Below are 66,309 nucleotides of genomic sequence, written 5' to 3'. Positions count from 1 at the left end.
CCTTTGCCACTCAACCCCTTTCAGAATCATACCGAACATCGAACTTCATACATCACCATGACTAGTCCATCAGGAGAGCCAACGATACACGACATCTTCGAAAGCAAGACAGGCACATGGCAGTATGTGGTTGCCGATCCATCGACCCTAGCTGCAGTCATTATCGACCCAGTATTGGACTACGATGCGGCCACCAATTCTGTGGCCACCACGGCAGCGGATGCACTGCTGGCATTGGTTCGGGATAAGGGCTACACTGTCGAGAAAATTCTCGAAACACATGTTCATGCGGACCATCTCACTGCAGCGTCGTATCTCCAAAACCGCCTGGCTGAGCTGCAAGGCCATTCACCATCCATCGGCATTGGGAAGCGCATCGAGCAAGTGCAGAAACTGTTCAGTCACCGGTACAGCGTTCCGGAGCAGGAGTATAAGGGCATCTTCGACAACCTTTTCGATGATAACGAGGTGTTCAACGTTGGACAGTTGAGGGCCATGGCAATCCATCTTCCGGGCCATACTCCCGACCATCTAGGGTATAAGATTGGGGGTAAGTTCTCAGCATCAACTCGGTTTAGTCCCAGCTAATAAAAAGTCTAGACAATGTCTTCTGTGGTGACTCACTATTCCATGCAGACATTGGCACCGCTCGCTGTGATTTCCCCGGCGGCAGTGCAAATAACCTCTTTCAGTCGGGACACAAGCTTCTTGGTTTGCCTGGCCATGTTAAAATCTGGACTGGCCATGACTATCCTCCTGAGGATCGCAAGTCTCCCATGTCTTGGATGAGCGTTGAGGACCACAAGGCGGAGAATAAACATCTTAAAGCAGGCATCACTGAAGATGAGTTTGTAAATGTGCGGAAAGAGCGCGATGGGAAGTTGGCAGAACCAAAACTACTTCATCAGTCTCTGCAGATCAATATTCGAGCAGGACGGCTACCCAAGCCTACGGATACTGGGCATCGAATGCTTCATCTTCCGTTGAAACTTAAGGGGGTCGAATGGTAATCGAGGTGAGAGTTAGTATTGGGCCACTTACCTTTACATATGCACCTACATGTACTTGATTTTCTAGGATAACTGTAGATTTCCTTTTCAGGACATTACTACACTAATAAGAATCTGAAGCCCTTTTTGGCCTATTAGAGGGCAAAAAGAAGGATGCTAAAAAATTAGCATACTTATAGCATATTAATAGAAATATATAGGCGACCTACTCTCAGCAACGCACCCACGGGATTCAAACTAGTTCTTCCTCCAAAATTCAAAGGGACAATTCAACAAAACTTGAAAGCCTGCAATCGGGAAACAGCAGCCACCTTACGACCGATCGAAGCTTTGGCGATCTTTTCTATCTCTCGATATGGAAGTTGGGTTTATGTTCCTAGGATTTGCCCAATTATAGCCGATGAAAGTTGTCGCTATTCACAGATTCTTGACTTGTTTACGCCCGCCCGGGCTCTTTGATTAAGGCAGCTCAACTATTGACCAATGCGCCAAGCAAATATCCTACGTTTTGATCAATATAAAAAGTCGTCCTGTATTGGCACCCACGCCCCTTCATTCAACAAATGCACAGGAGCTGCCAATTGACCGTTGTTGTGGAATGACATGCGTGAAGCTTCTTTTCTGATAACAAATGTAATTTTTTCCCCGAATTTACAGTCATGACCTGACGGCGCATCAGTATATCTCATCCTTTTAGTCAAACGAGATATCTTTCGATTGTTTTTCCACATTGGGACAGGGCTTGGTTACAGTCTGGTTACACATGGTGATGGGCAAGTAGCATATATGACTCGAGATCCTTGCGGGTTTCAACAAAGAATGGTCATATGTACCCCACAAACAATCCTGGTTGCCCAATAGTTGAACAGAGGGCGGTATTTTCCGTCAAACGATGAACACCCTGGACATTTTTGAAATGAGGGGCTCAAATGAAGTGCACGCTACTGACCTAGGTGGATCATAGTATACTGATCTAGCTGGGGGGCGTAGGTCTTAAAAAGTACACGGCCACCCGGCGGCGCATATTTGTTTACTACTTCAACTATTTTCTTGTTACCTCACTGCGTCATTTTGGTCATCTCTTGTGTAGCATCACATCATGCCTACAACGCTTGAGCTTGCCACTCGAGAACAAGAGCAGACACGGGGTTCGAGCCAGCAATCATTGGGCCTGGCCACAGATGATGCAGTTCGAGTGAAGCAGAAGTGGAATAACCCCCAGATCAACAAATGGCGTCTGCTAGCTACCTTCATCAGTTTCGCATTGGTAGAAGCCAGCGATGGAGTGAGTCTACGGCGTAGGTTATCTTTCTACCACTACTTCCCTCACGCACGGTGAAATATTGAGGCTAACTTGTATTCTAGGCACTGGTCCCATATGTAGGTGCAGAATTACTATGTCCTCGGATATCGGGGATAAATTGCTGACATCCAGGGGATTCGAGACTACAAGCTGTTTACCACAGTCATTTCCTTGATTTTCGTGACCCCTTTTGCAGGCTACGCCATAGCTACGATCATCGTGAATAAGACGCTTATGACGTTTGGCCAGCGAGGCATCGCGATGATCGGTCCCCTGTGTCACATTCTCCCGTTCGTTGTGATGGCCATCCACCCGCCCTACCCGGTTATGCTCGTCGCCTATATCATCGTGGGCCTCGGAAACGGCCTGATCGACGCAGCGTGGAATTCTTGGACTGCGGACATGATCAATGCAAACACATTAATGGGGTTTCTGAACGCATTTTATGGACTTAGGTTAGTAGTGGGCCCGAGGTGTAGTAGTCTCAGAAACCGCAATGCTAATAAATGATCTGTACAGGGCCACGCTAAGCCCAACGATCGCAACAGAGATGATCAAAGCCGACTTACGTTGGAATTTCTTTTACTACACCCTGCTCGGTCCTAGAACTTATAGCAGGCATGGCTACGTTCTGGCACGCCGACGCAACGAGCTTCCGTCGAGAGAACCGTAAGAGTGCCGACGCCAGTGGAGGTAGCCGAACCATGGAGGCTATGAAGAGCCCAATCACCTGGATCATGGCCGTCTGGTTATTCATGTATATGGGTGTCGAGGGTGATTCGCCACTGGAATACCTTCTGCTGACAGACCCTCTTTTTTGACCGTCGATCCCGCTAGTGTCTGTAGGCGGCTGGATTGTTGATTTCATGGTCCAAGTCCGCGGGGGGAGCAGCTACGAGTCTGGATTTGTTCCTACCGGTTTCTGGGCTGGCGTGATCCTAGATGCTTAGGAAGTAGTTTTGCAGCTACCACCAGGGCTCCGGGAAAGAGAGGACCGGTGAAGAACCCAAGAAAAGCCACTGCAACGGCAGAGACAGTGAACTTTGGAACCAGCCAGAAAACAAGCTCGAGGGCAATCGAGAGGACGAAATAATCAGTGATCGCAATCCGCTCTCCTTGAATCTCTCCGTCAGCACTGATTTCCAAGATAAACCTAGATCAGGGAGTAGCATACCAAACCAGTCATTTACGAACCCAAGACCTAGTCGTCCTGTACATTGGAGTCCCTGCCTCTCAGTTGGCGTGGATCGATTCTGACAATAGTTTCAAGGAGCACGAACCCCGACGGCGCCTTATCTTGTTAAGGTGGGTTGGAAATCATTTATGTCTAATTTCAGTAGCCCCTACTAATATTTTACTGGCAGGAACATGGCCTTCAAACTTGTGAATTAAAAAGAACCCGAAACATATTCACTAAGGTACTAATAGTCTAATTCAGATTGGCCACTATGCACTGCAGCTGGACAATTGCTCAGTACGATCAAACGAATCGATTGCCAGGAACAATACGATTCCTTCCAGTGGAAGAGGGTGTTAGAGACGATCCGTAGGACGATGATCCCTCCCCATCTACCGAGGGCCATAATCTCTGGTGAGAGCAGTGCCAATACGGGTCTTTCTTCACTAACACGACGATAGTAATCATGGCGAGCTGACTGACCCTGGAAGATTCGCGATGCTAGCACTAGGCAAGAGTCTCCGAAATCTCTACGTCGATCAACTGAACCTGCTTCCAGCTGTTCTGACGACTTCGGACATGGTCTACTTTCGATCTTCTCCGTTTCCTAGGGCCCTTGAGCCCTTGCAGCACGTTCTTTGGGGCTTCTTTCCTCCATAGTCCCGTGCACTGTCTTTTGGACCCTTCCATATCGTCATGCAAAGTCCCCGAGATGAAACTCTGCTTCCGAACGAAGACTACTGCGAGCGTTTCATCCAGATATGCAAGGCCTATACCCGCCGCACGGCGGATCGATGTAACTTCCCGTCTCTACAAGAATGGAGGAAAGCATTAACCCCATCTCAATAGGGAACAACAGTCCAGAGATGCATTACCTCAATATTCTCCTCCACGACAGTATGCCCGGTCAGCAGCGCGTAGCGGTAAATTCCAGTCCCACCATGCATGCCATCCATCCATGACATGATCAATTCCACGGCCGCCAGCGAATCATCGGAGATTAAGCTCCCTGAGCAATTCTACAACCCAAGGGTACGTGACATAGTCGACATGATCGCCTTCGAGGAAGAGTACAGTGCTTTCCAGGAGAGTCAGAAGATGCGACGTGTAGGCATTGGTGCGCTTCTGGGTGACGTTGTCAAGAAGCTCGTCATGGACGTCGAGCAGCGGCTCCCTCGGACAGAGACCGAGGAGATACCGGGTCCAAGTCCGAAGCTCTTCCTCGCCGGGTCTCATGATTCAACCCTTGCGGCAATCATGGCGTCTCTTGGAGCGGTTGATGAGAAGGCGCGGCGCAAATGGCCTCCTCACGGGTCTGTGGTTTCTATTGAGCTCTTTTCCGACCTGAGCGGCAGTCATGGCAATGAAGCGATCGACAACACTGTCTCTACATTGTCGTCGATTCGACGGACGACGACGCCCAATTTGACATCTCAGCAAAAGCGTCGACTTGAGCATCACTATGTTCGAGTCCGCTATAACGACCAGTCACCGGTGGTACCCGGCTGCAGGGAGACTGGGCGTAACTGGAAGGGAAACGAGAGTTTCCGCACCCTGGTGAGAATCTGGCCTATCTCCTATGATCGGCTCTCGGAAACTAATGGTTTGATCAGGCTGCTTTCAAGGAGATTGTTGATCGATTTACGCCGCCCGACTAGAAACAGGCGTGTGTGGCCAATTTGGACGAACTGGGCTTCCCCGAACGGGTCGAGCCTACTAGATAGTAGCATTGGGTCCGTAGCTTTTGTAGTGAAAACAAAACATCACACGGAGTAGTCCGAATAGTTACCAGGGCAGGTGGAAAGGGGCGCTTACCTCAACACCTTCTAGCAAGTTCTTCTCCACCGCCCACGTGATAGATCTCCGCCCATTGTTGTGACTGTAATGGAACTAAACTAAGAGACCAACGCAGCTGCTCTCCAAAGGTTCCTGATTCACTCTTCTTTTATCGTCATTTCACTTCTTTTATCTCCCCTGGAACTAATATACCCCCTTTGTCCCCTGAATTACTCCTCCCTCTGGGCTCTGCTCGGTTACTCTTTATGTATGCCTGACTTCAAGATCTCCGCTTCTCTGGAGGGTCACGGCGATGATGTAAGATGCCCCAGTCAATGGATCATGGCCACCAAAACAGCCACCACCTGGCCTTTGGACCACTGCTGACCATACCCTGGATTGCTAGGTTCGCGCTGTGGCCTTTCCCAACCCCAATGCCATTTTGTCCGCATCTCGAGATGCAACGGTTCGGCTCTGGAAGCTCGTCTCTACCCCGCCCCCGACTTACGACTACACCATCACCTCACACGGCTCGGCGTTCATCAACACCCTAGCATACTTCCCCCCAACCCCCCAATATCCCGAAGGACTAGTACTTTCCGGTGGTCAGGATACAATTATAGAAGCCAGACAGCCTGGGAAAGCCTCGGACGATAATGCGGATGCTATGCTTCTGGGCCATGCGTCCAACGTCTGCGCCCTAGATGTCTCGTCTGAAGGAGGTTGGGTGGTGAGCGGCAGTTGGGACTCGACAGCTCGACTATGGAGAGTCGGGAAATGGGAAGCCGAAGTCGTCCTCGAGGATCACCAGGCTAGTGTTTGGGCTGTGTTGGCCTATGACAAGGATACAGTTATTACCGGTAGGTGTCCTTCCTGCTGCCTAGAAAATACCGATTGGATGTTGATTCTCAAATAGGCTGCGCGGATAAAATCATACGGATATTCAACACTTCAGGCACTCTACTGAAAAGCATCAAAGATTCCCGCGATGTCGTTCGTGCCCTGTGCAAACTCCCTCCTTCCCATCCTACGGGCGCACAATTCGCTTCGGCGGGTAATGACGGAGTCATCCGGCTTTTTACGTTACAGGGTCAGCAGGTTGCGGAGCTCCATGGTCATGAAAGCTTTATCTATTCCTTGGATGTTTTGCCCTCTGGTGAATTGGTCAGTTCCGGTGAAGACCGAACTGTGCGAGTCTGGAACGGTACACAATGCGTGCAAACTATCACTCACCCGGCAATCTCGGTTTGGGGCGTTGCTGCTTGCCAGGCGACGGGCGACATTGTTACAGGTGCTAGTGATCGTATCACTCGAGTCTTCACCCGGAGTGAAGAGCGAGTCGCCATCGCCGAGGTGGTGCAGCAGTTCGAACAGACGGTCAGGGAGTCAGCGATTCCGGAACAACAAGTCGGCAAGATCAACAAGGAGCAGCTTCCAGGAACCGACTTCCTCAAACAAAAGTCGGGTACTAAGGATGGCCAGGTACAAATGATTCGTGAAGACAGCGGCAGCGTTACAGCCCACACATGGTCTGCAGCGTCGCAGGAATGGATAGCGGTCGGCACAGTGGTCGACTCTGCGGCCAGTAGCGGAAAGAAGACAACATACCTCGGACAAGACTACGACTATGTTTTCGATGTTGACGTAGAGGACGGGAAGCCGCCTCTCAAGTTGCCATTTAATGTTTCGCAAAACCCGTACGATGCCGCCACGAAATTCATCCAGGATAATGAGCTACCCATGACCTACCTCGATCAGGTCGCCCAGTTCATCGTCCAGAATACGCAGGGCGCAACTCTCGGACAAGCGTCTGGGCCCACGCCTACAGGCGCTGATCCCTGGGGCTCGGAGAATCGTTACCGGCCCGGGGATGGTTCAGAGGCTCAACAGGCTCAACAGCCATCCGTTCCCGAGTCACGTCCCAAAATACTTCCACAGCGATCATATCTATCCATCAAATCCGCCAACCTCAAAGTCATTGCGAAGAAGCTGGGCGAGCTCAACGATCAGCTCGTATCGTCAGGATCGAAAGATGTGTCGCTGAGTCCTTCGGAGCTGGAGACGGTCGTTTCGTTGTGTGGCGAACTGGAATCCTCGGAGAAGCTGCAACAGTCTCCTGCTGTTGGAGCTGGACTTCCCTTGCTGTTTAAGGTCGCCACCCAGTGGCCTGCCACGAACAGACTCCCCGGTCTGGATCTCCTCCGTCTACTTGCTGCCGCCACTCCTGCGACTGCTACCATCGATTACAATGGCCAGGATCTGTTCACTGGTCTTCAGGCCAGTGGCGTATTCAATGCCCCATTGAACGCCAACAACGCAATGCTCACCATCCGGATGCTGGCCAATCTATTCGAAACAGATGCCGGTCGCCAATTGGCTGTGAGTAGATTCGATCAGATCATCGCCGCCGCCAAGTCAGCCTTGACGAACGGTGGGGGCGCCAACCGTAACCTCACCATCGCCGTGGCGACGCTTTACATCAACTTCGCAGTCTATCTCACATCCGACGGGAGAGAATCGGCCCCCGAGTCATCCGAAAAGGGCCTGGTTCTCCTTGCGGAACTCACGCAGATGGTCTCGGGAGAGAAGGATTCGGAAGCAGCATACCGGAGTCTTGTTGCTCTCGGGACGTTGGTCAAATCACTCGGCGAGGAAATCAAGAGTGCGGCGAAGGAGATTTACGATGTTGGTCAGATCCTGGGAGCGGTTTCGGGCTCTGGGCTCGGAAAGGAGCCCAGAGTCAAGAGTATTGTTGGCGAGATTAAGGAAGCGCTCTCGTGAAATTCGGCCAAGCCTTCTTTCAGAGTTTCAGCGTTAGACTACACCATACACACTTAACGATAGTTATGCACTAGTCATGAATGGACATTCTTCAAATTTCAAAAAGTTGAATCACGCCCTTGATTATAGATAAGAATATTTAAAAGCAGCAAATGCACACGCTCCCAAAATACTATATCTAGACCTCTCATAAATTCATACCCTTAACGCTAACCTATACACAATAACACACACATTCCTACCTCTTTTAAAGCCTCCCCTCCCCATTAACCCCCACCTCAACAATCTGCTCAATGCCCGGATACACCGGCAAATCCAGCCCATACTTATCGGTAATACTCTTCGTCAAGAACCTGCCTCCCAGAAAGTGTCTCCCGCGGTAAAACTTCACGCACGGCTTCGGCGCCGTCAAACTGATCAGAGCCTCCGGCATGAACTTCGCCCCGGGTCCTTCCTTCGGCGGCCCGCTCTCGATGTTCCACGAGCTGGGCGCGTCGACGCTCAGCACGGGGATCGTGGCTGCCTCGATCTGTGAGATCACGGCGGGGAAAGGGTCACGAAGGGGGCCGCCAAACGAGAAGCCGAAGATGGCGTCTACAAGGAAGTCGGAGGATTTGATTGCCACGGGAAGATCATCGATGAAGGGGACGGAGAGATTGTTGAGTTGTGTTTTCAGGCGCTGGTTGAGGGACGGGGGTTTAGTTCTTGGGAGGGCTCTTTCTAGTTAGGAGAGTGATGGGATGGGCATATGTACCTGGTATAGTTCATTCTTGCCCTGTTTGGGGTAATAGATTGATGGCGTGTAGCCGTATTGAGCCAGGTGGCGAGCTGCGACGAGGCCGTCGCCGCCTGTGTATGATGGGATGAGTATGGTTCTCGAGTTCAATAGCTTTCTTGGTCACTCAAGGGCTGGCTTACCGTTGTTTCCTGGTCCACAGACAACAAGGACATTCTTTCCAGAGCTGGGCGGGTGCACGCGGTAAACTAGATCGTGATTTTTAGCCATGCGCTGCCGGGGTTACGTTGGTGGAATAGTTCCAGCAGAGGTCGACTCACTCGCTTGCGAGACAGACAGGCCAGCTAATTCCATCAATTGATCCAGAGACCATCCACCGATCTCCATTAGGTCCTTGTCGAGGGACGCGGCATCTTTGGAGGAAATGGCCTGCGACGCATTTAGCTTACCATCGAGGTAGTGTTGCAAAGCGGGGAATAAATACAGTACCTTCAACGACATCTTTGCGGTTTGAGCGTAATTGCGAAAAGGGACGGGAAATCGAGGCCGTCTAGCAAGCACAGAGCGAAGCATACAAATTCTGGAAAAATTTGGATTGGATGTCAAATAGTGAAGAGAACATTCGAAGCAAGGCTCGAGTCCCAACTAAATAATCTCGACGGATGGGCATTGCATCATCGCCTTATCACGGCGCATCTCGTGCTCCACCGCCTAAACAACGCTAGACCAGAAAGGGTTCTCTCGGAACAATACCTCCTCCGGACCCGCGTGAACTTCCGCGGAGTCTGTCTTGCTCCAGGTCCCAGCATTCGGTATCCCATTGCTCTTTTTGCGTCGTGATTTCTTGCCGGTCAATATCAAGAACCAATCGTCAATATGGTCGTCCGCATCCGTCTCGCCCGCTTCGGCAACAAGCACCAGCCTTTTTACAACATTGTGGTTCAGCACACCCGGTAGGTTTTTCTCCGTCGTATTTTTTAGCCGGCGCTCTACGTTGGAATTGGGAATGGCACGGAATTACTTAGAGCAATGAACGAAGACTAACTGTTGCCTCGATTAGTACTGCCCGGAACTCGAAACCTTTGGAAGTCATCGGAACCTACAACCCTGTGCCGCAACGTCCTACGAACCAGGCCGACGACCGAGCATTCAAGGACATTTCACTAGATCAATCCCGCGCGAGGTACTGGGTTGGTGTTGGCGCGCAGCCTACTGATTCCGTGTGGCGGTTACTGGACCTGGTACGTGGTGGACTACGTATATACCGGTAAAGGGAGTTGGCAGGCTAACCGATATGCTTCAACAGGCCGGCATCGCGCAACGCAAACCGCACGAGATGAAGTAAATTAAACTGGGAGGGTCCCACCTGTTCTTGGGTTAAATCAAGCTGCTCTCTCAGCCGTTTCAACCTCATCAAGGTTACATCGTTGAGCGCAAGAGTTAAAGTTCCTTTTCGGGAAGACGGCATGAACGAGAGAGCGAAAGCCTAGATGGAGCGCGAGATGAACAGCGTGACAAAGAAAAACTGGCTTGTGCAACCAACCCCCTTGTCTTTGGCATTTCGCTTGGCGTTTCTGGTCTTATTTTTAAACACTTTTTCTCACTTGTATGTATATTATGCGGGTCGACTTTTTTTCTTTGTTTTCTATGTAACATGGATTCGCATTCCCCTTTTATGGGAGATTTTTTATTTGTCCTTGAGAGAAATCCTATCTATTAACCTCGAGGATATCATCTCCGACAAGACAAGTGAACTCGGGGCCATCTATCTTAGGTTCAAGCAAGGGGGACGTCTGCTTTTGTACGGAGTACATATGTATACGTATGCCCATACTAGACAGACCCCGAGGAAAACATCTCCGGCGTCCTCCGACGAGGTCATGTCAAATGACCTGACTTAGGTACCCTACCTTGCCTTACTTACAGTTTCAGCAAGGTCCAACCAGGACTTCGGTTCTATACTTTTGATCCCCAACCTCAAGGCAGAAACCAGACGTGAGATCTCACCCCATACCCCCATATCTCCCCATCTAGCCTAAGCACGTACGTTCATACGGTGCATACATAGCTCGACCTGCATGTCATTCCCAACAGGGCTGAAACAGAAACAGCAAAAAGGGTTGGTTGGTTGGTTGGCTTTGCAATTCCCACCGCCTTGCCATGTCTTAGAGTAACATCCAACCATACATACATACTATGTACATACGTGCTGATTCGAGTCTGTCATTGTGCCTGAGACATGTAGGTCTCACAACATATATAGAACTCGCATGACAATGGAGGACCTCTCTCTGTCTGAGTTTGAAGGCCGAGGTCTGACTCACGAGACGCGTCATGGGCATTCCCTAGATCCCTTGATTTGAGTGTTTACCTACTTATCTACCTACTTGCCTACCTGGCCAGGGGTCTATTATGATAGAGTGCGCGTCGTATACCCCGTGCTCCGTACTGTCAAGAGGATCGTTCCTAGGCAGCCCGTCAGATGAGCTGAGCCCAGAATCTAAATAAGCACTAGGTACCACTCCGAGTGCACGCTAACTTTAGGTAAACAGCCGAAACAAGATCAACCAGGATCCAGGCCAATCAGTCATCGCAATCGAAGTTCGGATCAAAGACAAAAAGAGGAGACAGAGGGGAGAGGGGAGAGGGAGAGAGCCAGTAGCAACGCATAGAATAGACCAGATCAAACCCGCTGAAAGAAACCACGAACCATCTAAATAAAAGTTTTTCCAACAAGGCACAGCAAATACAACCGACTTACTAATAATGCGCCGCCGGGCAACGTCAAACCAGGAAAGAAAGACAGACAGAAAGAAAGCCCACAGAAAGGGGGCAGAAGAGGGGGGAGGGAATCTTCAATTGATTGGAGACGCCCCCCCGAGGGCCACTATCCAGCAGGGAAGATCGGCGGCAGAGTTTGAGCTTTTCCATGGGTTGATGGCAGCCACCGGGGCCCGCTTGGTTGCCGTTGTGCGCCTCCTATTGGCGATCTGGCTCTCAGGATGAAAGTCCGGAGTATGGGGTTCTTGGGATTACTATTCACGTTTGGGACTTTGGATTTGGGAGGATTGTGGTGGTGGTGGTGGTGGTGGTAATGGTGGTGGTTCATTAAACTCACCTTTGTGCACATGTGTCTTGCTGTTTTGGATATCCAATACGAATAAAAAGAGTAGGAAAAATGGGAAGTATCTGAAAAGACAAGGGTGACAGGGAACCGGTGTGGTGACTCCTGCAATGCAATCACATCTCCTAGGTACCTGCTAGGATCGGTCGAGGTGAACGGGAAAAAGGATGGTGAAGGATATCTTGCTAGGTTTTCTCTCACTAGGTACACTGAAGAAGAGGACAAAAGGTTCTTTATTATTGATCAGGTGCAGGGCTGCCGTTGGGGAGGGTTTCGTCAGGAGACAATTCGTCATCACGAACTAGACTACGGGGGAGGGCAGGGAACAAAAGTAAAAAGAATTTCAAGGCGCAAGGATAATGCCGAACACGATGCCAACCATGCAGCTAGTCCCTATCTATGGAGTATGAAGATGTTATCATAGAGTAAGGCAGTACCGTCCCGTAAGAATGGGCGTGGTGGCTCCAGTCTCCACGCGCCGCGGGATCCCCGCGCACGCACGCCCTGATCGCATCCGTCTCTCGGGTCTGCCTAGATCGCTGCACTCGGTAAGAGCAATGCACGAGGTTGTGATACCTTGGATTCCATTAGTCAGAAGGCAGAGAGAGAGAGAGCCTCGCGCACACTGTGACTCATTGCAAAATGACCGACGATTTCCAGGGTTCCTTTTTCTTTTTCGGACAGGCATCGAATAGTCAGGGGGAAGGAAACGGTCGTTGAAGATAGTGAATCCTCCTCCGTACTCCTCCGTACTAATCAGGACTCTGGAGAGGAACCATAATCATGAACGTAATTAAATTAATTTTCAAAAATCAAAATCAAAATAAAATAAAGAAAATAATATAATGATCCCAATAGCGCGTCGTGTCAACCGGACATTTCGGGTCGCGCAGTTCCCTAGTGACTGTTTAGTACTTCCGTAGGTCCTGACGGGACTTCCAGGCCTGGACCGGGACTCTCGTTGGACGAAAGCAAGAATACTCCCGGACTGCAGGCTGCGCTTGTCGTGTCTCTCTGCCTATGATCAGAGACGGCTCAGAGACGGCTGCAGGTGACTACGAAGTCCCTGGAACAGAAGCAGACTCGATCCGTGGTCCAAACGCGCTTCGCCCTCGCCGAGTAATCAACTCATCAGGCCTCCCTTTTCTCCTCACCACTTGACCGAGAAGGCTTTCCTAGTCGGACCTGTTCTATCGTAGACTCTTTTACTATTATTGACTAAAATGAATATTCACTCAAAATCATTTAACTACATTGAGTGTACATACAGTACATACACCCTCCGGAAGTATACTTCGTACTTTGTATTACGTACCGTTTCCGGGATCGGCTTAGGGCGACGACCCCCGCGTGGTTGTAGCCACAGGCCCCGAGTTCGACCACAGCATCACCACCCCGTTTACCTCCCCTCCCTCTTCCCTCCTCCTCCTTCTCCCTCTCTCCCTCTTCCCTTCACCCCCCAAACTTAGACTAACTCTATCCTCCCCCCGAACTCCCCTGCGCTTCTCTCGTCCTCTTTTTGTTCCTCTTCCCTCCTGATAATCTTCCTTTCTCTTTCTCCTTCCGCCCCCCTCCTCTCTCTCTCTCTCTACACACACACACACACATACCCTCCCCTCCCTCCTCGTCCTTCTCCATCACGTTCATCTCTTATTGTCATTCTTGATGTGCATTTTTTCCCTGTCATCAAACTTTGGATCTTATTGATCATCATTATTCATCGAGTCTGGTCTTGAGACCGCTACGCATCATTTCTATATCCGCGCTCGGCCCCTCGGTCCGTCAGTCGCATTTGCCTCTTCTTCCATCCACATCGTGGTTCTGTTTCATCGTGTCGCTTTCTTTCGTCAGGGAAGGATTCGTTCGCCTGTCGCCCACCTCGTGCTGCATTCGTCTCGATCGATCTAAATCTTGTCCCTGATTTCCATATTATTAATCTTGCTTCCGCGTTTGCCCCCGTTCTCAAATCTCCACGCATCCAACTCGGAACCCCCCTGTCACCTCTTTGCCTCCCGTCGCTCCTCTTTCTCTTCTCTCACCCTCGCTCCTTGCCTCGCGAGGAACCTCAACCTACACGTTCCACTCCTCTCGTGGTCGGATCATCGGTCCGCAAGGCATGAGTGGCAGTTCGAATCAGTCGACCCGTACGAGTCCAGGCTCCTATAGCACCACCCAGCGCACACCCTCCGTGTCGTCGGGCGCGTCGCCTCCGCACCAGTCGTTCCCATCCTCTCAGGTGCCCTCGACGGCCCAGAATGCGATGTCGACCGACGTGTACAATCATACCGCGTCGCAAGCGCCAACGTCTCTAACTGCCTCGTTCCCCTTTTCGTTTTCGCCTATCGGCTCGTCTCTTGACAACGTTCCGCCCGCCACCATGCGCCTGAGCGATTCCGACCGGTCGCCGCAGAGCCTCGGCGGCTTCGTCCGACCTGGCAACGCCGGCGCCGTCGCGATCCGCTTGCGCAACCTCCCGAATACCACGACTCCCGATCTCTTGCGCACCATGCTACTCTTTTCTAAAGAGCTCATCGACGTTGATTTCGAGCTCCCCGGTCCCTCGAGTGACAATAGATACCTCAGTGCGATCGCGCGCTTCCGTTCGCTCACGGGCGCAGAGGAGGCACGGAAGCTTCTAGATGGCAAGCCGAACACCAATAATGACGCAGAGATGATCGTGGAGATGTGCCACGGCCCTCCGCCATCGTCTTTGGCTCCCAGGCGCAGCACCATCGATCATACCGGGACCCCATCTTTGCTTGGAAACGTCGCGTCAAACGGCCATCCGGCGCGGTCGCGTTTCAATGGTACCTTCCAGAGCATGGAGAAACTCACCGCGACTAACCCCTCGTCGACCAATGACCCCTTACCCCCTTCCTCCGATGCAGGTTCCCGGATGCATAATCTGTTTTCGCCTCAATCACCGATCGGAAATGGTGTCCATGACCTTCCGCGCATCAGCGGCAAGTCGATGATTGACCAGGACCTTGATGAAGACACGGGCGAAATCCTGAAGGACCCGGTAGGATATGCAGAGAATGGCCACTCGAGCTCGGGCCCGGGCGCACTCCCTCGCCGGTCAACCAACCCTCAGTTTCCGACCGCTCAGTTTAGCAACTTGTCCATTGCGACAAACAACATGTCCTCGCCGCCGTTGTCTAATTACACTCCCGGCGGAGCCGTTCATGTGGGAATCACCACCCCTGCCGGCGCCTTCTCTCAGCAGTCCATGGCCAACAACTTGGGAAGTGCCCATGCGCACCCTTATCCGCACGGGCACCAGGCTCGTCATAGCCTCCCCGCCGCCAACCCGAACGATATGAACCCGCCCTGCAATACCCTGTACGTTGGCAATCTGCCCCCGGACGCGTCGGAAGAAGAGCTGAAGGCCCTTTTCTCCAAACAACGGGGTTACAAGCGTCTCTGTTTCCGCAACAAACAAAATGGCCCCATGTGCTTCGTCGAGTTTGATGACGTGGGTACAGCAGGCAAGGCGCTCAACGAGTTGTACGGATATAAACTGTCCAACAGCATCAAAACCGGGATCCGCCTAAGTTTTTCGAAAAATCCTCTGGGCGTTCGATCGGGCCAGCCAGGCTCTAACAATGCATCGAATGGCATGGCATCGCAAGTTCCAGTGTCTGGGGGCAGCAGTCTCGCCGGCATGCACAACCACATGTTTTCTACGGTGAGCGGACCGCCTCCTGGACTCGGCCCACCAAATTTCATTCAACCAATGCCAGTGCGCAATGGAGTCATGCATCCAATGGCTAACAATGCCTCATTCCACGCAAACACAGGCCTGGGCATTCGGACGCATGCCGTGAATCCCATGTCTCCCCCTCCCCCTCCGTCCAATGGTGCCGGATCCGGCGGTGCATCAGGTTATTATCCCGACTACATGATGGGTCGGTAAATTGACACAGGAGTTCAACTTTTTCTTTCTTTTCTCTGTGGAACTTATGTCTGACACGCTTGATGACTGTTAGGGTATGTGGCGCATTTTGTGTTTTGGAGGGGTTTTCATTCACCGTTTCACGAGCTAGATCAATCAGCATTGGGAAGGGCTCCTCCCCTTCTTCTTGGGAGTAAAGATCATGGGTCCCTGGGCTTTCCTGTCGCCTGCTTCTGCTTGACCTTTTTTTTTTTTCTTTCTTTTTTTTTTTTTTTTTTCTAATCCCGTTTACATTTTCTCTCCCCTTTCGTTCTCCCATCTTGCCTTTGTCGATTCGATTCACTTGTCAGCATGGAAATCAGGGGCGCTTTGATACACTGTCGTTTTCTCTTTCTCTTTTTACCGGTTTTGCTTTTGGGTAGGATTGCATTGTCATTGTGTGCGATTGTTTTCTTTTACCTGAGAAGCCCTCGAGGATCTTGCTTTTGTTCCCCATTTCACTCGGCTGATTTTCCTATCATCATTCATACCCTGTGCTGTACTATTGTGTTGCGCGTTCTCGGTAATAGTGCTTTCTGAAGGACATCTTGCGGGTCGAGTCTTGTGGTTTATGTTTGCGTTTGTGTTCACGTCTTCATTGATAGCGAGTGTTACTTTCATCTGTGCATCCGGCGTCCTTTTGATATCGGAAAATTGCCAGTGCGATTCCAAGTTTTGCTTTCTTTGGGGGTTTGTCATTCTTATGACTAGTATTATTACTTCTCTTTTTCGATCTCGTTTCCTTTGGTCTCTTTTTTGCTGCTGTTTTCCTTGATTTTTTAGTGCCTTCCTGGGATGGATCATTTCTCTCATCAGATATCTTGTCTTACCACCTTCTTCGTTTTTTTCACCGGATTGCGAAATGGACATAGCCGGTGCTACAAACCGACGAGAGAAGAATCCATTGGCCGGCAGGAGTATGATCATAAAGGACTGGATTCACTCATTCTTGGAATCACCCATTAAGAGGCGTTCTGCATGGACTATACATGGAGATACATTTCTTGAGGCTCCCTTCGATTGGGACACGGATATCGTGGGAAATTACAGCGCTTGGCTTCTCATTGAATTGCATCTTTTACGCAGCGTGGTGGAAACTTGCTCTACTTTTTGATATCATGTTTGTTTTTCTTCTCTTAAGTCCTTGGAAATATTTTGCTTCGGTTTTTGCTTTTTGTGGGTCCCAGAACTAAAGGGTCTTTTGGGGGACATAATTCATTATTTCATGATTTTCCACCTTCTGGGCTCGTTGAAACTATAAACAGTAAAATGACTTCGTAGTGAAAGTCTGGCCGATGGTCGAAAGCCGCGATGTTGAGGATTTCCCGAACGGGCGAGGTGGGTCACGTGAGCATCTTCGGCACCGAAAAGTTTCTTCGAGCATCCGCCAGTCTCTCTCCCTCTTCTCTCCCTCTTCCTCTCTCTCCATTCACCTCCCCTCCTCCACTCCCAACACCCAATTGGTCTCTTTGCGTCTGATACAGGTTATTTTGCTGCTATCTATACCCAGTGACCTTTTTGTAATACATCTAAAATTACTCCTTTGTGTCTTGTGCGGTTGTCTTAATAGGGAGGTTTTCTACCTCTTTTGCTCATCATGCCTCCCCGAATACAGAACCAGCTCGTCTCCAATTCCCTTCTTCCCTACCTGTCCTCCACCTCCACCACTTCCTCATCTACCTCTCTATCTAAGCTCCCCACATCATGCCCTCAATCACGCCGACCTTTCTCCTCCACCATGGCTCCCCAGACGAGGCTGCGTGTCAACATGTTCAAGTGGCTCGACACAGAGGGCGCTGGGTACAAATCCCACACTCCGGGGCAGACCAACTATTTGAAGGGTCGGAGATTCATCGAGGAGGGCCGTCAAAATACGCGTCCGTTCCCGCTTAACCCCAGCTTCGTCAGCGAGAGCATCCTCAGCGAGGATCTGCGGAAGGAGGTGTACGAGCAGGTTGTGATCAAGAAGAAGAGTGTGCGGGCCGTGAGTGTCAACTACGGAATTGACATGCGGCGAGTGGGTGCTGTGGTGCGGTTAGTTGAGCTTGAGAAGCGGACGAAACAACAGGTAACGATCCCCCGCTCTTTCGTTCTTTTGTTCTATTCTCTCTTCCCCCAAACCTCGATGCAATGATGAGACACAAGAAATTTTCGATTAGTCTTTATGACCCAGTTCAGCTGGGAATGGTTACAACGCCTTATGTTACTGATATGCATCTTTATTTTAATTTTTTTTCCTATTCATGCTATGACGCGAAAGTCTATGAGCCTAGCTCTTGCTAACATTCCTTCTCGTCTATTAGGGTAAGTCTATGGCTTTACCATATGCTCGTGCTGTGCATGAAATGGTTCCCTGCACACCCCTCTACTCGGACGCGATGGATCGGCGCCATAACCCTCATGAGTCGATCAACGACCTTCCGGTTCATCGGGCTACGGATCCCCAAATCTTCTACCCCGTTCCCGAGTCTCGTCAGTTCAACCGTATGGACGCTGGTCGTGTCTTCTCCGCTGCACCCGCTCTCACACACGAACAATCCGCGCAGCAGCTGTCGGACCCCGATAGTGTCATCATGGGCGTCACCAAGAAACCCGCGCAAATCGAACGGGTTGGCAAGGGCGCCGGCAAGCATCAGGTGTTGCAGGCTGCGGACGCGCGTATTCCTCATCCGCATCTCGTCGTCCACGAGCGCCGCTGGGTCACCCACCCCGATGAGAACCGTGAGAACCGCAAACTCTACGAGCAGCGTCTCAAGTCCATCGAGGCTGCCGAGCAGGCCGTTCGGGACAACCAGGCCCGCAAACAGGGCCAGGTCCACAAGGTCCGACCCGAATCGTCGCGCTTTGAGTTCCGCTTCAAGGACGTCGTCGTCAGCAAGGAAACCACCGGTGCCGATGGTCGTGGCTATGACGCCCCTGGCCGGAGATACGGTGTCCCCAGCTACGAGCGTAAGAAGGGCCAGATTAAGATTCCCACCAGCGTGGATGTTTAGAGAGGAACCAACCTCCTATCTCTCCGTATCTCGCAATTCTTCACCTTTTCAACGACTGTACTTTTACGCTCATAATGTGATCTGATCGTTTGAAAGGTCTATCATATCCCATCAACCATCCCCTTACCTACATATGTACTTGTATCCTGTTTTTTTTTATCTCTCACTTTCTTTCCCCACTGTACAGACATGTGACGAATGGGTCAATCAGTCAGCGTCGGCTTCTTTATCTTGTATTTGTATCTATCCATCTATCTTAACTATTTTGACAGGGGCTGGGATGCTCATCACCCATATGCCCTACTACCATTCTATATCAACCACCGATATCAAACCAATATCATCGTTCCACAGTTTCTACCGTATTTATCTAGGCTGTATCGAAGCCTCATTGTCGCTGTTCTAGACGTCTTGATATAATTACTCGCTCTGCGTTCTGCATGCACATGGAGCAGATAATGGAGATTCAAAACCATAACTACCGAGTCAGATAGGACTGACGGACTTACCAGTCCTGTATTGAACTTTGTTTCAAAATTCAGTTATCTCTATATGATGGCACAGAAGTTTAAGTACAGTGTCTTGTATACCCAGTATGCCAACTAAGTAGAAATTCCATTCTATCCATGAATGTGTAGTAGATACTTATTATGTACATTATACGGATGTATATATCCATAACCAGATGAGATGAATGACATAACGTACAAATAAACAGTAAATGAAAGAAATAGACAGTACAGCGATAATAATAATGATAATAGTAACAATAATAGCATTGAAAAATAACATAAGGCACTAGATATACATATAAAACAGGGAATAACAGATACAACCAATAAATCAAACAGAAAAGAGAAAAAGCATTGACAGACATTCTCGTTCGTTTTCGTGAGCATGTCCAACTGAAAAGGAAACAATAAATAGCACTTTGTTCTGTATTCCTTGCCTAGAATGCTATGTATAATTATAGAGGAAGTAGAAATCAAGAAAAGGAAAAGAGGGCCATCCAACACCGGAACGAAACGAGATGAGGGAGGGGGGGGAATGAAGATGAAAGATAAATGGCCAGTGAAGAAAAGAAAAGAAAAATGTAAGATATAATAAAAGATAAGAAAAGAAAAAGACGGGGGGAAAAAAAAGAAAAGGGACATAAAAAAAGCTATGCTGGGTATCCATAGAAGACACAAAGAGCGGGAACAGTCTGAGGAATCCCTTTTGGTTTCCAAGACCAAACTGTCCTCAATGATATGCATGGGGTTTGAAAAAATTGCGGCAATAAAGTCAGAAAAAGAGAATATAAAAAGAAAAAAAAGTTTCAAGAGAATGACGTGGTAAATGCAAAATGCTCACGAAAGTGATCAAGAAAATGAACGGTTCAAAGAAAGTATCATACGTCCGGACTGTCAGTCGGCTCATCGACTGGCCCTGCGGACGCGGGTGGACTGGCAGGGGAATCCGGGATCTCTGAACTGCCAATCCCCGAAGAATCGTCTCGTTCTGTATCGGTTGATGTCGGCTTAGCCTCGCTGGTACCGTTTGGTTTAGCGCTGCCAGGTGCAGGGGATGGAGTCTGAGGCATCGCGGCCGAGGGCTTTTTTGATCCGCCCTCCGTTCCGATCTGCATGGGACTTCGAGGCCCATCAGACACAGGCGATGGCGCTTGCGTATCGTCGACGAACCCTCGCCATTTGCGCCAACCTTCGAAATCGATCAGGGCTTGCATGCAGCCCCATTCGGTGACTTTTTGCTCCAACCATTCAAAGCGGACGGGCTGCGAAGAGTTAGACACGAACAGGGGAAACAGTCAAGAAATCGGGTACACACCTTGGTCAAGAAGTCATTGCAGCCGGCGGCCAGCGCCTCATGACGATCACTTTGCAAGCTGCTTGCCGTCAGAGCGACAATAATGACGGGACTCTTGAAAAGCGACAGATCTTGCAGCGCATCTTCCTCCTTCAAGGGATCTGCCATACTGGGGTCTCGCTCCGCCGGTGAAGTCGCATTGGCGCTGGCGGCACTCGACCGCCCCGACGCCGTTTTGGGGAAAACACCAATGCCATTCAACCGCTCCAGTCGTCGAATCTCCTTCGTCGCGTCCAATCCGTTCATGACGGGCAACTGGATATCCATCAGAACAAGATGAAACCCGCCTTGCTGCCACTTCTGTACAGCTTCCTGACCGTTTGCGGCGCATTTCCAGCGCACGGAAAGACGCTTCATAAAGGCCTCCAGCAGCCTCTGGTTGATCACATTATCCTCAACGATGAGCACGTTGATAGGCGGCACCGTGCCCTCGATGAGGCCGCCAAATGCCGCACTCAACGACTGCGAGTTGCTCTTCTTCGGCTTCGACGATGGACGAGGCCGTGGTGAAGCCACCCGCGCGGGTGGCGTGAGAACCTTATTCTGAGGTGATTCGGGAGGGGGAGGACCAGGTGGGGTAGGCACTGGGGGTGCCGGCTGAGAGGACGGCGTAGCTGCGGACTCTGCGGTTGGTTAGCAAGAGGGTATAATATAAAAGACTGGACTGTATGAAACAGGTACAAACCTTTGACACCCGATGCCGAGCCCAGCATCGTGGGTGAGTTCGTGGTATGCCGAGTAAGCGGCGGCCGACGTGGATGGCGGCTGCCCCGGCTGCCCGGCGACGGCAGCAGAGGGGGCTTTCCGGTGTTGATAATGGATATAGCCGGCGCTTGGTGAGCGTTCACGCTGGTGGTGGAGTTGTTGGGATGGGTGGGAGGGGTCGGAACGCTCGCGTTGACGGGCATGAGGGGGAAGTATTCGCCATGCTCGCCCGGTTCGGAATGGTGATAGTATATATTGTGACGAGGCGACGGTTTCGGCGTCCGACGCTGCGGCATATCGATGACCAAGGCCTCCTCAACCGTTTGTCCGCCAGGGAAATAAGCATCCACCACCGTTACCAGCGATTCTTCGGGACTCAGTATGCGATCGGGGGTGGCCTGCTTATTAGCGCCCTCGCGAGGCACGATGCGGATGGTAATATCGGGCGCGTCGAAAGTCTTCCCTAGGGAGTTGGCATATTTCATGATCACTTGGTCGCGGACCTCGTCCACCAGGGCATCTACCGTGGTGGGCACCAAGGTGGCCGAGCCCCCCGGTCGTTTGACCCAAATCTTGCGAGGAATCATAGTGGCGGCGGCAGCAGCAACGCGTTGACTACTCGTTGAGGGACCGGACTCGGACGACGCGCCGGGTTCGAGCAACGAACTGATCCACTGTTGATTGGAAGCGGCCAGCAGCGATTGACGGCGTATTCCGAGACTGGGACGCTTGGAAAACGAGACGGAAGGCGAGGGGAGGGGTTGAAGCTGGATCGGAGCAGAAGGGTTCTCCGACAAGGGGTTCGTGAATAGGGGTTCACCGACCGTGGGCGCGGGCTGCTCCCGTCCTCGAGGAGAGGTAGGCTCGTAGGGTGTAGGTTTGAGAAGACTTGACGTCGGCGGAGGGACTACGGCGAGCGAAGTTGGCAGCTCGGTTGACCCAGAGGACGGCGGTGGGGAATCGACCAGCTCGGAAGGGCGGCGATCGGATTCAGTTGCGACAACGTTCGTGTCCCGCGGCTCCTCGTGCGTAGATGCTGCAGCGTCCGGGGAATTGGGCCGCGACTGCGCTCGGGGCGGATCTCCTATCGGGGACGCTGGAGGTGTTTTCTCTTCCTTCAGCTGAGGAGTTTTCGTGGCCGACCCGTCATCAACCGAAGAAAACCGGCTGTGCTGTGGAGACGACGAAGGCACGACGCGATGGGAGGGGTTTTTGCGAGAGACCAGGGGAACGGAGGTCGCGGAAACGGCGGCGGACGAAAGAGGATGCGAGGCCGTTGAGTAGGTGTGGTGGAGGGCGTTGTGATTCTGACTGTTGTTGGGGTCGGGATGAAGGTTGGGTTTGGCCGGTGGCAGCGAAGTTGATCGCCGCAGTCGCTGTTTGATTCGCACCCAAAACGACGGATGCTGGGCCATGCTGGTAGCCATCATCGCTCTCTATGAAAACACACGAGAAACAAAAAGCAAGGAAAGGGTAAGAAAGCAAAATAAAAAAGAACAAGACAGGACAAGACTAAGGTCAATTCAAAAAAATCACAAATAAGTAAAAAAAAATTAAATACTAGAAGAGAAGGGCAGTCACATAAATAGGAGCCTAAAGAAAGAAGGAAAATTTACCAGGCAATTAAAGGAGAGAATGCGTTGTCACCTCTTCATCCTCACTTGCACGCCATGCACAAGGGGAACCACCGCTGAGGGCATCGCTGGGAGGAAACTCCCCGGGATGGATGGACCAGACCCCTCGTCCGGACGAGAAGGAGGATTGAGAATGAAGTAGGTGAAGAAGGATTGAAAGAGGGAAAATTCAAACCAGTGAGGGAGGGAAAGAGAAGAAGAAGAAAGAGAAAGAGAAAGAATGAGGGAGGAAAGGAAAGAAAGAGGGGAAGAAGAAGATGCAAGAGGTCAGTGACTTTGCCGACAACTTGGATTTAGTTAAAGCTCCCTGTTGATCTCCCGGCTAAGATGAGAGGGAAAAGGGATTCCAGACCATTTGGAATGTTTTAATCAAGTCATTAAATGAATACGATTATTATTAGAATCGACTTCTCCCCGAAAGCCGGTGCAAAGACCAACGCTTGGACCGTTTTTCTAGTCTGTAGCCGGCCTGCATCGGGCCGTTTTGACTCGCAGCAACCGTGAATGTAATTGTATAGCTCATGTATATCATAATATCCTATATATAGATAGAAAGATAGAAAGATAACTGGACAGCTGGATAGCCACGGGGGTTCCTTATTCTATACATTCACCCCCCTAATCCAACAATCCGTCGATCAGATGCTCACTCTCTTCGCCGCCATTCCTCGCGTCCAACATCTCGTCGATACTTTTCCCACACGCTTTCGCTTCGTGACGCAGCTGGCGATATCGAATGCGCCAGATGAGATGGCTTGCATAGATCCCCATTTCCAGAACCACCCTGTCCATCCTTAGCAGCGGTCGACCGTAGCGGGTCGGGTTCACTTACACGAGAATGTACATGATGCCTCCCAGAACATCAAATGTTCCCTGAGCAGCTACGCTCCTGTTAGTCCGGCACTATGTATCAACCCACCGGGAGAATATAAACCTACCCAGTGCCAGCAGAGAGAATACCCCTCCTAGGATATCCATTGATAGAAACACCCAGTCTAAGACGACATCAGCCATATCGCTCGAATCCATACCTCTTGCAGATTACTCACTTATCCCAATCACCCTTCCATCTCTCTTCCACAGTTCAAGATACGGGGGCAACAGCCCGGATGCTAAGAGTATCGTGGCGACAACCCCAACTAAGATGTTAGGCCAGGAAATGCCCTGACGGTCAGGAATCTGCAGACATCGTCAGCGAGGCCCCCATCGCAAATAGTCGCGCAGAAAGAGAAGATCAGATGAATACCCTTAGAATGAGGACCAACAACATCTCAAGTACTCCAAAGAGAACCGTCAAGCCGACGACTAGCGATACCGCTTTGGTACGAGTAAATCCACTGCATCAGAAGTCAGAACATGTCAAATAGAAGCCCGACACCATCACTAGCCTCGACAGATTTCTGGTGCCGACATACTGGTTATAATACAGGATCTGCCCCCAGCTGACCAAGGAGAAGATACCGAAGATCTGCGGCTGGATTTGAAGTGGAAGATTGACCTGCTGAAGAACAAGATACGCTCCCATCGGGACAGCACCTAGCATGATTCCCCTCGGTCAGTCAGTCCCGGCATGATAGACACGCGACAAATGCGACTAGACAGCACGTACAGCAAGCCCACAGCAGCATCATCAACGGAGGCAACCCGTCGGTCCTCTTCCGCGACCAGTTATGCCAGATCTGCGGGATCAGTTGGATGCACCATAGTACGGTCCCGATGGTGCCGAACACATTCGAGGCCACCGTCACGTTGCCTGCCTCGGTCATGGTGAATAGTCATTTGGGAAGCTCGATAATCGATAGCGACGGGGGGATATAACGTTGAAGAAATTTCAAAGATGAGAACGGGTTGTTAATTCGGGTGGTGAACGGGTCATGGAGTAAGGTTTAGGTTGCAACTGTGGATCTAGTCACTGGAGATAGGGATCTGGATGACCGGAAATCCGTTGCCACCGACGACAAACCTGCTCGCCAGCCTTAATTATCCTCACGGTAGAAATATAAGTAGAGGCTCTTTCACTCGGGTGAGGTGACAGAGTTATTCCAGATGCCGACCGCAGTCGGGGAGGGTCGTCGGACGAGCCGATCTCATGGGTCCGAACTGCGAACTATGCAATCAAGCGAAACCGATGGTCTGACACCGATGCCGAAGATCGTGCGCATCTCCACTCTAGATCAGATCGATCTGTCAAATGAAGGGACTGCATGCGACAGGGAATGCGCGGATCAAGACGAGAGAAGAGAGAAGAGTCGGGGGTTGCGCAGCCTTGGCAAAACCCAATCCGACAAGCTTTTTTGGGCTGTTTCTACTCTGGTTTCATCGACACGTGCCCAGGGAATCTCTCCGAGGACATCTTTTCGCCCTCACTACGGAGTACGCATCTCAAGATTTCAAATAGAATCGACATACCAGTATGCAATTGCCCACTCATTGACAAGGACAGTAACAATAACAGTAACCATAGATAAATGGACCAATCAGATGAACACATATTCTTCGAAGATGAAAGAAATAGATCAGAAGGAATGCTGGTGGATACATGAAGATAACAGACAAAAGGCCAGAATGAAGTATAAAAAAAAAAAACATCAAGACGTAACGTGATTTCGCAAACCAGACTCGCGCCGAGTGATACTACTCGAAGGGTATCAAAGATAAATTTTTCTTCGCGGCAAAAAATGAAAAGACTAGCGAGGACCGTGACAGACCAGAAAACAAAGAAAAGAACACTTGATGCAGGATTCGCCCTCAACTTGATTACAGAAGGATCAGGTAGTTCGATGGGGCGATACCCGCCTCTCCTGTGGATTTTCTGGCCTGCCACCATCGCCCGCTCACGTCCGACACCTCCAGAATCTCATGCTTCGTGAAGCTAATCTCGTTGGCATCCTCCGGGTTGGCGTCGTACGAGTAGATTGCCTTGGCGCGATATGGGTATTCCGTCGGTTGAGGAACCTCGCCCGCAACGTCCCCGCTACCATTCTGAGGGAGGTTGGTGTTGGACGGGTTGCCGAAGCGAGCCTGCGAGGGACTGCGGTTTTCTGAGCCGGGAGCGCCGCCGGGGTATCCCGAAACGGGTGACGAAGTTTCGAAACCGTTAAGTTGGGCGGACGTATACATTTGCGGAGGCTGGCTAGAAGTCGTCTCAGGGCGAGCACCGAAGGCGGAAGACATGGGTCTGCTGGTGCCTTGTTCCTTGTGGAGGGCGAACGAATCGATGAATCCTCGGTGAGTCGCTTGGGGTGTTGACCCGAAGTAAAAGATCCAGACAATCTACATGTGGTCAGAAACATAGCCCCGTGCTAAAATCAATCAACGAGGTCTTCGACTTACCAGGACCATGGAAAGCAAAATAAAGCCAGCACCTGCGGCTTGCGACGAAGAGCTATCTTCGTATACTAACGAATTGACGGACAGCGTCGTGATCACAAGACCAGCCGAAAGATACCCGACAACCTACAATCGATCAGCGTTCAGAACATAGAAATCATCATTGTCAATGGAAACTCAGGTCATACCGCAACGCCATACGTCAGGCCGGTATCCGTGCCAAAGACGGCCGTCAACCCAACGATGCAGCAGAACATATAGGCAACGGCCCACCACGAATATGTCGGGTATTTGCCATTGATATCAGCGATGATGGACGAGATGAATGCGATGAGCCATGCGAGCTAAACACAGGAGCGAGGTTAGTCGAGAGATTCGAAATTATCCGTTGAGGGCCGTGAGAATACATACGATCGAGATCGAGACGGTGGCGAGCGCGAACGGGTCGCCAAGGATGTTGCTGGGCCTGAACTGGGCCATCCTTCGAGTGGGCTCCGAATATGGGGTTGGTTTATGTAAAGACGGTGAATATGTGGAGTATTCCACCATGAAGGTTGTTTGAGCAGGAAGGCGCTGGAATATATATGGGTGGCAGGGCGCGAGTGTTTGCTGTTTCTATACCGCTTCGCCTATACGGATGAAATGATCATGCACGCACGGTAAGCCGACACGTTCCCGGTCTGCTGTGGTTTCCTCCTTTCGTCACCGAAGAAAAGCCCGATCCAACAAAATTCCGGTCTAAGAATCGATTGCTGGAGATGACGGTAGAGATCAAGCCGTGAATATATCCAGAAGATCGAACTACTAAACAGTCAGTCGAGCGTTGGGAGAGATCGAGGACGCGATGGACAAAGAAACATGACGATCGGCGGAGGAATGGCAAGGCATGGTGGATCCGTGAGACAACAACACGTAACGACGGCCTGCAGACACAGGAAAATTATAATAATAACGAACAAAAGCAGGGCGAAGGCAGGATGCAGCGATGCAAGATCGTACCTTGAGACAACCGAAGCGAATGTAAGACGACGGGGCTGGTGAAGTTTAAAATAAAAACCAATGCAATAAATCCAAGGCGGAGATGATATAGATTGAGACACCGAAGCAAAGGGACTAAAACGAGCGAGTCCCTCGAGAGGTTGGCAGGTAGTTTAGGGAAAGCGAAAAGATAAAAAAAAATTAAAAAAAAATAAGAAAAATAAAAAGGGCCCCTTGCAGAAAGAGGCACGAATAAACAACAGCGCCTGGCTGGAGAAGGAAGGATAGGTAGTTAAGGTATGAAACGTTAGTAACGTGGTGGGGAGGTGAAAAGAGGGAAAGAAAGGGAAGGTCGAATCAATGCGACGAAGAAGCAAATGAGGGGAAACGAGTGAACAAGCCGATGGGATGAAAACCGATTGAGGGAGAGAGAGAGAGAGAGAGAGAGAGAGAGAGAGAGAGAAAGGCGAGATGAGGGAGGAGGAATGAACGGATGAAGCCCCAAACGAAACGAGACGGGAAAGGGGGGGGAAAGTCAGTGACCAGGCAGAAGAGCGAAGAGAGTTGGCGGGTTTCACGGTCGGTGGGCCACGCGAACCCGTGCCGCAAAACACACAGACGGTCTGAATTGGCCCCGGAGGATCGAGAACAATCCGCTCGTATCGAAGGTGCGCCCGTGGGTGGGTGAGAAATTGTGTCTTACTCCTACTCTGACAATTTTCATTTATGAATTCAATTAATTGGTCCCAATAGTGCCCATCCGATGAACCGTGGATTTGACCCCGATGCTTATCTGCCGTTGATGGAAATTGGATTTTATCCTCGCTTGACTGGCTTACGATCTTGGTCACCTACGGAGTACGGAGGGAGTAAAGGGGAATCCATGGAAATGACAGACGATAGATCGGTTATTCGACGCTTCATTTCTATTAATATTCAACCTCAATGGCTCAGACTAATGCTGAAATTGCCCTGGCTGGATCCTCCCCTTCTCCGCTTTCAACGGAACGACTCGGCGCACACGCAACTTCACTGCGCCGTCGGCCATGATTGGTCTCACGCTAGACCAAGTGGGTTTGGCTCATTTGCCTTCGCATTCGGAGGTGTCCACTTCCTGGCCGAGACCTGAGGCTGAGAGGAGGAGAAGAGAAGGGAGAAGGGAGAAAGAAATTGTGGCACAACTCCCAGTCCGTGGCTTCGCCCTGGCCGGTCCACTCGTTAGCCAGGCACCATTCCAAGAGAACAAACCATACTGAGTAGTTTAGCGGCTATTGCGAAATTTATGTATGATAGGCTTGGATTATTATTGAGTTGGATAGACTCACTAGACTGCCTACCTCAATAATTTATCCTGGGTGTTAGGGTAGGGTTGTGACATCAAAACCGACACTAGACTATAAGTTAGGACCAGTGTTGTTAAGCTTAAACACAGTGTATTTATTTACTTTGGCCTATTTTATAGATCAGTTTTACTCTATCAGTCTATTTATACTGACAGAGTGTTTCTTCTTATATTATTCGCCTGCAAAAGATAGCCAGAATAAGCATTTATTTCTGTTAACATTGAATACCCCTAAATTTAAACCCTGGTCCTTGTTATCACTTCGGGGGCGTGTGAAATTAAATCCAATTCCACGGTAATAAGGATGGATCTTGGCATCTGTTCAATCCCTACTCCGTGTCTCCCGTGCTTCGGGGAACCAAATTCTTACAAGGCTGATTTGGACTCCACGGCAAGGGCTGAAATGATTGGAGAGAAGAGGGAGGAACACTCGTCAGTCATTTTACAGAACTCCAGATTGCAGACCTCACATCCAATCAATGCCTCAGGTCGGCGGTTGTTTTGGGGCTCGGTGCAAGGGCAAACGTGCAGACGCTGACGCACCGGAGCAAAAACCACTTGTCTAGAACTCTCGGATTGCAAACCAGTCTCAATTTCCCGGTAGAAATTGGCATAGAATGGCTTCTCTCTAGACCAATCGTCCTTTCCTCCTGATTAAATCGGACACATCGAGATTGTTCGATCCAGGCTCCATCCACATCTTGTCATGTTCGACTTTTTCAGTCAATCGAAACAGAGGCTGAAGGTCTGAAACATGTCGCCCGTTTTTCTTCTGGTGGTTTAGACGCCAGACCCAGTCGATCAACGGGTCCTGGGCCAATTTCGGGAGCGTTTAACTTTTCTCAACAACGCAAGGGTTGATCGGATCTGGGCATCTGGCCCTGAAATGTTGGCCTTTGTAAGGTACCCGTGTTCGCGCATCACGTTTCGGAAAGTGTTCATCTTTTTGTTTTTCTATTCTTTCATCGGTTCCTGCTCCTACACCGTAGATTGGGTCCGGATGATAATTTGATTACACGAGATGCATTAATGTCGCATGGAGTTGGAATGTGAGGGGGGTTCCTTTTTTCGGCCCCCCTCCCCATCTCCACTTTGTGAGTCTGGATTCTGGAAATTTGCCGTACGGCATATTCAGTAGAACAAGAAGTACACCGTACATACTGTGTACCTTGAGTCTTCTCTTATGATTAAGCAACATTCTTTCCCTTGCTGCAGTCATCTCTTTACTTACATCCATATATGAAGTATGCAAATGTCTTATCCCTCGCTAGGTAAGTAGGATTCAGGCACCGAAGGTAATCCTACAGTCCAATTGTGATTGTATACGCGCCCTCCCCCGGCTACCAGCATATATCACAGTCATCCATCTGTACACCATTCCCTGCAAATCCATGCAATCCCATCCCTCCAGATGCATATGAATATTAATACGAATGCATCGCAGAAATAGCAAAAACAACATCCCAACAAGCAAAACAATTCAAACAGAACAAAAAGAGGTATCATCATATTGGAAATCAAACAAACACAACCCAAATCCCCCCATCTTCTCTAATATCCAACCAAGTCTTATCATAACTCTTTCGCCCTCCTCTCCCTCACCACCTCCTCCCTCCTAACCTCCCTCTCCACATCCTCCAATCTCCCCTCCCACTCAGCCCAGCACTCTCCGCCCCCGACCAACGCAATCTCATACCAGCGCTGCAGCGCCCGCGCCGTCCGCACCCGTAGCTCCGAGATCTCTAACGCCTGGGCTTCCTGCGTCTGCGCCAACGTAGCCAGGCGCGGCGAGAGCTCGATGAGGGACGCCGAGGCCTGGGCGTCGGGGATCGGGAGGTCGTTGAGGGAGGTTAATCGTGACGAGGTCTCGGGGAAGGCGGAGGCGTAGGAAAGGACGATCGAGGCAAGGTTTTGCGTTGTTAGGTTCTCCGGGAGGGTTTGTGGGGGGGTCGCGTGGAAGAGGTCGGGGAAGCGGTCGTCTGTTGTTTTGCGATTTGCGTTGGTGGGACAGTTAGTTGGTCTTTCCTTGGATGGGGATAGTTGGTAATTTGAGTTTGAGTGTTTGGGGTGGGATAGGATTGAAGTTGAATGGGATTGGGAGATTTGGACAGTAAAGGAGAGAGGGTATGCCATACGAAGAACAAGAACATCCCGCACGGCGGGGTTATTCCTGCTGAGTCGTTCTAGGTCTCGTTCGAGGTGGAGGAGACGACGCGAGATGCTCTCTTCCAGAGACGCCGGTTTGGCGGGCGCCGTGGGGATGCCGGTCCAGTTGGCGTCGCCGGTCAGGAGGTAGGTGAGTCGACGGAGACGCGATTCAAGGAGTTCAATGGTTGCGCCTGCCACGGCATCGTTTTCGAGAGTCATTGTTGAGTTTGTATGAGTTGTGGTGTAGTTGTGTCTTGTAGTGCTTGTGCGGAGTACTGCTGGGAGCTCCGATGAGGCGGTCGGGGACTCCAGTGCAAACAGGACATACAAACATTTGTTGGGAGCCGAACTATGTACACCAACTATAAACTACAAGCCAACTACTCCATGGTGATCGCACCACTTACAGCATCCTCATTTCCGGGTGGTATATGATCATTATGCGATTATGTACATGGGAGAAAGCCATTATATTATATGAGAAGTATAACTTCCCTATTGATAACACCCTACTTATGGAGCGACTTCGACTTCGTTGGTCTCGTCCCATTCATTCGGCTTCCGCATGTGGCGCGGGTTGCGCCAGTCCTGCGGTGTTGCTGCGACTGAGCAGAGGGCGTCCTCCCCTTTCCTGCATCTCCTGTCCCGGCCCCGTCTCGCGATCGAAGCCGCTGACCTGATAATCGAAAACGTTGACAGGAGCCTGAGAAGTATCGTCGGTCTGCATACGATCTGGCGGATTAGGACCCGCAGTGGAATCCGGGACCTGATCTCCTTCCATAATCTCCGTGGCTCCCGCTTCTTGGAACTCGGTGTCGAAGGCTTTGTTATCGTTTTTCACGAATTCCTGGAACATGGTCAGGCTGCGATGACAAACTTGCTTCAAGACAGATGAGACTTACCTGGAGTGGAGGCGGTGGCGGCTCGTTCTGCACGTTCAGGGCGCTGTCCTGGGCATATACCAGAAGCACCGTCTTCGATTCCTCACGCGCCGCCTTGAGAACCTCGATTTCTCGGACTTTGCGCGCAGTGTATCCCACCACATCGGCATTATTCGACGTCGCGTTACCTCCTGCATTCGACTCCGCCCGTCGAGCTTTTGCATCCTCGATGGAGAAGCTTATCCGCCACCACTGCCACTCGCTATCCGTCTCGGACTCCTCCGATGCTCCCGTGTCCTGGCGTCGAAGCACATATGTCACATGTGGCTCGGTGCAGACTCCTCGTAATGTGTATCTATGATTTGGCGGTTCGCCGGGGGAAGCCGATGGCTCCGTAAGGATTTTAGAGTAGCTGCGGAGGGTCGCCAAGGCTTCTTCCTTCCGGGATTCCAACTCTGAAGCCGTTTATCATTAGTATGGAAACATATTGTCAATGATTTTGAGAACGCTACCTTTTAGCTTGTCTTCAATCTTGCGCGAAATTCCGCGCAGCTCCTCGGCCAGGCGTTCCGCCTCGGGTTTGGCGAATTCAGGGGTCTCGCTGGTCCCATTGGCAAGTGTCTGTGGTATAGCAATAGGTGCAGCGATCGCGGCTTTTTCCAAAACCTCCTTGTAGTTCATGCCTCGGTGAGCGACGGACTTCGAGACGGAGAATCGGTGGGCTAGACGTTCTAGCTTGTAAATCTCGTCGAACACCTGCAAGCGCTGCAAACGGAAATCCCGCGCAATGTCCCTGCAGCTAGCGAGATATCGATCGGGGTAGAATACCGGAGGAATCTTCACGTCAACATGCTTCGACGAATCGCTGCTTTCTAGTTTGATGGTCAAAACTTCAGCGACATGCTCCAACCATACGTCGTCGAGCGATTCGCCGGGTCTATCCGACCACACGGTACGGTCCAGTACATCGTATAGCGTCTGGCCATGCTCAGGATCCACAAACGGGTCGATCGTGTAAAAGTCCTTCTGGATCGGGGTATCGTATTCCGACAAAGGCCGCTTGTATGCGCTCGACGAAAATATGGTTGCCAGCTGGTTTCCCGGATCCGCTCGAACAGCTGCCTCCTGCCATGTTTCCAAAAATCGGCTGACACTGCCTTCGGAGCCATTTGTGGACATGCACTTCAGGCTTTCGAGCGCGTCGGCACTACCAAAGGATCTGTTCGTGGTGTCTAGAAGAGCAACTAGTCTTTGGGTCTCGTGGATGATGTCATCCCAATCGGCGTTGCCCTCCTCGACGTCTTGCATTGTCACAATCTTGGGAAGGCTAATGGGCTGTCCATTCCACCACTGCGGGTCGTGGCCATAGTCGGATAGCACCTGGCTTCTGAGCAGAAGCGCCTCTCTCGCAAGCGGGATCGAATGGAGGATGGTCAACAGTCCTCCCAGGTATAAATTGTCTTGAGTGGGGCGAAGGAAGGCCGGCTCGTCTCCCACCCTCTTGCGGTCCGCAGGGTCCGGGCTGATGATGATCTCGCGAGCGCTGGAATTGAACAGAGTCATGGCCCAAGCGCCTTCGTCGTAGTGGTCTCGCGTCGCGCGTCCGAAATTCGCCGGCTTAGCACTTGTGACGCCAGACTCTTGGTTCCCGAGATTCTGGTTCAATGACATAGCCACCGCCTGTTGCAGTTGACGTTCCTCCTGCTCTGCCAGCGATAAGCCTTTATTGGGGTCTGCTCGGGGTCGAGAACGTGGTCAGCAAAACGTCAGGGTCTCTCCGGGAGAAGTGTGTTTGCCACCTTGTATCTCCTGCGACGGAGTCGTGTTGGGTTGATTCGGGCTCGGCATTTGTGCTTGGTTTCGTAAATTCAAACTCGACGGAGGTCGCGAAGGAGGAAAGGCTGCAGAACCGAGGACCGAGTCGGGATGCTCGATTTGAAACGCTGCGGAGGAGAATTCTGCTGGTCAAACTAGCCGCTAATTATGGTAACCGATAAAGACATGGACATACATGGAGCGTTCGCATCATTTTGGGGAATGGGGGCCTAGAGAAGCAAGCTCGCAGGTTAGCGATTGAAATCATTCTGAGGTCAGCGCAATCAAAGGCTGTCTCACCTCTATCTGAGGACCCGTGGGATCTTCGAAGTAAGCATTGATAGCTTTATGGAGGTTGAGGTCATTAGCCTGTCGCGATGCAGGTCAGCTGGGAAGCAAGGGTGGAAGTTGATCAGGTCAGTTCTTGCTAACTTTCAGGAAGTTGACAGCTTGTTCCCGAGGAGCGCTGGTGAAGTTCACAAAGTTGGAGATCGATTCCTCTGTGGGCTCGGACGTCATGTCGAACCCTTGCGCGTGTCGGGGATTTCGGTGCACCAGCGAGTTGTCTTCTTAATTCTTGTTGCTTAATTCCTGATGAACACGGGCGAATGCGGGGAAAGGAAGCGGGAACGGGTTGGATGCCACAGCTTTAAGGCAGCTTCCGCCTGACATGCCAAGACTTCAGGTGTTTGCTGTGTCCACGCAGTCATTCAGCGGAACTACTTAGTATATCATGTATCATTTTTCGATGTATTAATAAAAGGTTTGACATACTGTGCCAATGCTGACAGGTGTTCCCATACCATTCTGGCATTTGTCAGTATAGTTTTCCTATACCCCGAGATGCTGGAAATATATAGAGTTGGAGTTCTATACTTCTCAGGGCCCTAGGGAGAACTACCTTCTTATACTTAACTCAAATATGGACCAAATTAGTAGATAGAAAACACACTGTCATTGTTGAAGAAACTAACTTGAATCTGAAAACTTTGGTTAAGTACCTCGGATAGAAAACTACATTGTATACTTACTACTCCGTAATGAGGCGACTCGGAGGAAGGTGAATCAATGGTATAACGGTATGAAGCGCGTGAGACTAGATCTGAGGCTCGTGGACCAAACAACGGATGGGAACAGTAATTGTGAGGACCCTGATGGCGGATTGAGTCGCGCTGTGCATGGTATAACAGCCAACATGAGTGTTACGCACAAGGCGCTGTTAATAATGTGAGCCCTAATCTGGAATTGGAGATCCTCGCTGAAGCCAATGATGCGGGAATGATCGAGCCGACCACATACAAGACAGAGACAGCGAGTTATCAACCAGATATCCATGGTCCCATGGATCTGGTAGGAAGCTGGATAGCCTCACCCTAGAATCTTAGACCTGTTAATTGGCATTGGCGTTGGTCCAGCTGTAAATAACATCTTCCCTCGGAACTGAGCCGACGGAAATCTGTGCCTTATTGATCCTAGAATGCTCTGATCTCCACTGGCTGAGAAAATAAATGGCCTGATTCATGCTCGCCCTCAGATGGGCGCTTAAATTACGGACATGGCCACCCAGGTAGCTAGTAGGGAAGGTCTTGCTCCACCGCCAAGCCTTGTAGATGCATGAACCCTGGAGATACCTACTGCCACCGAGAAAGGAGAACGTAGGTCGACTAGGGTATGGAACCTACCCCGCGTACGAACCGCTCTGGTGATAGAAATGTAGGGGTTTCGACGTAACCCGCGTAGGTGGTGTAACCCATATTTTCCTGCCGCGCCTTGACATATCACATCGTAAAGGCATAAATGGCACAGTAGACCGGTCCACATCTTTGAAGAATCACAACAAACGGTCATCCACACATCTCTCCGCTATGGCATCCACTGACATCTCCGAAACGGACTTCGCGGCCACGTTGGAGAAATATGCCGCCGAATCCAAGAAGCGTCTCCGTCCTGACGGTATCGCACAGTACGCCGACATTGCTCTCACGGACAAATTCAAGCAATTCGCCGATGACCCCTGGATTCGAGGCGAGGAGAACCGGTGCAAGAACCTGTACCTCACGCAGCCGGCTCCGGTGGCGAATGGCGGCCACGTCAAAGTAGTGATTACCGGTGCCGGATACGGAGCGCTGCTCTATGCCGTGCGGCTCATCCAGACGGCCGGCTTCAAGGCAGAAGACTTCGTCTTCGTGGATTCCGCCTGGGGGTTTGGCGGAACATGGTACTGGAATCGGTATCCAGGGCTCATGTGCGACGTGGAAAGCTCGTGCTACCTGCCGCTGCTGGACGAAACTGAGTTCATCCCGAAGCATCGATACTCCTACGGCCCGGAACTGCGGCAATACGCCGAGCTCATTGCGAAGAAGTACGGACTGCAGAAGCGGCCATTATTCGGCTGCACAGTCAAGGACAGTCGCTGGGACGAGGCCCAGTCCGAGTGGGTGACAACGATAGTCCGGAAGCGTCTCGTCGGCATGGAGACAGTGGAGGAAAGCTACGTGCTCCATTCATATCTGGTTATTTTGGCCTCGGGAATCCTGAATCGTCCCAAGCTGCCACGCCTGCCCGGGCTCGACACTTACCGTGGCCACGTCTTTCATACCTCCCGCTGGGACTACGACTACACCGGTGGTTCACCGGAGGACCCGAGGCTTAGTCGCTTGCAGGGGAAGAAGGTCGCGCTCGTCGGCACGGGCGCCACGGGCATCCAGGTCATGCCGGAACTGGCCAAGTGGGCCGGACAGCTGGTTGTGTTCCAGCGCACCCCATCCTCCGTGGACACGCGCGGGCAACGGGCCATGGACCCCGAGACGTGGCGACGAGATGTGACCCAAGGGCGAAAGGAGTGGCAGAGTGAGCGTCGCATGAACATGGCCGGGTTCGTGTCCCGGGTGCCCGATCCCCCGGCGAAGGACCTGGTGGACGACGGTTGGACGCACTTCCCTTCGCTGTCCGGGTTGATCGGAGGACCAGCGGCCGCCTCGCTGACGGAGGCGACGGTAGGTAAGTACGTGGAGTCGTTGCACCGACTGGACATGCCGCGACAGGAGCGCATTCGCCGGCGGGTGGACGCCGTGGTTACGGATTCGGCCACCGCTGAGAGCCTCAAGCCCTGGTATCCCGGCTGGTGCAAGCGGCCATGCTTCCACGACGAGTACCTGGGGGCGTTCAACGAGCCGAACGTGCGCCTGGTCGACACGGCCGGGAAGGGGATCGATGGATTCTCGTCGACGGGGGTACGGTTCAACGGGCAGGAGTACGAGGCTGACGTCGTCATCTTGGCGACTGGATTCGAGTCTCCCGCCGCAGGAGCGCCGTCCTTCCGCGCCCGGATTGATATCACAGGTCGAGGGGGCGTCACGCTGGATGAGAAATGGATGAAGGGCGCGGGCACCCTCCACGGGGTCTTGACCCGCGGCTTCCCCAATCTCGTGTTAGCCGGCGTGACGCAGGCCGGGAGCACCGTTAATGCTGTGCATATGGTCGACATTCTAGCGACTCACGCGGCGCAGATCATCGCCGCCGCACAGAAGCAGGCAGATTCGGGGAGACTGGTGATCGAGCCCACCTTTGAAGCCGAGGAGGCCTGGAGCATGGCAGTGGCGAGCACCGCCTACGCCTTCGCTGCCGTCCCCGGTTGCACGCCGAGTTATGCCACACTGGAAGGCGCCTCGATGCAGGCGCAGACAGCGGAGGAGCAGATCCGAGCCACCCGGTCGCTCACCTGGGGCAAAGGGATAACCGATTTTGTGAATGTGTTGGCAGCCTGGGAGAAGGACAACGATTTGCAGGATATCCATGTTAGCCGGCTAGAAGATGACTTGACTCGACTGCTGGATACTGTTTCTGAAGTGGTGGAAAGGCAGGCCATGATGTATCCCAAGCCGCGGCTGTAGTTAGGAGAGAAACCATGAGTACAATCAATAAAGAAAATAAATCCAATGGATGTTAGATGGTAGTTGTTGATACTCAGGGTCTACCTCAGTAATAATCACAGAGAACAATAGCAAGAACCTGGCCAGGAACAGAGAGAGGACTAAAGCGACTTCGGCGGTTGAGCCCCTCCCTCTTCTTCCCGCCCCGCGACAACAACAGAAGAAGAGACGCAACTTCCATCGCTCCACTTTTCATAGCAGCCCTGACCGGCTTGTGGGGGAAGTTCGACTATTTGCCAATTTGGCCAGTTGATTCATATGATCATTTGGGCGATTATTTGCGGACTTCCATTTCCACCCTCCCCTCCCTCCATCAGACTTAAACTGGATCCGCCGTGCCACAGCCGACTGCCGTTCATTTCCACCGCCCAAAATCCATCACGTCACGTTGCCCTCTCTCCCTCTCTCGCTCGCTCGCTCTCGCTCTCGTTCTCCCAAAAGGATGGCCGCCGCCTTCGATGACGAAGATCTCTCCGTCCCCCTCCCATCCTTCGACCGCGACCGTGATCGCCGCCGTGATCGAGTTCCTGGCGCCCCTCCAACCTCCGCCGTGAATTACTCCGCCATGGCCATGCCTGCTCCGCCCTCACGTCCGACCGGGAAGGGCCCCGACCCGTCCACTCAGTCCCCGGCCACCACGAGAGACATGCAGCGACTCGATCAGTACCAGATCATCAAGATCCTCGGCGAGGGCTCGTTTGGTAAGGTCAAACTGGCCATTCACCAGCCCAGTGGCCGCCAGGTGGCCTTGAAGATCATCTCCCGGCGCAAGCTGCTGTCCAGGGACATGGTCGGTCGAGTCGAGCGCGAGATCCAGTATCTGCAATTGCTACGACATCCCCATATCATCAAACTGTGCGTATGCCCTTATCGTGTTTCTCTTCCGCACCCAATGCGAAGCGACCGCTAACTGATTGCCTGGGGGTTCGCAGCTACACCGTCATCGCGACGAAATCCGATATTGTCATGGTTTTAGAATATGCCGAACGTGAGCTTTTCGACTACCTGGTGAAAAGGGGACGATGCAACGATACCGAGGCTCGCAAGTTCTTCCAGCAAATCATCTGTGCCGTGGAGTACTGCCATCGTCACAAGATCGTCCACCGTGACCTGAAACCGGAGAATCTCCTTATCGATAGCGAGAAGAATGTCAAGATCGCGGATTTCGGTTTGAGTAACATCATGACCGATGGAAATTTCCTGAAAACCAGTTGCGGAAGCCCGAATTACGCCGCCCCCGAGGTCATCTCCGGCAAGCTGTACGCGGGCCCCGAAGTCGACGTTTGGAGCTGTGGTGTCATTCTCTACGTGCTGTTAGTGGGACGACTGCCCTTCGACGATGACTATATTCCGGCACTTTTCAAGAAAATTGCCGCGGGAAACTTCCATATGCCTCCCTATATCTCACAGGGGGCCGCTCGGTTAATTAAGATGATGCTCCAGGTGCACCCGGTCCATAGAATCACCATTCCCGAGATTCGCCAGGACCCCTGGTTCCTCCAGGATCTCCCTAAATACTTGCAACCGCCGCCGGAGGAGTTCATCGCACCGGGTGTGGACCCCAATAAGGTGATCGACCCGCGCAAATTGGCTCCGGGAAAGCCCCTCTCTGCGCAGCACAAGATCAATCAAGTGGCCATATCCAAGCTGGAACGGAGCATGGGGTACGCTCGCGATGACATCGAGGAAGCATTGAAGCATCCGGAGCCAAGTGCTGTCAAGGATGCCTTCTTCATCATCGTGGAGAACGAGATGATGCAAACCAATTGTAAGTGTTGGCCTGGCTGTATGCTTGTTTACTCCGTATATCACAGCTGCTTTGGATCACCCCTGAATATCGAACTATTGAAATAGCCTGCAGCTAACGTAAAGCAGCGCCAACGGATGACCATATGATGGGCTCTGCCGTGTCGCCTGCTCCACTCCCTGAGAAGATTACTCAACGCCCGGCAGCGGCAGCTGATAGACCACCGGCTGCTCACCCGCAAGGAGCCCAACCGACCGCCCCTCCGACAAGAACCAGAAGCGGTTCTCAACGCCAGAACTTCCAGCTGTCGCAGCAAAATGACCACGAAGACCCGGAGGAGTCCCGCCTGAGCCATGTCAGAATCTTGCCGACCAGTTTGCCCTACGTCCATGATCAGCTCATGGAGCAACGGGAGCGGGAGCGGCAGGAGAGAGCCCAAGCGGTGGATCGGCTGCTAGAAGAGCGGGCGCAAGCCAGGGCAAAGGACGGCGACGACCCCAACCAGGCCCACGACTGGAGCTCTCGAGAGGAACAGGAGGCAACGGCTCGAGCCCTGAAGCCCCACTCGCGTAGTATCGTCGACCTCGAGAAGCTGCGGTTTGAACCCCCGGAGGGACGCAGTGCGCCTCATCAACCCAGACGGACCCGGAAGTGGCAGTTTGGAATCCGATCGCGGAACCAGCCCTACGAGGCAATGCTATACCTTTACAGGGCCATCGCAGCCCAAGGGGGCATCTGGGACATCGTTCCCGACGAATCTGGTTAGTATACAGACTGCCTCGAACCTGCTTTGTATTTCCTAAGCTAACCTGACAATGCACGAAGGTACCCAAATCGGAGGTCAGGAACCGCCCGCCGACAAACCGAAGCCGCTGCAAAGCAAATACCCCGATTTGCCCTCCGACTACTACATTCCCAAGGACCCCTGGTTTATTCGGGCTCGTCTTCTGAAAGAGGGAGTGAGGGCGCCCGGCGCGACGGGAAGCGTGCACAGTAGTCGAAGCGACCTGGAAGAGTTCCGCCGTCGGTTCAACCTGAGCGGACCATCCTCTCTGGACGAAAAGAATTGGACACCCGTGGAACCCGGCAATGTGTCCGGTCCATCCTCAACCACGCAATATCATGCGATCCGGGGAATTTCCTATGGTGTTTGGGTGTTTGTGGATATCCAATTATACCAATTGGAGGAAAATAACTATATGGTCGACTTCAAGTGTGATGGATACCAAAACGTGATCCGTGCTGAAGGAGGCGAATGGCACCCGATCAGCAAGCGATTCCGCAACAAGGAAAAAGAAGTCACCAGTCCGTATCCATTCCTCGACGTGGCATCTGATCTAGTTGCACAGCTAGCGGTGGCGAGCTAGAAGAGTTGGTGCAGCAAATTTGTTTCGAGCTTCGATAGTAGGCGTATCATGGGAGTTTTGGGTGCATTTGACTTGGCGTTGGTGATTTTACAAATTTCTGCTGAGACAATTTGACTAATAATTCTTTTCACTTTATTTGCATGTTAGCGAAGAGAATGTGCTTTCTTCCGCTATGCCGTCCGATGATTGTGATATTTGAGCTATTTGAACTATATAGCGATTATGAATACTTCTGTCCCTCTGATGGTTTCCCACTTCTCTTCCTCGCTTGCGTTTCCCACTTGAGTGGGGAAGCCGACAGTTAGTAGTTATCGATGAAGCTATAAGACTGCAATCATATCCTATCCTGTGATCAGCATTTCCAGTTCATTCCATTCCCCTTCAATCTATCCTCGCACGAAGTAGACCTACTAGACGAACCCCCCCCCCCAAACATGTCCATCACCGAAGACCCCTCCACCACCATCCCGGTTCTCATCATCGGAGCCGGACCCTGCGGTCTACCCCTATCCTACATGCTCGCCAAACTCGGAGGTAAGCCATATAACAATAGTTACTCCATACACATATAATCAATTGAACTCGCGAACTCATCTCATCTCCTCATACCCTCCCCTAGAACCATCTACCCATCTAGTTCACTAACCCCTCCAACCTCCGCGGAAACACAGTCCAATCCCTCATCATAGAACGCTACCCGACTCGTCTCGCCGCTCCCAAAGCCCACGCCCTCTCGCCTCTCTCTCTCGAGCTCTGTCGCCAGTTCGGGCTCGACGTGAACGAGATCCGGGGGCTAGGGTCTCCTCGGGAGGACGCGATGTGGGTGAATTTCATCACAGATTTAAGTGGGGAGTTTAGTGGGTAGGTTGCCGTTTGAGAGAATGGATAAGGGGGTTTTGGATGTTACGCCGAAGGTGAGTTTGGTTCTGTTTATTCTTCTCTGGTTTTGGGGTTTTGGGTTTTGTGGAGAAAGGGCTGGGCTGGACTGATGGTGTGGTATGTAGTATCTAGATGATTCATAATATTCCGCAGCCGGATTTCGAGGAGATGGTTTGTCGGATGGAGGTGGAGGTGAGGAAGGGACATTCGTTTGTGAGGGCAGAGGAGGTGAGTTTTTCTCGTCCGTCTCCTGATTTGATACGATATCCGTGATTATGTGCTTTGATTTACGATTGCTATTAGTTCCCTGACTACGTCCACGCAACGACTGAAGACCGCGCCGCGGGACAAGAGTACTCGGTGAAATGCACGCATCTAGTCGGCTGCGACGGAGCCAAGAGTGCTGTTCGCAATTGGATGGGCATAGAATGTGAAAGGGAGGATTCATGCTAGTCTCCTCTTTCTGATCAGGTACCTATACGTATGCTAACCCGTCCCCATAGACGAAACCATGATGACCATTTACATTAATGCGGACTTGCGCCCCGTGCTCGGAGACCGAGTCGGCATGCTGCATTGGATCATGGACCCCGAGGTAGCGGGCTTTATCATCGGATATGATCTCTCGGGGAACCAGATCTTGATCTGTAACTTTGATATATGGTTTGGTTGGCCATTGTTGGTTGAGTCTGGCTAATTGGGTTGTTGGTGCTAGACGGAGAAACACCCCGTGGAATCCTGGGACAAGACGCTCTGTCGCAAGACAGTAGATGCGGCTATCGGCACCAAGGTCGAATATGATGTGTTGAGCTATAGGCCGTGGGTTCTGAGCATGAGGGTGGCGAAGGAGTATCGCATGGGGCGGGTGTTTTTGTGAGTTTCTTTCAAGGGTATGGTTTGACTTACGTTGCTGATGATTTACGACTAGAGTTGGAGACGCCGCACATTCCTTCCCTCCTACTGGAGGACTAGGACTCGATAGTGGTTTGGGGGATGCGCATAATATGGCGTATAAACTGGAAGCCGTGCATCATGGATGGGGAAGTGGCAAGCTCCTCGATACGTATGAGTTTGAATGCAGACAAGTGGCTGTGGTGAACTCCGAACAGACCGTCAGGAACGGCAAGGAGATATTCAATCTATTGAAGACACTGGGAACAACGGATGCCGACACGATCGTGGCACGACAGAATCTCTATCGCAACATCGAAGACCCGGAGATCATTTAACAGATCAACCGTGGGATCGAAGGCCAGAGAGAGCATTTCGATAACCTGGGTCTGCATGTGGGATACATATATGGCGATCATCGGATCCCCGAGAACGCATCGATTTATCATCCAGCTTGCGTCCCTGGGGCTCGGCTCCCTCACGCGTGGATTCAGCATTTACGTCCCGAGAAGCTGACCCTCCCCCCAATCGACTCGTCGTACGTACCTGAACTATCGGCGAACGAGGTCCAGGCGCGACGATTCTCAACATTGGACCTTTGTCCCTTTGACTGTTTCACGGTGTGGGTGGATCAGGGGACATCTGCATATTGGCAACAGGCCATCGAAGAGCCTCCACAGCTCCCCACCGGAATCCGGGACCGATTGCAAATCCAGACGGTCATTCATGGGGTGGATTTTAAACTCCAACCCGGGGAAAAGGGCGACGAGTGGATACGGCTGATGGGGTTGAGGGAGGGTCAGGCCATCTTGGTGCGTCCAGACCAGCATATCCTGGGGAGCGTTCGATATCTCGGGGGATCGGAGGGGCTGTAGCGGTTGCTCAGAGCGCATTTGGGGTGGGACGAGGATGGGACTCTTTCCCACTGAGATGACGGAGTACTTGTCGGCTTCTCCTGGACCTGGTCGGAAATCCCGAGTCAGGGCGTTGCGGGATATCAGCCGGTAGACGAATCTATCTCTATATAATAGAAATAGACGCTATATGAACATACCAGATCTTTCGACCATTGACTCTCTTCATTCAGTTATGTATTTCCTGCAAGGCATGTATAGAAACCGAATCCTCCCCACTGCCGGCTCAAGTCCAGTCGGAAAAGTCGTTTGCCGCTCTCCACAGTTCGTGGGGAAGGCGAAAGTGGGGAGGAGGCAGCCGGGGAACATCCGACGATTAACTATGAACCATTCCATCTCCAACATTAAATATCCATCCTCTCCGCATTGTCTCCCCTCACCTGTAAATTCCCCTCCATCCTAGTCCCTACCACACATCTCTCTCCATGTGCTCATCTCACTCGCAGAAGCCCTCGGGCGAATATAGGCAGTATCTGCCAGACCTGAGCCTGCCTCGATTCCAGGCAATGCGCAAGCAAGATGCGCACGAGTATGCGAATGACTTCAAAACGGGACGGAATCCGCCATGGCTGCATGCGCTGTACATGCATTGGTTGGACCTACTACAGGAGCCTTTCAAGGGAGTGACGACGGACGGTAGGTTATCTTTCGTAGCGACTCTGTTATGTATACCTAAGACCTCAGCATACTGACTGACAAACCTCTAGGAACTGTCCGCCCCGGTCTCTTCACCCTCCAAGATGAGGACGTCCCCATCGACGCCATCGTCAACTCCGTACACTCCCTCTTTGGTACTCTCACACAACCTCAGCGCCAATCCCTCTCCTATCACATCGACTCCCCCGAATGGCGCACCTGGTCGAACCCGGAGTTCCTCCTTAGCGCCAAAGGCCTGCGCCTAGACGAAGTGACGCCCGCAGTCCGCGACGCCATAATGACCGTTCTCCGCACCACCCTATCCCCCGAAGGCTACGATAAAGCCGTCAAAGCGATGCGCATCAACCATTTCCTCGGCGAACTGGTCGAGTCGCCGCGCGTCATGAACGAATTCTCCTACAACTTCGTGCTCTTCGGCAACCCGTCCACCACACGGCCCTGGGGCTGGTCGTTCTACGGCCACCATCTCTGTCTGAACATCTTCCTCTACCAGGGCCAGATCGTCGCCTCGCCGTGGTTCACGGGCGCCGAGCCCAATGAGATCGACTCCGGGCCGCACGCCGGCACCCGCATTCTACAAGTCGAAGAGCACCTCGGTCTGCAGCTAATGCAGTCCCTGAGTCCCGACCTACAGACCAAGGCGCGCGTGTATGCCCAGATGCACGATCCGGCCATGCCCCCGGGGCGCTGGAACCGGGATGACCAGCGCCATCTGTGCGGCGCGTATCGTGACAACCGCGAGGTGCCGTACGAAGGCATCACGGCGGCAGATCTCAGCGAGACGCAGAAGATGCTCCTCTATGGCATCCTGGAAAAGTATTTGCTCTATCTACCGGAGCGGTCTCGACGGTTGAAACTTGAGCAGATTCGACGGTTCGAGTCGGAGACGTATTTCTGCTGGATTGGAGGGTTTGGGGACCAGGATCCGTTCTATTATCGGATTCAGAGCCCCGTGGTATTGGTAGAGTTTGATCATCATTCGGGCGTGTTTTTGAACAATGAGGAGCCGAAGAAGTTTCATATTCATACGCTGTTGAGGACGCCGAATGCGGGTGACTATGGGCAGGCGTTGAGGCCGTTGATTCCGCCGGTGGAGGGGCTGGTGGGGAAGGAGATTACGTGGGAGAAGTCGACGTTGTGAGGATGGATTTGTTGCGATGAGAGAAGCAGAGGAAAGGGTGCGGGCCACCTGGGAGAGATCAAGTAGATATATAGTATTCATCTTGTTCTTAACTTCTTACATGGATCTATAGGGTCACGGTAATATGGTATATTACAGGTCTGTCTAGCAAAAATGCAGCATATCCAGTACGGTACTGTCATAATTACCGGTGGATCCCCCGTGACTAGCGAGGCTCACGTGTGCCGCGACTAGGCCCAAAGCAGCCTAACTCCAAACGGCCTAGGCAAGGCACGGCCGGTGATTTGACCGAATATCAAAAAGAACTTCCATCTCTCCTACTTCTTCTGGGCCGGGGTTTCCCCTTCATCTGCATTTCCTCCATAACGGCCGGGTGGTCTGTCTTATTTCCGGAATTGCTGTAGCCAGGTTGGCATCAACCGAACTGTCTTCCATTTAACCCCCCGCTCTTTCAGTTCTGAATACGACCCCGCCGCTCTGTGCTCATGACTTGACGAGACCGACGAATTTTCTTCTGTACTTCTATCACTACGTGGATTCTCTGCTCGTTTGGTGTCTTGGAAAGACCTGCTTGTCTTATCTCGTCATATACCACTTCTTTTTTGTTTTGTAACTCTGTCAACCGAATTGGTTGCGCGTGTCCAGTGCAAACTCATTTAGATTATCTTTCATCGTTGATTTTCTGCTAATTGGAATCTAAAAATGGCTTCTGGTTTGTCTTGCTCTCCCTGTGATCTATGCCTGGAGATCAATCTGGCTAACTGCTACAGATATCCCGAAAGTGGTGCCCCTGACATGCCACGGACATTCCCGTCCCGTGCCGCATATCAACTTCTCTTCCACCGTGGAAGATGATCAGTACTATCTGCTGTCCGCCTGCAAGGGTATGCTTGGACATCTTCTAGACCCGAAAGAGAATCTCCGGGACTGACCTCTTACAGACAACAACCCCATGCTCCGTGACGGCATCACGGGTGACTGGTTCGTGAATTTCTCCTAACAGTGAAATCATGTCTCTAACTCAAGCGCAGGATCGGTACTTTCCTCGGCCACAAAGGCGCCGTCTGGCAAGCCCGTCTGTCCACGGATGCTACTATCGCAGCTACAGCTGCGGCGGATTTCTCTGCGTAAGATCCCTCTCCCCTTTTTGAGTCAAAGGCCGACTAACAATTCCCCACAGCAAAGTCTGGGACACCCACACGGGAGAGTGTCTGCATACCCTGCAACACTCGCACATCTGTCGAGCCGTCGCATTCCCCCTGCAGCCGTCCCCACAGGTGCTTGCCACCGGTGGATTTGAGAAGAAGCTCCGCATCTTCGACCTCTCGCGCGGCAGCAACGCCTCGTCGCCGACCTACGCGTCCGCCCCCGGCGGTAGCGAGAACGGCAATGCGCCCCCAGCTACGAGCTACGAGATCGGCCCCGGCGTGCACACCGGCACCATCAAATCGATCGTCTGGAACCAGGATTACAACATTCTGACCACGGCCGCTGAGGACCGCAAGATCCGTTGGTGGGATCTGCGCTCTCGACACCCCATCTACGAGCACACCGTTGACGGTCCCATCGGGAGTTGCGAATTGAATACCCTCGCCACCCGACCCAACGATCCCGGCATCTTGACCGTTGCGGCCGGTAAATCTGTCTACTTGTTCGATGGTGCCTCCCCGGGCCGCTTGCTCAAGCAGTCTACCTTCCGGTATGAGGTTGCCAGTGCGGCCGTGAATAATGACTCGGCCAAGTTGGTCACCGGTAGTGCGGATGATACTTGGGCGAGAGTTTATGATCTCCGAACTGATGAGGAGTTGGGTATGTTTGTTCTTTTCTTTCCCTTTAAAGGCCCTACATTCTTTTCCTCCGCTCTATTTGGTTGTTTTTTTTTTTTTTTTTTTTTTTTTTTTCAATGGACCAATCAACCACTAACCATGATTTTTTTCTTGCGATATGTAGAAGTCCAAAAAGGTCACCACGGTCCCATCTGGTCCGTTAGCTTCTCTCCCGACGGCAAGCTCTACGGCACTGGAAGTGAGGACGGCACGATTAAATTGTGGAAGGCGTGTCGTGAACCGTATGGCTTGTGGCGGTGATCTTTTGGTATTAACCTACCTCTTTACCTATTTACCTATTTACCTACCTACCTACCTACCTACCCAGGTCTTTTGCTTTTGGGCTTTGGGAAAAAACCAATTCAATTTCATGGACCATTTTAATGGTTATGTCACTCACTATTGCTTTTCTGGGGTTGGGAAAGACCTTTCTTTCCTTTTACTCTTTTCTTCTTCTCTTTTCCTACGTTAAGGAATTTCTTGGTTAGTGGGTAGTTCAAGTTGAATCTACGTAGATCATGAATGAATGGGTAAAGAACGGTGCAGAAAATGTACCGATATCACGGAGAGTAAAATGGAAATCTGGTTGAGCCGTGCTATACCTATAATATCACAAAATTGGGGTCTCGTCCATTTCTTCTGCTCTGCTCTGATGTTCGCCAGCACATTCTCTTTTTTTTTTTTTTTTTTTTTTTTTTTTCACTTTTCGAGCTACAAAAAGTTGACCTCCGATCGTTGGCTATGATCAATCAATCGATCGATCCCCTCACTCAATCATATCCACGTCGTCGTCGCCGCCAGCAGCGGGTGCTGCGACAGGTGCTGCAGCCGCAGGAGCGTGATGTTCTTCAGCGCCGGCTTGTTTCTCGGCCGCGCCGGAACCGCCGGTCGCTCCGCCCCAGTAATCGTCCATTTCCTGGTCTAGCTCTTCTTGCGTCTTTCGGGGTCGGCCGTTGGCAGTTCGACGGTTCTCACCACCTCCACCTCCACCACCACCTTGTCGTCGTCCTCCACCGTTGGCAGGTCGACGAGTGGGCGACCGCTGGCCCGGTACGTATCGGTCGATGTGCTCGGGAGCCGGCTTCGAGACGTCGCTGCGTCGGTAGCGGCCCGCGCCACCGCGTCGACCACCGCCTCTACGACGGCGAGCGCCATCGGGATCATCGCTTGCGCTTCCGGGGCTTAGACTGCGAGCGTCGCGGCCGCCGCGGGGGCGTTCGACGCGGTCGAAGAGGCTACCCTTAGGTCGTTGGATGTTGTCGAAGGGATTTCGGTCTCGTCGGCTACTACCGCCGCCGCCGCCAGCAACGAGGGACAATCGGATGGGTTGACCTTTGGCGTTTGCGCCGTCGAATTCGTTGATCGCGGTTCGCGCGTCGCTGTTGCGGCTGTAGGTGACATAGGCAACGCCTTCGGAGCGGCCTGCTCGGTCGTAGACGATGGTGAGATTGGTGACGGGTCCGATGCGGGAGAATAGATCCTACACGGGAGTTTACGTTAGATGCCATGACCGTGTACTATCCATCACGTCGGGCGCATACCTCCAGATCGCTCTCGGTGATATCGTAGTGAAGGTTCTCGATGCGAAGTTTCGATCCGGTATGGGCACTATCTTGTCTTAGTCGAATGTCCACAAAGCTCAACAACAAACAGCCAACACGCAAGCAAGACATACTGTTCCGGCTGGGGGGAGTAGCGATCACCGCGCGGGCGTCGGGGGGCACGAGAAGGGCGTGCTAAACGAGATCAGATTAGCAACCATCTTCATTACAACCTTCTCTCTCCCATGGTTCGGGGACGGAAACACACCATCTCTGTCATCTTCGTACTTATCATGGACCCAGTCCCTACCATTCATGTCAGCCAAGGGTCATCCACACCGTTCATTCTCAACCCAGGATGAAATACAAATCTAAATCGACACGATCCTCTCGATAGGGCTGTTGTGATCGAGAAGTAGAAGACAAGGTCAGCTGGAAGTCAAAGTAGGTGTCATGAAAACTGCTCCATCATAAGATCATCTCATTTTCCGCGAGGATGTTCGCAGCCTTGCAACCCTCCGAAATAGAAGGGCGAGTGAATGCAGGCTAGCCATTTTTTTTCACGATGCGCGAGGAGGAGGAAGGTTCGAAAGGAGAACAAGAGGAGGGAGGACCTGAGTGTTTGCAACGATGCTGATCAGTATGATTGTTCCAGACTCTTGGCAGCAAACAAACGGATTTCCAGCGTCGCGATCATTGAAGACAGCGTCGGATGGGAGGGAGTTTACCTTTTTGACGCCATCACGGCGACGGCCTTGACCCTGAGGACGGCGACCCCGATTCTGATTCTGTTGCTGGGGTGGGCGTTAGCAGATCTGAGGGAACAGGGGAGATGCAGGGTCGGCCGTAAATCTTGGGGGAAGCTATAGCCTTACAGGACGCTCCGCGATGATCTCGTCCAAGCTGCGGTCCATCTTGGGACACGTGGAGAGGGGATGAACGGAAACGAAGAGGATGAGTAGGAAGTAAACAAATAACACTAGCTAGCCTTCTAAGCAAACAGTTGTAAGGGGAAAGTCAATGGTTCGGAGAGGTGAACAAGATGAGGCCGGAAGACAGAGCAAGGATGGAAAGGCCGAGACACGGAGCGGCGAGGTCACGTGGATCCGATCTCTCCTGTGAAGTGGTTAAGCTCAGAGGAGTGGTGGAGTTCGATCGGTCCGAGCTGTACGAGGCCTAAGTCATAAGGAAAATGCAAATGAATGAATTAATACTCTATCTAAAACGTGGCCTAGAGTACATAGATACTTGAGTGCTTGAATGTTTGAAGAGGATTGTGGCCTCTACAAAATATGAGCCTTGGACGGACTAATGTTGTTCCTGGCCTCCGAGCTAATTACATCTCATCATCCTGCAGCCACTCTGCCTTCTATTATTAGGTCACTAACTACTACTACAGTATTTATGTACCAAAGTACCACGATAATCAATATTCCGTAATTCTATTCAGATTTTGACTACTCCTAACCTCTCTGATCCATGCTAGTGATTGCAAATAATTTTGGTATCGGGGAAGAAACATCCAGAACGCAGAAAAAAAGGACAAAACCAAGTGTGCAGTGCGGCCAGCCTGGTATGCATGCAGGAGATAATCGCCCATCAAGACACCCAACCCTCCATTTTGGCTCCAGAAAAACACCAGTTGCTGTATCCGAGTATGAGAGACTGAGGAAAAGGAAAATAACAGAAGGGGGTGTAATTAAAGAAGAAAACTGAGGGGAAAGAAAAGGCAGTGAGTTTTTGAAAAAGGGGGTGTTGGTCTTAGGCTCCTCCATTGGTGGCTGCATCATGGCCGCCACCGTTGTTTGCCTCCATCATCTTCTCCATGAAGCTAATGTAGTCATATTTGGCGAGCTCGCGGTCTTCGAGCAGGTCCGGCCCTTGGTGTTGGGGCATGGTTTGAACAAGATGCTCAATGAGCTCATCCGGAATGAGAGAATGCCGAAGATCAAGTTCCGTGACATAGGGCTAGGTAGGAAGGTTAGTCTCTAAAAAAGAAAGAAACGCATGGTACATACCTTGCCATCCGCAACTTCACGGAAACTCTGGAATACTTGTTCGGCCGTGTTCTGGTCTTCCGTGACGCTAACCATAAAACGGATGAACTGCTCAAAACTGACACCGGCGTTTTGTCCGAGTCTAGCTGGACCGCAAGTTTCGACGAAGACTTGATGCATCTCCTCTTCGTCATACACAAGGCCGAGGCTGGCAAGTGCTGCCGAGAACTCCAGTTCGTGGAGGGTGTTGGAGGAGTCGCGGTCGAAATGTCGGAACACAGACTCGAACTCTTCCAGTTGAATCGGGGTCAGGTTCGTCATGTTTCGGGCGACGAGTTGGTTATCGAGGAAGGCAAGTTTCTTTGAGATACTGGATTTCACCAGACTCAACTCGTAGGAAAGTTCGTCTAGCGTATACGTGGTGTAGTCGTTTTCTTCAATGTTCGCTTCGGCGCACTGCTCGTCCAAGGCCGCGATGGTATCTAAGAAGGCGTCGAGGGGAGGCAGGTTATCATTGAGCCTCTTCACGTGTGCCAGCTGGTCCTCTACGTCACCGTCCAGTCCGGAGATCGCAAGGGATAACGTTTTCAGGGTTAGCGCGAAGTCATTTGCTTTGTCTGCGAAGGACCGGCGCAGGGCATTCTTGATGTCACGAATCGTCTCGTTAATAAGCTGACTACGTTCGTGTTCATCGCGCGTCAAGTACTCCCATTCTTGGTCGGAAACCTCGAGGCGGAGATCCTCGGGAGGGTCATATGGACGAAGTCGGTACGTGCTAAGCTTGGTTTTGATGTTACCCAGCAGAGCTGCGAGATCCGACTTCTCGGCGACCCATTGGCGCTTCTGGTTTCGCTTATACAGGGAGAATTGGAAAGCCTGGTCTTTCGCGTCCTTGTAGGTTCCTTCAAAGGTGGAGTTCTTCCAGAGGTCACGTTGTTCGCGGATCAAACGCAGCAACTGCCTCATCCTCTGCTCGTACGAGTTCTGCATCTCCCAGGCACCGTGCATGTTGTTGATGAACTTCTCCACTCGTCGACCGGCATTCTCGACTCGTTCCAGTTGCGAGAAGGCATGGAACCAGTAGGCTATGTAGGTCATCAGAGACCGCTCGTCGGGCTTCGCGACGTCGCAGACATCGTCAACGTCCAACAGATCCGGGATACCGATTTCGTTCGCCGCGATTTCGAAAGCCAATTTCATGTTTCCGCGGTGATCTTTCTTGTCCAGGGCATCAAAGTCGATCAAGTCGGGACGGTGGATATCCAGCAGAGCGCAGAACGCCAGGCCGTCGTTCCAGCTGGTGGAGAAGTCGCGCACCTCCACTCCTTCGTAGCAGGCTGTTTTTCTTTGACACCATAGCAGGAGACCCTCTTTTGCCGTCATACCCTCTTCGTTGATGTCGCTGATGGTGAATCGCAAAATGAGGGTCCATATTAGACCCAGAATGATCTTTCTGTTCCCGTCGACAATGTCCTCCGCGCCGATGTTGGTCATCTGAATGCCCCGGCCTTTGATGAAGTCCAGACTTTTGTTGACATTTTCGAACTTTTGTACTCGCAGTTTGGGATTCGAGGCATAACGACCAAGAGATTCTGCACCGAGGATTTCGAGGAGATGGATGAGGATAACCTAAGTAGGCAGCAGAATCTCGTCAGCTAGAATTCATTGTTGGGGAAGAGGGAGGGTGAATTTATTTGTGCCCCTCTGGAGATTACGGAAACAAGGCCGCGGGGGTTTACTCACTCCGGTCGACAGGTCTTGCACCAAGTCATCGATGAAGATGCGTCGCACCTTTATCTTATCATTAAGCCTGTTGATCACGAGCGTTAGCGACTAGTATCTCTCCGGAGAAAAAGTTTCTAGAGCGACAGCCTTGAGCGGGCGCAACGGCGAGCCAAAACGAGGGGTGTGACCGTTAGGCACGGCCGACACAAGGATAGAACACTGACCATTTTGTGAAAGTTTTCTGTTGTACATTGATCCACTGCTTCTCAACCGTCAACATGATGAAGGATGGAAGTCCAAAGGAACATTCAGGGCTGGGAGGGTGAAATTGGAGTTGACTGAATGACAATGGGAGCAACGGAAGGGTGGGGAGAGGGAGACGAGGGCAGGGCGACTGATAGAAAGAGAGCCGGCGGACTTGGATGGAAAAGGCAGGATCTTCACGACGGACGAATGAGAAAGAAAGAGTGAGGGCAGCAATACGATTCGCTCATCCGCACTGGAACTGAATGTCTTAGCGGCGACCGTAGGGGAACTAAGAGTCTAAAGAGCAGCAGCAGGCGGCGGGACAATGCAGAGAAAATGGGATGGTTGGATGGAGGCTGAAACCAATTCGAGTCGAGTGTCCGGGTCGGTCTGCTGTCACGTCCGTTCAGGGTGTTTAGTTACTTGGAGTCTGGCCCATGAAGAAAAAAAAAAGACTTCTTTAATACTAAAAGCATCTAGTTCGGGATGCCTGATTCTTCTGGCAAGGAAAGGGGCGCCCTGGTATAATTACCGTACCACACCTGGTATTAATTAATCGCGATGGAGTCACTTTTTAATGTAAATGAACAGAGAAGTCGAGAACTCCGGCATGTCATGAACAACAATCCTCCGCCCCCCACAGCAACCGGCGGCCATGGTTGACCGTCGGCGGCTACCGATTTGTCCCCCTGGATCCATTCTTGGGGACCTGGCGATTTCACATTCCATCGGAATCGCCATTGCCTCCCCGGAACTCGCAAGCCAGATCGCAGGACTTTGGCGATGGTTCGTCTCGACGGGAGATGATCATCCTCTTTTACCTCGACGGGTATTGACAATACGGTAATTGCATTTAGCGCTGCAGAGCCCAAAAATAGAAACAGAAGATACATTAAACAGTTTATGCATGGAGTACGGAGTGCTCTAGAGCTCCTGTCATGGGCTGATGGACGCGGTGGTAACGTCAGTGCCATGATAGGCCGAGAAACCCGCTGCTATCTCCTTTCTTTGCGGCACTGTGCCTCGCTCTCTTCGATCCCAGGGGATACTACAGTCGAATTCTCAATTCAGGCACGCATGGAGGAATTCCCGGACCCACTGCGACCCAAACTCTGGTGGCCCAAATCTTCCGCATGTCAACTGGTCGTGTTTCATTTGATGGCAATATTAAGGAGAAAACGGGTGGCTGGATATACAATAGATCCGCTAGAGCTAGGGAAGAGCCGAGCGACGTTGTTCTCCCGGGTGGCTGGGAGGCACCGTGATATACTACCTACTGTCCATCCACCGCCTCTTCCCCCGGGCGCGTTGGATCTTTGATGCCCAAAGATACCGATCGGAATCACCTCATTTGCGCCTCACTCCAGCCACACAGCAGCAGCCTCCGGGGTTCGAGGTCGAAAGAGTATCGGCGCTTTTCACAATCCACCTACCTCTTGTAGATGCTTCTCGACGGAATAGACATCCTGAAGCCCAGCTTTTCTATCTCCAAGGAGCCACCAACACCCCTCACATAGCTGCTAACACCGTATATTTTTGGGTCCTTCTGCGGTGGCCATGAAATCCGTAACAAACAGAATCAAGAGAATACATACCATGGGTCTAGATGTCAACTTCCTCAACACTTATGGTTTTTAGCTTGATTTAAAGTTTGCAAAATGAATTGACAACTAGCCTGAAGTCGGACATGATGCATTCTGGTCAAGTTTAAGACTGAACTGAAGGGACAAGGATGCGATAGAGATAAATCATCTATAATTCTCAGTGGTCTGTACAATAAAAGCATTATGATCTTGAGGTATACCGTCTAGCCACTCCGTACTCGCTATAAAATTGAGAAATGTACCAATCCAAAACACTAATTGGTAGCTTTTACATATCTGGTCATTCAGAGATTCAAATGTCCATGAGATATCTGACTTTGAAATCATGTAGCCGAGGCCTAGATACAGTACATTGCATAACCCCCAGGAATAAAATACTCAACCTTCCGAAGTAACCACGCTTTCGTTGATCTTGTTTGTCAAGATAAATAGTCACACCAATCGCTTGCTCTTACAGACATCACTATTGATTTTATCATCATGGTCTGGTTCAAGGCGAGCAGGAGGGGGAAAACGCATCAACAGAGGCTAATTAATCATGTCTGCTACCATGTGTCCTTGTCCTTAAGAGCCTTGAAATATCAAGCCAGAGCGGACTGCCAGGATGATATATATCGTGTAAACTAGAATCGCATGCAGCGTATCAAACATCTCAGTTTGAATTAAACCGTGTAAGATAGAAGAAGCTTTAAACAAATCACTCATCCTATTCCGAATGACCTGATTCAGCTACCAGAAAATCAGTTGGTTTGACAAATTATGTTGCCTGCCCTGGACTGAGTATGAGGATATTTGTTTGGCTCGTTTGCATCGAATGTTCGACAGAGGAAATCATTACGTAAGTGATTCCTGGCCGGATTATTCATGATATTTGGCGTTTCTGTTGAGAACTTATGATATCCCTTATGCCCCCGAGGACTTAATTGAAGCAGAAGATAGAAGATAGAGAGTGTAAAGTAATTTTGTGCAGATGTGGTTCTATTGCGACATGGAGGTTGCGAGGTGACACGGGCAAGGACATAGATGATAGAACACACCAAATCGCCCCCAAGTAGAGGAAAGGAAAAGAAGAGGAACCAGACCATGGAAAGTTTATTAATCAAACTAGAGAAACAAAGCGAACAAAGGCCCAGTCCCTGACAGCCATCAGCCAGCAATTGCGCAATAGCATTCCCTCGCCCATTGGTAAAGAGCGATGATATCATGTCGGATGGCGGGGCAAAAGCGGGACACCGCCGTCGCCGCAGCACGCGATGAGCAAATCTTCTCCCCGCTCGCCTCCATCTCCAAATTCCATTCCAGAGAATAAGAAGAAGCACAAAGTCTGCTCGCAAGTTACCGATTTTAGAACACTGCATTGTGTTTTCCTTGCTCTTGACCTCATCTTAAGGAAGGATTCTGTTCTTGAAGCAAGCAAAATGTCCGCAAACTTCACCATCAACGACCTGCTTCCCCTCCCGAATTCCTCGGTCAGGATCCCCCGTCTCGGATTCGGTGTCTATCGCTCCCCCACGAGCCAAACCGTTCAGTCTTGCTTGAAGGCTTTGCAAGCCGGATACCGACACATCGATACGGCCCAGTTCTACGCGAACGAGAAGGAAGTCGGCGAGGCGATCCGCGCTTCGGGGATCCCGCGCAGCGAGATCTTCGTGACGACCAAAATCCTGAGTCCCGCGGGGTCGCCCGAAGCTACTTACAGCAAGCTGCTGGATAGCGTGGAAAAGATTGGAGGCAAGGATGGATACGTCGATTTGTTTTTGATTCACAGCTCCAGCTCGGGGCCCTCGGGTCGGAAGGAGCTGTGGCAAGCGTTGGAAAAGCTGCTGGAGGAAGGAAAAACGAAGAGTATTGGCGTGAGTAACTTTGGAGTTCAGCACATCGAGGAGTTGAAGCCCTTTGCGAAGGTCTGGCCGCCACATGTCAACCAAATTGAGGTGAGTACTTGCAATCCTACCTAGCTTTGGAGTATAGGGTGCGATGCTAACGGGGAATAACATATTAGCTTCATCCGTGGTGTCAGCAGCGGGTGATCGATGCCTATTGCAAGCAGAACGGAATCGTCGTCGAAGCTTATTCCCCCATCGTGCGCAACTATAAAGCTAGCGATCCTACGCTTGTCGAACTGGCGAACAAATACGGAAAGAGTACCCAGCAGGTCCTGATACGCTACGCTCTGCAGAAGGGGTGGGTTCCGCTTCCCAAGACCGACGACCCGGACCGAATTGTCAGCAATGCCGATGTCTTCGACTTTGATATCAGCGAAGAGGACTTCGCTGTGCTGAGCGCCCTGGATCAGGGACGTGCTGGGGCGATCGTGGAGGCCGTGGTCAATGAGTAAATATCCAAGATGTGTGATGACTTGTATAGAGTGCAGCTATAGCTGTATATGTAATGCAACGATATGATTGTTTAGTAATCTGGTCTTTGCATGAGAAAGGCGTTGACAGATTGGAGCGTAGTGCGCGAGGGATTGACGTCGTGTTTTGACGATACAATCCAGGCCAGACGCTGTCGGATAAACTGCTTGCTAACTCTGGGCTGACTGGAGGACGAGAAAGCCCCTAGAAGAGTCAGAAAAGATGTTGTCGGGAAGGGAAGAAGGGAAGGAAAGATGGGACATACCGGCGTCATCGTAGGACGAGCATAAGATGGTGAGTAAGACACCGGCCGAAAGATCCTTTCCGGATTCGCATGTCACAAGCAACGACCGTGACGGATCGGGAGCAAGCTGCGAACTGATAAAAGCTTGAACCCTGTCCAGATGATTGCGGAGGTCTCGACCTCCCAGCTTTGCCGACCCGCACCCAAGATTCAGCCGTTTCGCATTACCTTCCGAGGCGTCTGCAGGAGCATTGCAGTCGATGATCAAATCATACAAGCTGCTCTCGTTTGTCCGACCATCCGACGGGCCGATGTACAGATTCTGAGTCGGTGTGATGAGAGTGGCCTGATGGACGCTTTCCTGCTGACTCTGTTCCTTGACCAACTCTTCAAAGAGCTGGGGCAAATATTCCTCCGCCGTTTGGAAGATGATGGGTTTATTGGCCCAGAAGACTGGAGGCGTTAAACCATAAGCCCAACTTTCACTGTCATCCCCTGCGCCCTGGATGTAGCCACCCTCCGATATTTCCGCGCCATGCACCCGTTTGGAGGCGGAGCAAAGGACGAAGAGGTTATAATCATCGCCTTTGTATAAGTCCGTGGGGTGAAAATAAGAGCGATTGGCCCATGCGATACGGATAGGCTTGCCCAGTTGCTGCCTGAGGTGGCCCAAGTCAAGCTTAAGATCCTGGGACCAGTCAGTACCCGACCAGGATTGATCAAAACGATCCAATCAAGGGGGGAGGTACCTTGAGTGATTTGATAAAGCCGTCGATGCGTTTCTCGATTTGCGACTCTTCTGACTCGCCCAGAAAGTTTGGCGGGAACTGGACCGGGTGATATGCAGTGTCGGACGGGAACAGAGTTCGATTGATAACAGCAGACCAGATGGGCACGGTCTTGGAGAGGGCATCGGGCATCACTGGCGCCTAGTGAGTCGACGGTTACACGAGGAGTGGGAGAGCGGGCTGAACAAGCCGTTGACTTACATTTGCCCCGGCGCGTCGAGTCGACTATAATGCAGCTGCAGCGCTCATTGGGAGCAACGGTCAGCCCGGGAAGATATTCCATTGGCGGAAGCAGTCGTTGCAGGGCATTGGAATTACTCACCCCCCAAACTTCTGAGCGATTGGCAGGATCTGCAGGTTTAGTCTACGAAAGCTAAAGTCCCACTGGCCGGTATGGCCATCGGTGCTCTTGAAGTAGGCGCTACCAGATTTGGCTTCCGGTGGGATATACCAACTCCCACATCGTTCATTGGCTACAAGGGGAAGGTCGTAGTGGTCGGAGACTTCCTGTGCGAAGGTGGCATCCGACTCGATAGAACGGAGTCGGTTGGTGAGGGAGAGTGCGGAGCGTCGCAGCGAAGAAAGGGTCTGGGAGACGGACTGCAGCTCGCGGGATGGGAAAAGAAGGGACGAGACCGAAACCGGGTAGGGATCGGAACCCATGTTTCCTCGTGGGACTTGGCCGCAATCGTGAAAACTGTCCCTAGAATCAGGCTGTTCTCACCCGCAAATCACAGGCTTCCAGTTGAAAGGCGGGGAAATGCCGGCGACGTGGACAGACTACCTAGGCAATGAGACGGGCAAGGGCCAAATTTGGGAAGACTAAGGATGAATCGCAATGGTAACTGGTAAATGCTTGTAAGGAGTTTCGTGTGGATGTCAGTTGACAACCCGCCTGGACCGTTTTCGCGGAATCTTCGAGTCTTGGAATACGACGACACCAGGAAGCAGGTCAAGAAGGAAATCCATAGAAGAATTGTCGTGGAAAAGAAGGGGCCCCTCAACCAATGAAGATCAGGCAATGACCCACCGGAATCCTGCCTGCGGATTCGGGTGTCGTTCCGAGGCAGCAAACCAAAGGATACAGAATGGCCACGGGCAGGGCGACGAGGGGAGTATCCTGTCTGTCATGCTTGGGAAACCTCCATAATAGACAAGACGATGACTGTAGACTGTAATAGAGCTTCCAGTATAAGGGGCTTCTGTGCAATGCAATTCTAAATTTGCTATTAGTCAAAATAATTGTAGATTCCAGCATATACGGAGGAGCGGGTGGGGCAGAAGTTACCGCCGAGTCCAGGTACATCGAGATACTTCTAGACACTTTGAAATGTTTGATTTCCTAGTCCCACAAGGAATCCTAGCATGTACCGGGATGTAGCAGTACTTTCGAGGTCCGCGCGGACTACCCTGGGTCTAAGCCAATGGTCCCTGACTTTGAGATTGAGAAACAATCGCACTTGATCATGCCCCTCGGCCATCCTATCCTAGTCAACTTTTTGGTTCAACCGCAGAACATTCCAGCCTCTTCAGCCGCTTGATTGGTGTCAGCATTTGGGGTCATAAAAAGTCATGGACATGCCGTGGGTTATTGGGCATGAACGACATCGCTCCGGACAAACACAAGAGTTGATTTCCAATGTTATGGATGTTGTACATATCAGCAATGCATGAGTATCTCGGGTTACATGGATCGTAGACTGTAGACCGTAGACCGTTAGAAATGGGAGTAGAGAAACTGCAAAGGCAAGGCTAGTGCGAGGAGCGAGCGTTGGCCCGAGAGGGAATGGCAGCACGTCTGCCTCAGGGGGCTTAGCGCGCGGTTTAGTGCCTGGGCAGCCCCGAAGGCCGGCGTCTTTCGGTGCGGGCAAACGAAGCCGGCAACGTCACGGGTCCCCTCGATAGGTATGACCTCAGGCCCCGCTATCTATCTTCCCTGGTCCCGCTCTTGCCCGGTTTGCGCCCAGAATCCCATGTTTACGCCGTGAATAGAATCGTTGCTATTTTGAATCACCCAGTTAGCGTCATTGTGGGCTCCCTGGGGACCAGTTTCGGCCGAACTACTTAAGGCACATCTTCCCTCTTGTTTCACCGGGAGCTTCCTTAGTGAATTCGCATTTGTTTTCAACCGCCCCCACTTCTCTGGTCCTTTCCTCAGCTTTAAAGTCACCACCTACAGCCCGCTCAGGCCTTCCCTTCACACTCTCTCATCCTCTCTCTGACCGTTGAGATAGTCGATCAACATCGCCATCATGCCTAAAGTGAGTTGATTTTTCCTATCGTCCGCCGATATCTTAGACCCACGCCACTAACAGGTGCCACGTTTGCAGATCACCGAGATCTTCTTTGACTGCGACAACACCCTCGTCCTCTCCGAAGAGTTGGCGTTCGAGGCCTGCGCCGATCTCGCCAATGAGATTCTGGAGAAGCAGAACATCCCGGACCGGTACACTGGGGAGCAGCTCATCCAGGACTTTGTCGGTCAGAACTTCCGGGGTATGATGGTCTCTCTGCAGGCCAAGTACGAACTTGATCTGCCCCAGGAGGAGCTGGAGGGATATGTCACCAAGGAGGAGGACAAGGTGATCGCCAAGCTGACCGAGAAGGCTCAGCCTTGTGTGGGCGCTACCGAGGAGCTCCAGAAGCTCTATGATTCGAAGAAGTACGGCCTTGCCGTGGTCTCCTCGTCTGCCTTACGCCGGGTCAGGGCCTCAATCAAGAAGGTAGACCAGGACAAGTACTTTGACGAGGACAAGGTCTTCAGCGCGGCCACTTCGCTTGAGAAGCCCACGTCGAAGCCTGACCCGGCTATCTACCTCCACGCCCTGAAGAAGTGCGGCAAGGAGGCTAACGAGGTTGTCGCGATTGAGGATAGCAAGTCAGGCGCCCTCAGCGCCATCCGTGCCGGCATCCACGTCATCGGATACGTTGGCAGCTACCCCGGAAATGCCAAGCAGGCCGAAATGGCGAAGCTTCTCAAGGAGCTCGGAGCCAAGGTCATCATGAAGGATTGGTCCGAGTTCGAGCAGTGCATGGCTGAGATCGAGAACTCGTGATCGAGTCTGCACCCTGATATTTCTTCATACGAGTTACGATAGCGAGCGCAGGTCGTTACGGAGCAATGAGTTTTCTCTATTTCATTTAATTTTCAACCACCGAAGATCATTCGCATTGCATGTCATCGATTATACGATAAACATACACGTGTCGAGCGGACCAGTTTGATCATGTTCATTTCTTTTTGTTCCCACATATCTGCGATCGGGAAAGCATGGTTTATTGCCACGTTCTAGCATAGACATGTCTACTGCGTATAGCAAAGAAATACCATTTACTTTCTCAAATGCCCGTTGTTTCCAGAAAAGTGTAGTGTACCTCAAATTCCAGTGTACCGTAGACACCAAAGTATATCGAGGAGACAGACCATGCCACATGACCAAACAATGCCGGGTTGGAAACCGACGAGCCTTATACTCATACAACACCCCGGAGTATGGAGTATGGAGTACCTATGGAATGCCGATAAGATAAGGGTCCCAGCCCTCCCGCGGAACCCCGCTCCTCTGTCCCTCGTGACGGTCCTGTCGGACGAAGCTTGGAAGCTTCCTCCATCCTATCCGGTCGCTATCGGAAATCTGGTTCCTACGGTGTACGAACGATACCAATTGATCTCAATACGATCATATATACTTATTCATATTTATTATCAAAAATGTCGGAACGCCAAGAAATCAAGTCGACGTTGGTGTCAAGAGGCCCGCTGGTATGATTCATTGATTCCCAGATATTGATCGGTTGGGATTCATGACTTTCTTTTAGGACCCAAAAGAAGCCAGATGGGCTAGACTTGTCAAGACTACATACCGGGATCCTCTCGGCGTGGAACGCACATGGGAGTCTGCGGAGCGACAGGTAATTAATTAGATTCCCTACCTTGGTTATGGCTCTATGGTGGCGCTGATTGTGGCTTCTTCTGTTACCTGCTACCAAATAATCACGGTCATTTGATCCAACGTTATACGATCCTGACACTCACATGATCATTGTAGACCCGACCGGCGAACTGCGCGATTGACGGCGTTGGGATCGTGACCATTCTCAACAAGGCCTCGGGCCCAGAGCTGCTCCTACAAAAACAGTACCGACCGCCTATCGATAGGGTTGTCATCGAGGTGCCCGCGGGCCTGATTGATGCGGGTGAGAAGGTTGAAGAATGCGCTGTGCGTGAACTAAAAGAGGAGACGGGCTACGTGGGAGTCGCGGAGGAGACAAGTAGTGTGATGTATAATGGTAGGCTGGTTCTCTATTCAAGTAAGCTGCATATTCGGCGGGCTTCGACAATCTACGGGTTGGCCCCCGCTGGGTGGGATTGAGTCACTAATCGCGATCATCTGACAGACCCCGGGTTTTGCAACACTAACCTGAACATGGTTCACGTGCGGGTGGATATGTCGCTGCCCGAGAACCAGAACCCCAAGCCGCAGCTCGAGGACAACGAGTTCATCGAGTGTTTCAGCACTCCTTTATCGACCTTGTTCGAGGAGTTGAAGAAGTTGGAGGCGGAGGGTTATGCCATTGACGCTCGCGTGGGGACGATTGCCGAGGGGATTGAGCTTGCGAAGAAGTGGAAGCTATAAAGTCTCTTGTCGATGATTCACCCGGAGTTGATATCGTATTTTAGACGGGTACCTAGCAGTCGTGTCGATCATTCGATAGAAACCGATAGACTTGATTCATATCTCGACGATCAAATTCGGCCTTCCTCCTGGAGGCCCTTGTACAAGGCCCAAGCTGCCAAAGTCTTGCCATCCCGCAACCCTTCTTTCCACAAGTCCTTTAACGGTACGATATTTAGAGTGATTTTCTCCCCTTCTTGTCGTAATCCCGTTAATCGGCCCTGTAGTGCGTCGATGTCACCCCGTGGCATGCGTTTCTGACAGAAGAATAAAGGAATGAACTCGTCACTTCCTCCCGCCGAGGGATAGACCGCATCTTGGAGGGTTTCTTCATTCTCCGATCGGGCAGTCAACTGCGACGCTAGGGAGGTCATGTCGATGAGTTCATCCTGAGGAATGACCAGCCCCGTCTCCTCCTGGATTTCCTTGGCGGCACCACCGGCAAAGGACCCGCTGTCGTCGAGCATACCGGCAGGGATCTCGGAGAATGCAAGCGAGCCGGCAGGGACTCGAGGCTGGACGGTAAGAATTGCTCGCTTCTCATTTTCGTTGGATGGCGGCACATCGTCGGGCTGGAGGATGAGCTTTGTCGAACCAAGGGACGGGCTGTTAGTGACACAAAGATGCTGAGGGGAAGCAGGGAACTTGGTCGGCGCTTACCAGCATTCCTACACTGCCACCCCGCAGGAAGACGCTGCCCGGAAGAGATTCCCCGCGGCCATTTGACACGCCAGCTTTCAACTTCACGAACCCCAGACGACCCCCGCCGAAATAGTCCACGGCTTGCACGTCGATCTTGCGTAGAACGTAGGGATCCTTGAAGAATTCATGAGACGGGTTGCGCTGTTGTTCTAGGGAGCGCTGTAGTGTCGACAGCCAGATCCGAAACGCGGGGAATCGCCAGAGATCCTCCTTGCTGAGATCGGGGGTACCAGTAAAGGCGAGGCCCTGATGGGCGGGGGCGGCAGTCGTCATGGCGGAGGTGGTAGGACGGGAGAGGAGAGACGGCCGCAGCAGCAGCCGAAGAGAGCGGGACCCGATGTTCATTCAGTGGAGGGAAGTGCGAGCCTGAGGGTGGAACGGCGGCCTGGCGTCCTCAGGAATGAATGAATGAATGAATGAATGGAAAAAGGCCGATGACGTACGTCGCGGTCACTCGGAGGTGCTAACCGTAGGCGGGCCTGAGTCAGCGGGCCCCGGCTCGGCGCTTCTTCCCCGTCACGAACGCCTCCGTGACTGCCCCCTCTCGATGGCTTCGGCTGCCCTCCTAAATCCAGGCATCTGCTCCATTCTTCCTCGGACCTTCGTGTGGATTGGGGGGTCTTCCGCCCGCCTTTTTATTAATGTAGTTCTTTCTGCCGCCCCCCCCGGTTGTTAGGCGCATGCCAGCGCGGCCTCGATTCCCAGATGAAACGAACACATCAGCTGCGGGGGTCAACCGTCAGCCTGCTGACTCCCGCATCGACCTTGCCTTTCTTTGTCTCCTTAGCCCGAGATGGATCAGCGAATTAATTAATTAATCCAGATCGCTTAGGCACGTTGGTCGGCGGCGGCGTTGCAGTGCAGCCCGCCGGTGCCATCTGTGCCCTCTGGGGCTTGAACTCGTCGGGCCTAGAGCAATCAACGTTGTCCAGACGTCAATCAGCCAGCTTGGGTGGGCTCTCGGACCTGTCTGCCTTCCGACAATCTTCGTTCCCTTTTTCCCTTCCCTTCCCCACTCCCTCCTTCACTTCTTTCACTTCTTGTTCCTTCCAGCTGCGCGGTGGGGATTTATGTAGGATCAGGAGTCCGAAAGGAAAAGGAACCAGGCACGGAGTTTCGTCCTGAAAGTTTCTAGTGTAACGAATGAGCTTGTCGGGCTCTTTGCTGTATGTAGCTCAAGGTTTCGTTTATTTGATTTTTGATTTTTTTTTCCATTCACGGGGACCATTCTTCTGATTCCTGCCTGACTATAAAGGTCACTCACTCACTATCCCGTCTGTAGCTTGATCTTCGACGGGTCACCGTTATTTAACAAGGTTCGATCTTTCAGAACTTCGATGGTGGTGGAATCACGCCGCACTAGCTAGACAGATCGACGGGAGACCATAACCCATCTGTGTCGTTCGACTATCCAAATCCGCGTGGTCTTTTGGATTTGGGATACTCCTACATATCAGAATCTGATTCTTTCCCATTTTATTATTCTTATTGTACTTTCCGGTTATCCCGATCTTCTCCACAGGAAGGCCCTGCTTTTCTCACATTCGACTTGCGAATCATGTTTGGCACGTCAGCTCTTCCGACCAGATCCTAAGACTCCTACCGCCCAAACTCCAAACTGCACTAGAGTCTTGCGGCTTTGCTCCGTCATTCTTGACCGTTTGTCAGAATAACATCATTCCCTATTGTGGGCTATCTGTAAGTAGTCAAACAGAACTATTAGTTGGTCCCCAACGACTTGCATCTTTCCCTTTGTTTTTCGCGGCTCTTTCTGCTACCCCCAAAAAATCCCCATGCACTGTCTGTGGTGGTTTGCCCCATTTTTATGCTGCGTTGCCTTATATGGATGAGCCTTCCACTTCTAAAGCCTGAGTCATGTGCAATCTGTCCACTACTGATAGGCTCACATCCTCCATGGACAGTGCCGGTATTTTGCCGGGGTCTGTCGAGAGTTTGAATAAATGTGCTCTGGCAACGACAGCATATAGACTCGTCCTCCTCCTCTCCCTTTTTACTCTTTTTATTTCCCCCCTCCTTTCAATCCGCTTCATTCCGATTAACATTCTTTTCATTCCTGAAAATTTTCTGATTTCTCAATTAAGATCTTTATCATCCGTCTTCCAAATCCAGCTGCCCTGCGAGTTGAACCCGCTTTTCATAATGTCTTCTGATGGTACTCAACTCTGGGGCTCAGGTAATGTGACCCAAGGCCTCGGAACCGATCAGGTGTCGTTTGATCTGCCTTCCTACGACACAGGCCAAACCTACGAGCAGGGCGCGTCAGGAAACAACCAAACCATCTTTGGTCGTGCAATTCCTAACCCATACGGAACTGCTCCAAATAACATGTGCACCCCGCAAGAACCAAGTAAGTAACTCTCTTGACTTTAATATTGGTCAGCACCTGACATGTCAGCAGCTGGCCATAGGTTTACTTGGAACAACAATATGTTGGATGCCAGCGTACAGGCTTCACTCCCGGGTGCCAATGAACCGTCGACTGAAGTGACATCTATGCCAGTGCTTAATGGATCTACAATAGATGTCGCACCAACCTCAGTTCGTGACTGTAGGGCGCAAAGCTATTCATGGCTAAATAATTTCCCACAGAACGTGAACGCAATTCAAACACGACCACAGACAGTCGAACCAAATACGTTCAACCACCCCCAGAATGTGCCTTCGGGCGCCCTCCGGCAGACTCAGGTTCACCCTCCCTTGATTGCTCCCAGCCCGGGTTGCCCTCGCGCAACGGGTCTTGAGTTTGTGGAATGGCGATCCGACCCGGGGTTGTTTGTGCCTCAGCATCCACGGCCAATCGAGTTTACCCAGTTTACCCAGTTTCCACAGACTAGAGACTCGGGTGATTCCTTGATCTCAATTCAACCCCCCGATCCAGCATTTATGCAGGCGCAGCTTCGTCCGAACCCTTTCTATCTTGGCACTGCAGCATATGCTCCTGGAATTACTGGAGTAAACCCACACACTCGGGTTTGGTCCTCAACGGGAACAAGTCTTGCCTTCTCATCCGCTCGTGATAGAGCTGCAGCAGCATTCTCGAGGCCCTCCTATCTCAATTCGCCCGTACCCTCTGGGTCCCCAGGAGTCCCTTATTACCGGTCTCGCCGCCCCAGGAATAGGCATGGACCAGCTCAAGGTTTCGACTCCGCTGGGGGTTCCAGCAGCAACCACGTCTCTCGCCAGGCAATTCCAAAAGGACTGGATGATCCGTTAGATAAACGCCCTGAACCGAAGGAAACGGCCGAGATGACTCTCAACATGGAGTGCAAAGTCTGCATGAGTCAAACGGTGGATACAGCCGTTTTCCCCTGCGGACATGCTATGTTCTGTCGCTGGTGTGCGGAAAAGTGCATGCCGTCGCATCGTCATGATAAGAGCCGTGTTAAGGATTCCTCTCGTTGCCCGGTGTGTCGTAGTGTTGTACGACAGAAGGTATGGCTTCCGTCGGGGGGGGGGGGGGGGGGGGGGGGGGGGGGGGGGGGGGGGGGGGGGGGGGGGGGGGGGGGGGGGGCCGGGCGGGG

The 66,309-nt window shown here is 51.7% G+C and overlaps 24 protein-coding genes across 24 annotated transcripts in view; 14 read left to right on the top strand and 10 right to left on the bottom strand.

Moving 5' to 3' along the window:
- The window catches only part of KD926_001775 (MBL fold metallo-hydrolase), a gene marked incomplete at both ends in the record, with an annotated part of 1,265 nt that extends 255 nt beyond the window's left edge, over window positions 1–1,010 (top strand). The window contains 2 exons of the mRNA XM_053105359.1: window positions 1–550; window positions 601–1,010. The exon at window positions 1–550 is cut by the window's left edge and continues 255 nt beyond it. Coding sequence (XP_052951475.1) covers window positions 1–550; window positions 601–1,010 — 960 coding nt within the window. The remainder of the gene's footprint in view (window positions 551–600) is intronic.
- Window positions 1,011–2,109: 1,099 nt separating this feature from the next.
- On the top strand, window positions 2,110–2,986 carry KD926_001774 (uncharacterized protein; the record flags this gene model as incomplete). Its single annotated transcript, XM_053105358.1, has 4 exons — window positions 2,110–2,295; window positions 2,376–2,390; window positions 2,446–2,768; window positions 2,833–2,986. The coding sequence occupies 4 exons, from the start codon at window positions 2,110–2,112 to the stop codon at window positions 2,984–2,986; spliced, it is 678 nt and encodes a 225-aa protein (XP_052951474.1).
- A 1,449-nt stretch (window positions 2,987–4,435) lies between these two features.
- On the top strand, window positions 4,436–8,047 carry KD926_001773 (PFU-domain-containing protein; the record flags this gene model as incomplete). The annotated part of the gene is made up of 3 exons (XM_053105357.1): window positions 4,436–5,047; window positions 5,673–6,126; window positions 6,183–8,047. The coding sequence occupies 3 exons, from the start codon at window positions 4,436–4,438 to the stop codon at window positions 8,045–8,047; spliced, it is 2,931 nt and encodes a 976-aa protein (XP_052951473.1).
- A 247-nt stretch (window positions 8,048–8,294) lies between these two features.
- KD926_001772 (NADHX epimerase) lies at window positions 8,295–9,284 on the bottom strand (the record flags this gene model as incomplete). Its single annotated transcript, XM_053105356.1, has 4 exons — window positions 8,295–8,726; window positions 8,802–8,896; window positions 8,966–9,031; window positions 9,104–9,284. The coding sequence occupies 4 exons, from the start codon at window positions 9,282–9,284 to the stop codon at window positions 8,295–8,297; spliced, it is 774 nt and encodes a 257-aa protein (XP_052951472.1).
- Window positions 9,285–9,659: 375 nt separating this feature from the next.
- KD926_001771 (mitochondrial 37S ribosomal protein bS16m) lies at window positions 9,660–10,128 on the top strand (the record flags this gene model as incomplete). The annotated part of the gene is made up of 3 exons (XM_053105354.1): window positions 9,660–9,736; window positions 9,844–10,024; window positions 10,090–10,128. 3 exons carry the CDS (start codon window positions 9,660–9,662, stop codon window positions 10,126–10,128), a joined length of 297 nt encoding a protein of 98 aa, XP_052951471.1.
- Window positions 10,129–14,023: 3,895 nt separating this feature from the next.
- KD926_001770 (RNA-binding protein) lies at window positions 14,024–15,823 on the top strand (the record flags this gene model as incomplete). The annotated part of the gene is made up of 1 exon (XM_053105353.1): window positions 14,024–15,823. The coding sequence occupies one exon, from the start codon at window positions 14,024–14,026 to the stop codon at window positions 15,821–15,823; it is 1,800 nt and encodes a 599-aa protein (XP_052951470.1).
- A 1,615-nt stretch (window positions 15,824–17,438) lies between these two features.
- Window positions 17,439–18,834, top strand: KD926_001769 (mitochondrial 37S ribosomal protein mS45; the record flags this gene model as incomplete). Its single annotated transcript, XM_053105352.1, has 2 exons — window positions 17,439–17,909; window positions 18,145–18,834. The coding sequence occupies 2 exons, from the start codon at window positions 17,439–17,441 to the stop codon at window positions 18,832–18,834; spliced, it is 1,161 nt and encodes a 386-aa protein (XP_052951469.1).
- Window positions 18,835–20,224: 1,390 nt separating this feature from the next.
- Window positions 20,225–22,835, bottom strand: KD926_001768 (uncharacterized protein; the record flags this gene model as incomplete). The annotated part of the gene is made up of 3 exons (XM_053105351.1): window positions 20,225–20,608; window positions 20,662–21,323; window positions 21,386–22,835. The coding sequence occupies 3 exons, from the start codon at window positions 22,833–22,835 to the stop codon at window positions 20,225–20,227; spliced, it is 2,496 nt and encodes an 831-aa protein (XP_052951468.1).
- Window positions 22,836–23,657: 822 nt separating this feature from the next.
- KD926_001767 (PQ loop repeat protein) lies at window positions 23,658–24,805 on the bottom strand (the record flags this gene model as incomplete). The annotated part of the gene is made up of 7 exons (XM_053105350.1): window positions 23,658–23,823; window positions 23,872–23,920; window positions 23,978–24,034; window positions 24,089–24,218; window positions 24,286–24,376; window positions 24,455–24,575; window positions 24,649–24,805. The coding sequence occupies 7 exons, from the start codon at window positions 24,803–24,805 to the stop codon at window positions 23,658–23,660; spliced, it is 771 nt and encodes a 256-aa protein (XP_052951467.1).
- A 991-nt stretch (window positions 24,806–25,796) lies between these two features.
- sho1 (osmosensor SHO1) lies at window positions 25,797–26,849 on the bottom strand (the record flags this gene model as incomplete). Its single annotated transcript, XM_053105349.1, has 4 exons — window positions 25,797–26,312; window positions 26,373–26,495; window positions 26,558–26,713; window positions 26,781–26,849. The coding sequence occupies 4 exons, from the start codon at window positions 26,847–26,849 to the stop codon at window positions 25,797–25,799; spliced, it is 864 nt and encodes a 287-aa protein (XP_052951466.1).
- Window positions 26,850–30,261: 3,412 nt separating this feature from the next.
- Window positions 30,262–31,056, bottom strand: KD926_001765 (putative nuclear distribution protein RO10; the record flags this gene model as incomplete). Its single annotated transcript, XM_053105348.1, has 1 exon — window positions 30,262–31,056. One exon carries the CDS (start codon window positions 31,054–31,056, stop codon window positions 30,262–30,264), a length of 795 nt encoding a protein of 264 aa, XP_052951465.1.
- Window positions 31,057–31,387: 331 nt separating this feature from the next.
- KD926_001764 (uncharacterized protein) lies at window positions 31,388–34,052 on the bottom strand (the record flags this gene model as incomplete). Its single annotated transcript, XM_053105347.1, has 6 exons — window positions 31,388–31,684; window positions 31,740–32,173; window positions 32,231–33,451; window positions 33,730–33,763; window positions 33,834–33,902; window positions 33,966–34,052. The coding sequence occupies 6 exons, from the start codon at window positions 34,050–34,052 to the stop codon at window positions 31,388–31,390; spliced, it is 2,142 nt and encodes a 713-aa protein (XP_052951464.1).
- Window positions 34,053–35,398: 1,346 nt separating this feature from the next.
- Window positions 35,399–37,426, top strand: KD926_001763 (flavin-containing monooxygenase; the record flags this gene model as incomplete). The annotated part of the gene is made up of 1 exon (XM_053105346.1): window positions 35,399–37,426. The coding sequence occupies one exon, from the start codon at window positions 35,399–35,401 to the stop codon at window positions 37,424–37,426; it is 2,028 nt and encodes a 675-aa protein (XP_052951463.1).
- A 481-nt stretch (window positions 37,427–37,907) lies between these two features.
- On the top strand, window positions 37,908–40,579 carry KD926_001762 (SNF1 family serine/threonine-protein kinase; the record flags this gene model as incomplete). The annotated part of the gene is made up of 4 exons (XM_053105345.1): window positions 37,908–38,320; window positions 38,398–39,233; window positions 39,341–39,973; window positions 40,038–40,579. 4 exons carry the CDS (start codon window positions 37,908–37,910, stop codon window positions 40,577–40,579), a joined length of 2,424 nt encoding a protein of 807 aa, XP_052951462.1.
- Window positions 40,580–41,013: 434 nt separating this feature from the next.
- KD926_001761 (uncharacterized protein) lies at window positions 41,014–45,061 on the top strand (the record flags this gene model as incomplete). Its single annotated transcript, XM_053105343.1, has 10 exons — window positions 41,014–41,113; window positions 41,269–41,402; window positions 41,591–41,686; window positions 41,762–41,888; window positions 41,962–42,053; window positions 42,174–42,331; window positions 42,387–42,636; window positions 42,691–43,161; window positions 43,710–43,899; window positions 43,971–45,061. The coding sequence occupies 10 exons, from the start codon at window positions 41,014–41,016 to the stop codon at window positions 45,059–45,061; spliced, it is 2,709 nt and encodes a 902-aa protein (XP_052951461.1).
- Window positions 45,062–45,763: 702 nt separating this feature from the next.
- Window positions 45,764–47,148, top strand: KD926_001760 (WD40 repeat domain-containing protein; the record flags this gene model as incomplete). The annotated part of the gene is made up of 6 exons (XM_053105342.1): window positions 45,764–45,773; window positions 45,832–45,945; window positions 46,003–46,042; window positions 46,093–46,188; window positions 46,242–46,870; window positions 47,012–47,148. The coding sequence occupies 6 exons, from the start codon at window positions 45,764–45,766 to the stop codon at window positions 47,146–47,148; spliced, it is 1,026 nt and encodes a 341-aa protein (XP_052951460.1).
- Window positions 47,149–47,653: 505 nt separating this feature from the next.
- Window positions 47,654–49,342, bottom strand: KD926_001759 (putative RNA binding protein; the record flags this gene model as incomplete). Its single annotated transcript, XM_053105341.1, has 6 exons — window positions 47,654–48,367; window positions 48,429–48,495; window positions 48,563–48,623; window positions 48,697–48,734; window positions 49,104–49,222; window positions 49,304–49,342. The coding sequence occupies 6 exons, from the start codon at window positions 49,340–49,342 to the stop codon at window positions 47,654–47,656; spliced, it is 1,038 nt and encodes a 345-aa protein (XP_052951459.1).
- Window positions 49,343–50,189: 847 nt separating this feature from the next.
- Window positions 50,190–52,430, bottom strand: KD926_001758 (alpha-actinin, sarcomeric (f-actin cross linking protein); the record flags this gene model as incomplete). The annotated part of the gene is made up of 4 exons (XM_053105340.1): window positions 50,190–50,396; window positions 50,447–52,054; window positions 52,169–52,235; window positions 52,375–52,430. The coding sequence occupies 4 exons, from the start codon at window positions 52,428–52,430 to the stop codon at window positions 50,190–50,192; spliced, it is 1,938 nt and encodes a 645-aa protein (XP_052951458.1).
- A 2,988-nt stretch (window positions 52,431–55,418) lies between these two features.
- On the top strand, window positions 55,419–56,338 carry KD926_001757 (aldo/keto reductase family protein; the record flags this gene model as incomplete). Its single annotated transcript, XM_053105339.1, has 2 exons — window positions 55,419–55,934; window positions 56,003–56,338. The coding sequence occupies 2 exons, from the start codon at window positions 55,419–55,421 to the stop codon at window positions 56,336–56,338; spliced, it is 852 nt and encodes a 283-aa protein (XP_052951457.1).
- A 71-nt stretch (window positions 56,339–56,409) lies between these two features.
- KD926_001756 (initiator tRNA phosphoribosyl transferase family protein) lies at window positions 56,410–58,052 on the bottom strand (the record flags this gene model as incomplete). The annotated part of the gene is made up of 5 exons (XM_053105338.1): window positions 56,410–56,561; window positions 56,623–57,289; window positions 57,351–57,523; window positions 57,591–57,625; window positions 57,712–58,052. The coding sequence occupies 5 exons, from the start codon at window positions 58,050–58,052 to the stop codon at window positions 56,410–56,412; spliced, it is 1,368 nt and encodes a 455-aa protein (XP_052951456.1).
- A 1,589-nt stretch (window positions 58,053–59,641) lies between these two features.
- On the top strand, window positions 59,642–60,445 carry KD926_001755 (HAD family hydrolase; the record flags this gene model as incomplete). Its single annotated transcript, XM_053105337.1, has 2 exons — window positions 59,642–59,650; window positions 59,720–60,445. 2 exons carry the CDS (start codon window positions 59,642–59,644, stop codon window positions 60,443–60,445), a joined length of 735 nt encoding a protein of 244 aa, XP_052951455.1.
- Window positions 60,446–61,101: 656 nt separating this feature from the next.
- Window positions 61,102–62,026, top strand: KD926_001754 (MutT/nudix family protein; the record flags this gene model as incomplete). Its single annotated transcript, XM_053105336.1, has 4 exons — window positions 61,102–61,152; window positions 61,209–61,301; window positions 61,439–61,679; window positions 61,788–62,026. 4 exons carry the CDS (start codon window positions 61,102–61,104, stop codon window positions 62,024–62,026), a joined length of 624 nt encoding a protein of 207 aa, XP_052951454.1.
- A 110-nt stretch (window positions 62,027–62,136) lies between these two features.
- Window positions 62,137–63,112, bottom strand: KD926_001753 (putative NUDIX family hydrolase; the record flags this gene model as incomplete). The annotated part of the gene is made up of 2 exons (XM_053105335.1): window positions 62,137–62,649; window positions 62,726–63,112. The coding sequence occupies 2 exons, from the start codon at window positions 63,110–63,112 to the stop codon at window positions 62,137–62,139; spliced, it is 900 nt and encodes a 299-aa protein (XP_052951453.1).
- A 1,815-nt stretch (window positions 63,113–64,927) lies between these two features.
- Window positions 64,928–66,309, top strand: KD926_001752 (C3HC4 finger protein; the record flags this gene model as incomplete). Its single annotated transcript, XM_053105334.1, has 3 exons — window positions 64,928–65,135; window positions 65,187–65,326; window positions 65,378–66,220. Coding segments are annotated over 3 exons (1,191 nt in total), but the record flags the coding sequence as incomplete, so codon positions are not given.

The sequence above is a fragment of the Aspergillus affinis genome (assembly GCF_023601865.1).
Source record: "Aspergillus affinis strain CMG 70 chromosome Unknown NODE_136_length_94364_cov_86_416405, whole genome shotgun sequence".
NCBI classification, from domain to species: domain Eukaryota; kingdom Fungi; phylum Ascomycota; class Eurotiomycetes; order Eurotiales; family Aspergillaceae; genus Aspergillus; species Aspergillus affinis.
This window is presented reverse-complemented; position numbering and strand designations above follow the sequence as displayed.